The sequence below is a fragment of the Phocoena phocoena genome, chromosome 13, assembly GCF_963924675.1.
Source record: "Phocoena phocoena chromosome 13, mPhoPho1.1, whole genome shotgun sequence".
NCBI lineage: Eukaryota > Metazoa > Chordata > Mammalia > Artiodactyla > Phocoenidae > Phocoena > Phocoena phocoena.
This window is the reverse complement of record NC_089231.1, coordinates 7,160,587-7,232,675: the sequence shown is the minus strand read 5'-3', so window position 1 is coordinate 7,232,675 and position 72,089 is coordinate 7,160,587.

The window sequence follows — 72,089 nt, the reverse complement described above, 5'->3', positions numbered from 1 at the left end:
ATGCGGGTACAGCACTTGAGGCCTTTGTGAGAAGAAAGCATCCCTAGAGCAGCATCCTCCAGCTGAATGGCTTTGCCGCCAGTTTCTTAGCCCCCGGTGTCCACTTGTGCATGGGGGCCTTTGGGTTATGCCTGGCCGGCCAGTCATACCATGAGTTTGCATGTTGGCTATACTACTGTTAGGCCCATTCTCCTATGTTGTCGCTAACCTGCTTATTCTTAAGAAAAACGTGTGACAGATCTACAGCTTGGGAATCAGAGCTCCCGTTCGAATCCTCTCTCAGGAGAAAGAGCTCAAGTGGAAACAGACCTATTTACAAGTCAGCAGAGGAGATCCATGTCAGACCTCAAGGATCATCAAGCACACTAGGGAAACCAAGAACGTGAAAGAGAAAACTGAAGAAAAATGAACAACAGAGCTGATACCGGGGAGATGGAAATAATATAGAGAATGAAAGACAGCTCAAATGAAACAAACTGACTTAAACATTTCTTTCACTAACATATCCAGAGAGATGTAAGAAGGTACCACAATGAATCTAAAAAGGACAGAATGGTATGGAACATGAATAATTCAAGAACTTCGGTTCAAAGAAATTAAAAAAATTAAATTTGAGTAATTTCCCAGAATGTAGGGCAACAAGATAAAAAATGAAACTACCAGACCATTGTGCAGTGCAGATGTGGAATGGAATTTATTGAGGGGAATTTTACCATGTGAGAAGTAGCCGAGGGTGTGCATCCCCCTACCCCTCATTGTCCACACCTAGGCCAGGTGCAGGTGGTCTGCATTATGATGGTCAGGAGCCTGGCGAGAGGGGCTGTCCCCTAACACCCCATGCATTTATGGGTACAGCAAGGGGACATCTGGGTGACTTCGTAACGGGGGGATCTCCCTGGTCATGTAAGGGTCTTGCTAGGAACGAGGGTCCTCAGGAGACCACTGGCTGTTGTCATGCTGTTTCTCTGTGGAACTAACTCTGACGTCCTGAGCCTGTTCTCTGCAAAGCTATCAGGGCACAGGAAGTAGGCCTCCAGGGTCATTTAGGTGTCTTTCCTCAGAGACATTGATGATCAGGAAGTGCAGAACATCTGACTACAAGAATTCCAAAATGATAGGGAAGAGAACACGGATAAGAGCACATTCACAAAGGCATTAGAAATAGCAATGATTTCTTAGTGCCGGAGATGGATTCAAATCTTCATACTGAGAGTCTAAAGAATGAAGAAAGTGAATGTAAGCCCCGACTAAGCATGTCCTCAAGGTTTCTAGAATAACAAGGGTAAAGAGAAGTTTCTAAAATCTTAGGAAGAAAAAACAAAACAAATCAGATTACCTAGAGAAATTAGAATCAGACTGATAGCACACTTTTACCTCCAAAATGCAGTGTTGGAAGATAATAGAGGAATACCTTCAAAATTCTGAGGAGAAATTCTTTGGAACCCAGATTCCAAATGGAGATAAATTATCAATCAAGTGTGAGGCCAGAGAAAACATAATTTCAAACATTTGAGTATTCAATACATTTATTTCCCCCATGCTTTTGCTTAGAATGTTAATTAAGTACTCCAGCAAAATGAGATATAAATCAAGATGTGGGCCTGGGATCTAGGAAAGAATGGATTCATCCCAGATGAGTTAGTGAGGTAGTTTCCAGAATGATAGCACATAGCAGTAACTGGATTCCAGATTGGAGCAAGAAGATGGGGCCTCCAGGGATAAAGGACAGAGAACTCCACTCAAGAAATGATATGATTGAGGGTCAGAAAAATTAGAGCCACACAAAACTCCAGGAAAAGATAAATGGCAAACCAAAAGCTGTGGCCCAAGTACAAAGCAAACTAAAACGTGTCACAGTAATAACTCCCTGATGGTGGATAGCAAAAGAATAATTCATCTGACATTTTCACTAGGAACTTTGTCTTTGAGGTGTCCCAGGGTCATGACACTGGAATGTAGAAAAGGAAGTGGCATCCTCACATACTCAGTGACCTGAAGAGTGAATCTTCATACAGTCATAATAATGTAATTCTGTTTATTGGCCTTTCAACTTTTAGAATCCACCTATAAAGCAAGCACAGAGAGCTTGATCATGGTTAAAGAACAAAATATCCATGTCTTCAGCTCTGCAAGTCTGAAAGTCCAGCTCTGCAGCGAGCAGATGTGAGAAGGAGTTGTATGGATGGTGGAAAGTATGGTGAGGGTGCTAATAGTCTCACCTTACAGAGTGAAAGTTGACTGATATTGTCAAAAATTGATGAATGAGAAATAGTTAAATATATTATTCAAAACTACTCAGGTAATTAATAGAAAATTTTATATAATTATAACTTTACAACTGTATAAAAAAGAGAGCTATCTGAGTCAGTATAATGAGCAGTATACTTACTTTTATAATGGGATATCAAAAATATTGTTAAAATTGGGAAACGATGGTGTAAATATAGTCCTTCATTTTTTTGTACTATTAGAAGATTTGAAACAGAAAGAGTTAAGAGTTTGCCTCTGATGAGTGTTGGGATGGTGAGCTTTGGGAAAAGATGGGGGAAAGGAATACTACTTTTCATCATGAATCCTTCTCTACCACTTGATTTATTATAATGAACATATATTTCTTGATAGAACATGAAAAATCACTTGAAAATACTTGGAGTATAAATAATTCTATAAACGTGAAAACAATTTGGTTATTTTTTAGAAATGTGTCTTACTGAGTTTATATTTTTTAATATTATTTAGCATATTATTATATAAATACACAATTACTCTGAAATATTCAACCATATTGATGAAATAAAAGTTCCTCTTAACTCTCATCCAGTCCTGTTCATCACACTGGTAACATTCTGTCATCGGTCCTTTGAGACCGTTTTATACACACTTATATTACACATATATGTAAGTAGGGGAGCTCCTATGATTTTGTTTTATTTTAACATAAATAGACCTCTAAATATTGATATGCAACTTCCTTTTAACCTTGCTGTATGTCTCAGAGAGATTTTCATAAGTATGTTGTCTGTTTTGTATATAAGTTCATTTGCATCATTTTTTTTTTTTTTTTAGATTCTACATATAAGAGATATCACACGATATTTGTCATTCTGTTTCTGGCTTACTTCACTTAGTATGATGGTACTAAGATAATACCACCTCTGGAACTTGAGGGCTCTGAGGTGTGAACATATAAATAGCTTTTATTACATAGACCAGCAGGGAATTTGTGCTAATAGAGAAAAGTTCTATTTCATTTAAGGAAAGGGGTTAGAGAGAAATGTTATTGGAGAAATTTAGGATTTTTGGAAATATTTGAGATTCAGAAACTTATAGGGTAGTTATGAATACACATATTATTAGAAATTTTCAATTCAGGTTTTTAAAGATAGTGACATGGAAATGCTGTGTTTGAATAAAAAAGCAATTTGACCTCTCTGTTTTTTTTTTTTTTTGACCTCTCTTTTGATATTTATTGTGTTGACTTTCTGTAATTGTCAGGGGGTACAACAGACATCTCTGACCATTTCAGTCCTAACTTTGCCCTCTTCTCTAAGCCTTGTCCCATCCAGGAATATAACAATTGAGGTATATTGGGTTGAAGTGTGGGATGAGATATAGGTGTCTTGATATATACATTTACAAGGTAATGAGTTGGTTTTTTTTTTAAGGGCTAAGGGTTTACAATAAAAAAAAGATTGTGTGAAGATAGCCGCTCTCCCAATGTGAACAGCTCTGTGAATATAGTCACATCAAAACAGCTCTGTCAAAATTTCAAGCATTCCTGTTGGAATATGAGACAGGGTCAGTGGACAGGAATGAGTTAAATCAGCTGGCTTACTATCTTTATTCACACTTTTTCTACAGTGGGATTGGATGTTGGTGGAAAAAGGAAAAAGAAAGAAAAGACAGATGACTTTGTCAGTATGATAACTGGACTTCCTGGGAAATATAATAGATCAATGATATTTACTAGAATATCCTTACCTGTGGAATGTTCTTAACAGAATGTCTCTATTTAAAGACTGCTTAAAGTAAATAAGTTCCTAGAAATAATGTCATGTAAGCTGGGGTATAAAATGGATATGTTTCACAAACTAAACAACCCCACTGTGAGGAAACAACTTCTAAGTACCTTGCTTACTTTGGGACACAGGACACTTGTTTGTGGCAGGAAGGGCTTGGGAACTACCCTTAAAGCCCCAGATGTTTTACTTAATCCTCTTGATTATCTGTATCTTTGAAATTATTAAGTAATACCTGTTAACGAATAAGGTCTTTGGTTCACTTGAGTCTGAAATGACAATATTATCCTGTGTTTGCTCAGGCACTTGTGTGAGTGTCTGCGGTTTCAGAAGAGGCGTTTTTGAAGAGTTGAGTCTAAAAGCTGAGCAGAGGTTATTACCAGGAGGGCACAGGTGGATAAAAGGAGCATGGGGCTTCCCTGGTGGCGCAGTGGTTGAGAGCCTGCCTGCCGATGCGGGGGACACGGGTTCGTGCCCCGGTCCGGGAAGATCCCACGTGCCGCGGAGCGGCTGGGCCCGTGAGCCATGGCCGCTGAGCCTGCGCGTCCGGAGCCTGTGCTCCGCAACGGGAGAGGCCATGGCAGTGAGAGGCCCACGTACCGCAAAAAACAAAACAAAACAAAAAACTGTGGAAGTCAATGAAGGAATCCACAAGGAAGGAGTAGAATGAAATGGGCAAAGCACTCTTAGTTTACTGTCTAATTTGTATGGTCTGTGTATCACTGGATTCTTCAGGACTCTAATTAAGCTGAACTTATTTTGGTCCTCCTATTTAAAGAATACATAGAATTAACTTCCTGGGTTCCTTTGAGGATCAGCATATCAGTAGTAAAATGTGATGACGTCTAGTTTCCATAAGATCGAGAACTCGTGTCTTGTGCGATGATGGTATGATTTCCTCTATTCTCATTATTCTAATGAATAGGAAACCCTGCTGCATGCAGTGAAGGTGATGAGAAAGCCTCACAGGAGGTACCGTTTTAGGTGGTTTCTCTACGCCAAAGGTTTTATGGCAGGAACCAAATCACATCTATATATTATTATATCTTATCATGTGTACTCAATAATTGTTTGTTATACAGAGGAAGTTGTGCCTATGTGAGATCCTTTATTTTCTTTTTAGAAAGGGGGATATATATGCTAAACATGAGCTAAACCCTTTTACTGTTATTATTAATAATATCAAGGAATATAAATATCTTAGCTTCCAGAAAATTGTTATCACGTATGAGTAGCTAAAAACTACTGTACAATATAGTACCATTTCATCATTTTATGAGATTCCTTTATTGTGAAGTTGAGGTGACTGCTAGCTTTATTCAAGTCAGTGCAGTATTGGATTTTCATTACAGATTTTCATTTTCATGGGTAATCATGTTTTTTCACAATGCAACACTGTTCATTTATTACTTAATTTTCATTTTTGAGCTTTTGTTGTCATACATATTCTAAAGTGAATAAGTTTAAAGAAAGCCTCTTGTGACTAAAAATTTCTTATACTTCAACCTTTTGAAAGCTTACATAAACATTACGTCATCGCGTTATGATATTGGCGCGTGGGGCACTTTTGCTTTCCTTTCCTTTCTATATTTTTTGTTAGACATAATGAGAATTTGACACACAAACTAAAATTCATAGCATGGTGAGAAATGAGTAACAGAATGAACTAAACAAGGACAGAATGCTGGAATTAAGGTATTACACATGGCAGAGCATTTCAATTATAGTGTGCTTTGCTTAAAATTTTTCCTGGGCTTCCCTGGTGGCGCAGTGGTTGGGAGTCCGCCTGCCGATGCAGGGGAACATGGGTTCGTGCCCCGGTCCGGGAAGATCCCACATGCCGCGGAGCGGGTGGGCCCATGAGCCATGGCCGCTGAGCCTGCGCGTCCGGAGCCTGTGCTCTGCAGCGGGAGACGCCACAACAGTGAGAGGCCCGCATAAGGCAAAAAAAAAAAAATTTCCTACCTTAGGAATTGCTTTTTTATTTTTGTGTCTCTGATGATCTTGATATTTCCTTGGCTGGTATTTATTGTTTTATGTTGTATCCTTGCTTTACCTGGAGATGTTTATGGTGTAGTTCTCAATGGTTTCCCCATTATTGAGAACTTTTTCACTGGGAATAAAATTTCATTTCATTTAAAAACCAGTCGGTTTAATGCAGTCTTATAGTGACTTATCACTCAACAGCAGCGTTTTGGAGAAAATGTTAATTATATCATGATACTTCAATTATCATAATGATGGTAACACTTGAATTTTCATTTTTAATCCCTTCAGTGAGTTAACTCTTTCTGTTATGACTCTGTGATGTAAGGTGGTTGGCCTGTGAATTACAAAACAGGCCTGGTTTTAACAGAAATTAGCCCCATGACTTTGGATTCATCTTGGAAACTGTCTCACCTAGGTTTATTCAACTGTCTGTGGAAGGAATTTAACTTCCCTCGAGCTCAAAATTTCTGACACTAATTTTCATGTTTGCTTTGTTTTCTTTTTTGTCTCCTCTGTCCCCTATTTCCCACTCTTTTCCTTTACCATTTTCCATGGTCCAGTCCAAGAGCTCACCCTGAAGCCAGCACTTTCTCTGCAGACATTAAGAATTAACAACCATGGTACAGTTTGATATCACTCTCTCAATTGTTCCTTTGGGGATTTACAAAGACAGCCCTCTTTGTGTGAGCTGTAAAAAGAAGTGCTAAACTAGTAACCCTAAAAATATATGCTAAAAGCCTAGAATGAAAATATTGGTTTGAATTTGAAATATTAAAAATGCTCTGGATTTATTGTGCCTTTGAGGCTGAGTGAGATTTGTGCAGCCTGACTCTATATGTGATGGTGCTATTTTTGTCAGTTGACACAACATGATAACATCTTTTGATGGAGGTCCATGAAACTGTGGGTTGGAAGCCTTTAGGGGGTCACTGAAAGAATTACAGTCCCTTAAATGTCAACAAAAATGAAAGGACACTGTCTTTTTCTATTGGTATTTATATATCTACCTGCACTCGGGGGAGATTTTCTTTGCTAAGCCCTCTCATCCTTCCTCAAGAAATTTCTGCAAAAATAAGCAAATCCTTTTCCAGTATGAGGAGCATGTTTGTAGATCTCTTTGTACAATGTGAATGTAAATACTAGAAATGAGAGCAAATGGCAGAAATATAAAAGCATTTAAAATATAGGTGGGGGAAAACTAGCTATTAATATAAAGAAAGAAATACAAAGAAGAAAATCTGTACTGATGGGTCAGTGCTGGCAGGAGACAGCTGCCTGTCTATTACTTTATAGTGAAAGAAAAAAAATTGAAATATGAAAACTTTTTGGAAAACTACATTCCATTTGTAGTTGGAGAACAGAATTTCTAACCTCTTTTGCTTGTGAGGATCCAGAGGGATTCAGTGTAATGTAAAGAATTTGGTCTGCATATCTTGATTCAGTGAAAATTTCATCACATGCTGGCTGCAGTGATAGGCAAGATACTAACTCAAAGGCAAACCTTAGCTTATTAGCTGTGAAACTGTATAATTCGGGGATTAAGAGAAGCGTTGGAATGGAATCATAAATCTAAAAGTATCCAAGAACTACGTAAATACAGTAATACATCAGTATTTTATAGACAAATCATGTTTGCAACTCCAACCTTATATGTTTCTGTACCAATTTACCTCTATTTATGCACTGCTTTGTATCATAAATAAATCCATGGTGGTTTAGAAGAAAATGGCAAAATGTAAATTTGAATAAAATTAGAATTTAGAAAAAAATGAATTAAAATAGGAAGTAGATTTCAGGGGAAAAGTGAATCCCAATTTGCTGGCCACATGTGCTTAATAATGGTTATAGCTGAGGCATCAGTTTGGTTCAGAGTTTCATTGCAGACGTAACAAAAAAGGGAGATACTCATTTATATAGATCTTACTGTTTAATAAGGTACACATTGCTTATTTGCATATGTGATATGAGTGGCTTTTTCTGACATCTCCAAAATAAAAAATTCACTTGGGGCTTTATAGAGAGGCACTAAGCAACTTAGGGATAATGGCCTTAAAAAACACAAAAGCCAAAACCGCTAATGAGGAAGGGGCTATTCTTTCATTGCTACTCCATAAAAACCAAGTGTATAATAATGTATTGCCATTCAGGTACAACAAGGTAATACAGTCTAAATAGGCATTATTCTGATAATTTTGGTGGATACTAAGCTAAAATATGGATTATTAAAAGTTTTGTAGACTACATTGGAGCAATATTCCATGAAGAAACAAATTCATTTCTTAAATATTAATTGAGCATCTACTATGTGCAAAATATGGTAGTCCTGGTGGTGGCATGTCCATTTACAGAGATCATTTAATGTTGGTCTCTGTTAGGGGCCTTTTTCGTATCTTCTCTCTACTCAGACCTCCATCAGCACCACTGTCATCCTCACTCTAAGATGTTGACCTTGTTTCTTCCTCCCCAGAGAAAATAGAAGCAGTCAAAGGGCATTTCCCCATTTATCATCTGCAATCTCCTGACCTCTATGCATCTACACCCTATACTCTGACATTCCTCCTCCAGTGTATGAGCTATCGCTGAGCCATCCAAAGCCATATATACTCAAGGACATTATTTCAACAACTGTCCTTCAGTCTTCTTGTCAGCATGCAAGTTTGATGTCATGTCCCATCAAAAATATCTTTTCCTCGACACTGCATCTCAGTTCCTATCCAATTCCTCTGCTCTATTTATAACAAGAATCCTTGAAAGATTTTAAAAAATATTCATTTTCTCCCATTTTTGTTTATTAAACATACTCTGATCAAATGTTGTCCCCATCAGTCTACTAAGACTGCTTTTGTAAAGGTTACCAGCGTCCTCTATTTTGCTAAATTTCTTGGTCAATTCTCAGTCCTTACATTCCTGACCTGTCATTCACCCTGAGTGGCCACCTCCTCCTCCTTGCAAGACATCTTTCGTTTGGCTACCGGGACCCAGTTTTCCTGGAACACCTTTGTGGTTTCTTCTCAGCACCGGTGACTGTTTCCTTATCTCTCCAACCTCCCTAAATGCTGGAGTGTCTTCTCTCTTTCCTATCTATAATCAATAATTAATCTCTTGATGATCTCATTTAGCCTCATGGTTTAAACATCATTTAGACCAGTAATTGTCAATCCTCACTCCATGTTCATTACTGCCTATTAGTCCTCGTTACATCTTAACCCAGGAGGCTTTTGTAAAGACTGCCAGGGACTACAGATATTTTGATATATCTGGTTTGTGATGAATGGCCCATTTGTGACCCTCTCCAGTTGATTCCAATGTGCAGCCAGACTTAAGAAGAGGCACACATATTAGGTAAAGACTAAACTCAGTTCTGAACAGAAAGAAGAAAAGACCTGTTCCTTTCCCTGCACACCCAATCAGCCACTTATCAGTCCTAAATATCTCTTAAATAAGTTTTCCACTTCCATTCTTGTCATTTATGCTTTATTGGGCCAACTGAATGAAATTCATAAATATAACTAAGAGATTGAATAGAATGATGAAAAAGCGATCAGCATTTTCTAGTTTTCTTCACCGTCCCTTGCTTTAAATTTCTTGCCCTTAGAAAGACATGTTATTATCTCATAACTGTTTTCCTAATGCTTGTATTCTAGAATAATCATAAATTAAAAGACAGAATTTTAGAACAATGTAGATCGTAACACAGCATGTAATATGATTCAATATTTAGCTCTGTGTGTGTAGGGTATCCGTAGGTGGGAGGTCTATAGATGGTTTATTTTCTTTGTGCTGGTTCTATTTTTATTAAATAGGGTTTAGAATCATCAAATATAATAAATGACAATTTAGAGATACATCTTATTTTAAGAACCAAACCTCACAACATATTACTATGTATGTATTCTACATATTTATAAATACCTGACATATTTTTATTTTACATATTTTTTCATATATTATTTTATACATTTTGACGTATTTGTTCAAATACTTTACATACTTTTGGTTCTTAGTGACAGTAGTGTTTGCCTAACTACTCTGTATATTAGAAAATGACACAAATAAAGAAATATGAAGGTTCCGTGGATTAAAACTCTAATTCGGTAACACAAATTAAAAGATACAAAATTGTCTATGTAAAGTGGTAATTTCCTTTGCTTTTTTTATACAGTCAGACTTCCTCTGGTATTCGCATCCAGCAACCCTATACTAGTTTTTACTAGCTATCATCACTTTTTAAAGAAAAGGCATTTTTTTCTACACAGATGAAAATGAAAATGCTTATGTAATTAAACCCGAAGATCCTAACTTTTAAAAATGCACATAGGCTGCACTTTTCATTCTCAATTTTGACCTTGTGTTAATAACACATTTCTCCTGCTAGGCTAAACATCTTTGCAGCTTATTGTAGGATAATTTAAGGGTTAATTGCTCCTGGAATCAAGATTAGGCAAGTTATTTTATTGTAATGAAATCAAAGCACATCTTGTTAGCAACTCTGTCCACAGTGCAATCACCGTTTAGCAGAATCATGCAGTTTGGTGGTATTTGGCTTGAAAAAAAGAAAAATAAGAATGACTGAATCTTGCTCTTTATTTTCAAATAATGCTACTACCCCCCTTTAAAAAAATCTCACGTGTTTCTCCAGAATGTCCTAGTTGCTAGTGCTTTGCTATGATGCAGAATGCTGGAGTTGGAGTCTGGTGTAGGGCACTTTTTGCTCTCTGCATCCCCAAACCATGCCAGGACCTTGTTTCTGGATTATTCACACAGAGCTTGTCACGGTACTTTTAATTAAGACAGCTTCCAAAGAGCAGGACATTGCATTAGTTGGACAGTAAGCATAGAACAGAGAAACCCATCCAATGCAGGGGATAGATACTGAATAAATATCGCGTTGTCTATAAGTGAATACTGTTTTTGATTATAGAATTTACTCATTTTCTTACAACTTACCAAAATTTAACTCTGTGGTTTGCCTTCGTATATGCACTCGATTGTGCTTAACATGTGCCTCCTTTAGCAATTTAGACTAATTTCTCTATCTTCAGGGTGGCTTTGCCTGCTGTTTGGGATTTCTGACTCTAGATGGCGATGTAGTGCACAGAATCCATAGCTCTGTTCAGGCTGGTTTTGAGCCCGTGCTCTCAAAGACTCTGATCAATGATGTACTGAATTTCAGAGGTATTTTCAACTCTGTGTGTTATATAAAACAGAGATTATTTATCCATACTGCTTAACTTACCTATTCATGGCATGCCACTTCATGCACTAAGTCATGTAATGCTGGTGTCTTTTAGTGGTTGAAAATTAAGGAATTGTTTGTGTGTGGACAAAATAGAATGTGACATAGACCCCAAGAAAGACCGCTTCTATTGTTTTTGTTGCAACAACTTAAAGATTTTGGGGTTTAATTTTCCACTAATGCCTGCTTTCTGGTGGACGCTGAAGATAATAAAGGTGATGCTCATGAAAGAGGGAAATGTCTGGTAATTAAAAAAATTATACCCTGTGATTCACCCTCAATATGCACAATAAGACTCCGTTTTTTGGGCAGTTCCACTTGAAAGCAGTGACACAAAGTTACCTTGATTATCCCTAAAATTTCCTATTTCATATATTTCCCTTTCCCTAATTTTAAGGTAGGAAGGGGAGTCATGTTTCCTCCCGGAGTTATACACCGCCCGAACTTTAAAATGATAACGCCTGTCCCCGAGCAGAAAGTGTTTCCTAGCTGCGCGTCTGAACCCTCTTTTCCACCAGCTCATGACCCTGAGCGGTTCCTTCTCTGACATCTTTCTCTTCCTTCTTTCTTCCCTTCTTCCCCTTTCCTTCCTTATCTTCCTTCTCCCTCTCTTCCTTCCGTCCTCACTTTCTCTCTCCCCTCCTTCCTTTCCTCCCTCCTCTCTTCTTTCCTTCTTTTGACCTAAAACAATACAACAGCCAGTTACCAGAAAAAGGCGTTTAGTCGGGAACACCAAAGATTTGCACTTACGAACCTGCCACCCATAGCGAACCACAGGCAAGCCTGGAGAAGGAAAGAGAGAACCTTCTTTTATAGAGGAGAATGGGGGGGGGGGGGGTGTTGGGACGGGCTGTTATAAATAAAGAGCCCATTGGAGGAAACGGAGAGTTCCAAGTGTAGTAGCTTTTCATTGGCTGACTTGTGGTGGTCTCTCATTGGCTGGGCCATTGCTAAGCTGAGCCAGGGGAAATTCTTCCTTCCTCCGACTTGGTAGTAAAGTAGTAACCTTCTTCTTGTTGGAGATGCAAAGACACAGCTCCTCCTGCTGGGTCAGCAGTGGATGGCAAGTGGTAGGGCTGAGAGTGCTCCCTTGTGGCCCCCTGACTCCATTTTAACTGAGGTTTCTGATCATTCATTTTCACATTTCTTTCCTTCCTTTTTTTTTTTTTTTTCTTTGCTGTAGTGTATTGAAATCAGTACAGCCTTGGAGATTTGTTGTGAGTTGAATTTTCCTGAAACCTCGTGCATGTTGAGTAGCCTTGGAAAAGTGACTTAACTTCGTTGAATATTATTTTTCTCATCTGTAACATAAGACTAACTAATAACGCTTTTCTCATACAGCTGAGAAGGGGGACAAATGAGTGAATGTGGTACGTCAGTGGGCACATAGTATCACACCCAAGAGCGGCTAATTCTGTCTTTACAGTAGGAGCCGAATAAATGGCAGCTCTTACTATGTGAACACGCTTTCCATATTTTAGTGTAATTCTTTTCATAGAATGTGCTTATGCTATTTAAAAAATATATTACTTACAATTCCTCAGGAACTTAGGGTCACTTCAGTCTGAGATTTCACCTTCCCGATGAAGATCATCTTGGGTCAGAAGCTCCCCTGGGCACATGGGCACAGTCCTAGAGCCAGGCTGGACTAAGCATCCCGAGACCCGCTTTGGGCTCTGCCATTAACTAGCCCTGGGCCCTGTATTGAATCTTTTCTTTGGTGAGAAAGGGCCATTCATTCTTCTGCGGGATTTAAAGGAGATTATATTATCTATCTTCCCTGGGCTGCTCTCAGTTTGGGCCATGTCCAGATGGGAAGCCAACAGACAGGAATGGGGGTGTGATCGATTTATGGTGTCTTCTCTATTCTCTTTCATGTATTTCTCTTCTTACCATCTAGCTCCCTGTGCTCTGGGATCTAAAGGAGGGAGGAACGTTTGATGGTGGAAATGAGAGGAAGGGCTGGGGAAGGCTGTTAATTACTTTCATTGCAAGTTTGAGGCTTCCTTAGACATCTGTCTTCCTGATGCTGAGACCTTGCACCAGAAATGTCCTGGATCCTACAAAATGTATCTTCTCTGGCTTGCTTTTGAGTTTTTCCCTTGACCCCTGGGGTCTTGCCTCTCCCTCAGCTGGTCCTCTTAGCCGCCCCCAGACCAACATCATCTGGTCCAGGGGAAAAGTGGACATTGGCCTACTGCTGAAGATCTGTTGGCATGTGGGATGGGCTTAACTGTGCATTGGTCCTTCTTAATAAGCCCTTTCTCTAGTCTCTAACTTCTTTCACAGGCAGTGAGTTTGTGGTCTTAGAAGAACAGTATAACTGGCTTCTGCCCCCTTACCTGCAAGTCTCACCTCAATGGTCTGGCTCTTCTTTTTGGGATGTGAAAATGTTAGCATTTGTTGTTCTGATCTAAGTCTTTGGGCCCCCAGTGAAAATGAAACAATAAACTCCCATTTTATGTCCTAGTCCATCCAGATAGGTCAGTCACACCAGCTTTGTCATTTGTGTAGTTTTGGGCACTGTTTCATAAAAAGTGAAAAATATATATTTAAAAAAAGCCCTAAAGGTCCTATTTAGCTTCTCTTCTCACTCCATGTATTAAATGTCCCTATTTGTAATTCGTTATTTCTGTTTAAGTTTTAAATTATAAGTATTGGTTGACTTTCTAATGGATTGCATTTGATTGTTTGATTGGTGATTGATTCCAAAGGATTTATTTCGTATCCATCCTTAACACTTACAGCTTTTGAGGTAAGGAGATGAGCAAAAACCTCCATCTGAGAGCGACATTTTGAAGAGCCAAGTGTCCTTAGCTGACACATGAAGCTGACCATTCAGCTCTGCTGTTTTCTGGAGAGCCAGCAAACCATGCTGATAACATGCCCTTTGCTTCATCGTTTGTGACATAGTTCCTGAACTTCTGAACACTAGAATAAATTCAGCAATGATGGCTAGAGTGGCCAAGATGACTGAGAGCTAATTGAGAACTATTGAGAAAGGGAGTGTTTGCTCCACAGCCCAGAGCCACAGATAGCTATGAGATCCTAAGAAAGAGAACAAAATAACCTCTAAATTAATAAATAGGAAGTCTTTCTCAAAGGCCATGTCTCATATACCCTTTTGACCATTTTCTCTTATAAATATCAATATAGTCATTAAGGTTTAATTTAAAAGGTTTTGAAATGTAGTTCTCAGGAGTAGACAGTGACCTTAAAATTGGACTATACAAATAAATCACATCCCACTGGCAAAGGAATGCAAAATAAATTAGTGAACTTTAAAAGGCTAATAAATTATATTGTACTTCATTGTGATATATTTTAATCACAATGAAATTGATGTATTACAGTTAAGTCTTTCAAGCATGTTGAATAGGAAATTATGTTTTCTCTTCAACTCCTTCATATACTGAACATAGAATGGATATGAAATTCACCCAGTGTCAGAGAATACAGGAAACTCTCCTGATGTGAAGAAACACCTTTGAAGGTTCAGGAATATTTTATAAAGTATAAAACCCAAGAAGGATGACCGCTGCTTTTACCTCACTCTGGATGTTCTCAGCTGGGCTTTTGTTGAAGCATATGGAGTTGATTTAAAGAGAAAATGCTGCTTCTGATTCTGCAATAACCCTCTGCTTTGACTCTGGAGTATCAGTCTATTCTGGAAGCTAGAATGACAACTGGGAGTGTACTTTGAAAAATGGGAGGAGTTAATGAGGTCTTTTGTTATATGATTATGTTCTCTACTTTCCCATATAATTTGCTATAAGGTAATTCAACCTGTCTTCTCCCATCTGTTAATGAGGATGAATAGCTACACAGCCTGTTGTCGGGGCTTTAATTGCTTGCTAGACATTGTAGATCTTTTCTGAGTGCTCAAGATGCTTGAGAGAACGTTTCCATTCTTGGAGGGATTCTGCTAATCGGACTTTTGGAATAAGCTCTGATGGTAAAACTGTTGAGAAGACCATTATGAGGATGCTGTCAAAGTCTTGGAAGTGAATTATAGGCGGTAGGAGAGTCCTAAGGGTGGGGAAGGAGGGAGGGGGAGCCTGCGAGAGCACTGACCAGGTCTTTCCTGTTCTTAACTATAATGAAGTAGAGTTGTTTCTTTTTAAAATTGCTCTCATTAAAAGCAAGGAGTAAACTACTAAATCTTCATCTCATGACAATTTTGTGATCTCTGTATGGAGCGTAGCATTCATTTCCTCCATCTGGCTTAATAGTTTGTAGCATATTTCCTTGATAAACTGTCTACTCGCCTCTCCTTTTATAATTTTCCTTATGGTAATCAGAAACCTCCTGCCCAAGAAAAGTGTACCTCGAAAGTCTGCCTGTCTATCTGTCTGTCTGTCTGTCTATCCATCCATCCATCCATCCATCCATCCATCCATCCATCTATCCATCCATAATAAATCAGGTATTCCCTACAAGTTGCTATTAGCTACCAGGAATGTGCCTAGTGCTGATTATGAAGCATGCTGGGAGACAAAAAGAAATAATGTAAGAGGAAGAAGTGGTTAATGTAGAGAAATGTGGAAAAGAGGAGGAATAGAGATCAGCTGGACCAAAAAAGGAATATGAAAAACCTGAGCTCTGAGATAAGACCAAACAGGAGTGTGAACAATCCCACCAATGTCTTTCCCTGGAGCCCATGACTCTGAACAGTGGAAGAATATTCTGAAAATTGATGATGGGGTGGATTTGAGGTTGGTTCCAGGAGCCCTTCAGATACCGTAGGATAGCTGAACAATGATCAGGAAAGGGCAATCTTATACTCAATGGTAGTTAGCAGTAAGGCTGAAAGTTCTCTGTATATTCTCTTCGCAATTAAAAAATAAAACAAGGAGGGGATATGGGGATATATGTATACGTATAGCTGATTCACTTTGTTATACAGCAGAAACTAACACACCATTGTAAAGCAATTATACTCCAATAAAGATGTTAAAAAAAATAAAAAATAAATAAAACAAGTAGAAAGGTCCAGTTTGATTTTTTGGCAGTGGGTAAAGCTAGGAAGTTCCCTGCCTGCCTTCTTGAAGAAGGGATGCAATCAAGGGCAGGATTAGTCATGGGGCCACAGTGAGGGGGAAGGGTCCTTGGTGTGCGAGGGAAAGTGCTCATACTTTCATCGTGCTTAATGTCCCAGTAGCTAGCTATTTTACGCATGGTGGTGTATATATGTCCATCTTAATCTCCCAATTCGTCCCACTCTCCCCTTCCCCCGCTGTGTCCACATGTCTGTTCTCTACGTCTACGTCTCTATTCGTGCCCTGCAAGTAGGTTCATCTGTACCATTTTTCTAGATTCCACATATATGCGTTAATATATGATATTTGCGTCTCTCTTTCTGGCTTACTTCACTCTGTATGACAGACTCTAGGTCCATCCACCTCACTACAAATAACGCAATTTCGTTTCTTTTGATGGCTGAGTGATATTCCATTATATATATGTGCCACATCTTCTTTCTGCAGGCCATTTGACTGGTGTATTAGCGTGTGTGTGTGTGTGTGTGTGTATGTACACAAGTGCGTGTATGTGGAATTGGCTTACACAAGGATGACGCATGGTTAAGTGGTCCTTTGGGCTCTGTCTCAGCGTCTGGAGCTTGAAGTTCAGGGCAGACAGTGGGAAAGGGAGGAGAATGAGGATACTGCGATCCCACGAGAGCACACTGACACTCATTCCCGTTCCTGCTGCCTCTGACCTTGCTGACGGGGGTATCCCGTTGCGGAGCACAGGCTCCGGACGCACAGGCTCAGCGGCCATGGCTCACGGGCCCAGCCGCTCCGCGGCATGTGGGATCTTCCCGGACCGGGGCACGAACCCGCGTCCCCTGCATCGGCAGGCGGACTCTCAATCACTGCGCTACCAGGCAAGCGCCCAGGGCCCTTCTTGATGGTGCTGAGACACACACCTGGCCCCGGGGCTCCTGTATACTGATGGGGTGATTCAGCAGATCAGCGACAGTGTCCATGTGCTTCAAAGTGGCTGCTACCTCTCTTCCAACCTCCAGAGGCTCCATGAATCTCCCCTGTGGCCCATCCTAACCAGACACACACAAGAAAGGGAGTTCTGGGGACTGTCCTTCCACCTGGGCACATTGGCACACTGCAAGGGAACCATGCTAGTAAAATCTGTGATGGCTGTGGTGGCGGTGGTGGCGGTAGTGACATTGACATCAGCTGACATGTATTGAATGAATGATTTCCGTTTATTAGACGCTGGGCTAAGCTCTTATGATTATTTCATCAGATCGTAACCACCATCCTATGAAGTAAGTTTTATTGTCTCCCTCTCAGATAAAGAACCTGAAGCACAGAGACTCCGTAATTGCAACGGCTAACACGATTGGAACCCAGGTGGTTCTTAAACAATTGTTTTCAAAATATCACCTCCACAGCATAAGTTTATTTGTACAAATGGTTACGTTTCTCAGTGGTTAAAATGTCACCTCTGTGTTGAAGGAACAATGTGTGTGTGTGTTTAAACTTCAACTGGGAAGAGTATCCATATAGCCACTTGTCTTCACAAACAAGATTAGTAAATTCGGAACACTGAACTTTGACAACTAGTTAGATAATTTATCCCAAGATAACTAGTGCATCTCTGATACAAAAGGGTTTCATGGTCGTTTCCCATCTCACTACAAATGTTGTAATGACCCTAATATGCTTTAAATGTGCCGTTTATGTAAAAGTTGCCACATCCATGACATCCTGTAACACATTGTGCGTTTTGCTGCATTTGCTTCCTTAATGAATAACGCAGTGAAGAAAATTCACTTGCTCATTGATTCACTCTGGAATTCTCTCTTGCTTTCAGCTGGAGCAGCTGTTCCATCAATGGTTGTTTACACAATTTTCCCATAAAACATTGTTTTCTATCTAAGAACTAATTTAGCATTGAGACCATATCTTTCCCGATATTTCTTTCTATTGACTTACAGAAAGTAGCTTTTCAATGTGTTTCATTGTTGAAAGAGAATCTATAATGTACCAAAATACTATAAGCTTCATACATTAGCAGCATCTGTATTTTCAGGCAACTGTGTAAGTTTCCCCACTCTACATATTTTTTTCTAACATTGTTTTTTCAATTTTTCAGCAATGTTTTCCATGTCTTCTAACAGTATTTGCAGACAAAGGAATGCATTTTGCTTTGCTATTATGCTGTTCTTCATGTGTGTATTATTTCAGCCATTTTTAATACATCTGAAAGAACAAGTGTTTTCCAAATTTATGGGTTTTTGTTTTCTATTTTTGAGTGAGAAACCTCAAAAAAGCCTTCCCAGCATTTGAAATTCTGTAAGGTACTCTATTATCATTTGCTGAAAAATTGAGGTGTTTTCATGTTCTTGATACTTAATTTTAAAATGAATTACTGATTATTAGCTAATATTTCACAGTATACATTTAAAGAGAAGCATATTGCAAGTGATAAGTTTTCTTATACAATGTTTTGCTCTTTCATCAGACCTAATTACTACACCATCATTGCTTTTATTTTTAAATTTTTTCAAAGCACTTTCTTTATTTATTTATTTAGGCCACTCCCTGCAGCATGTGGGATCTTAGTTCCCTGACCAGGGATCAAACCCGCACCCCCTGCAGTGAAAGTGCAGAATCTTAGCCACTGGACCTCCAGGGAAGCCCCACCATCGTTGTTTTTAAACTCATACAAACAAAGAGCTTGGACTAGGACAATACGATGGTCACATTGAATATTTTTTGCTGTTTGATTGTGCTTGCATTATTAATATTATCTTCAATTTTGATTTCTTTGCAGACATCTTTTAGAACCAGCCTCCCATTTTGTGGTTTTTAATTAAAAGCTAGGAAATATAATCTATAACTCCACAAATCTGAACCAGTGCAAATAGTTATATATTCATGACAGACTTTGTCTGGGCGAACATCCGTTTTCAATCCACATGGTAAACATTAGTAGAATTGATTTTTTCCCCATAATTTTTAGATAAAAATAGCTATAATTGGAAGTTCTAACATCCTGTTTTGGAGGAACTTTTGGATAGGAGAGGACTGGAGATTAGAATACTATCTAGACCTAGGAGAAGGGGCCCAGGAGGCTGCTAAGCCCACCTCACTCCTCAGCCTTTAGACTTCACAGAGGTTATCAGTGATGATCAGAGGACATATTGGTAACTTGAGGCAAAAGCTTCATGAGGGTCAACAGGATGTAACTTTGCCCAGCCTCCCTGGGCATTTAGTTCTCTGAATTCTCATGGAACAATAGAGTAAGTAAGTTTCAGTGAAATCACTGTGTGAAAACATGCAGCTTTTGTATATTTTCATCAAGGTATATGGCTTCTATACATTTGACTTAATTCAGTAGTATTCCTTACTTTTTTCTATATTTCTATAAAAGGGATACTATAGTACCAATGTCAAATAATTTAAGGGACAACTAGTCATGATTATAGTCTCAAAATTCCCCTCCTCTTATGTATTGAGTTTGTTATTGACACAAAATTGTGGTGAGTTACTAACACATACTGAAAAGGAGTCTGTGGAATAAAAATAGAGAATTAATATTGTTTGGGGACATATTTGCTGTGAAAACAGTCACTCCTGAATATTTCTGTTAGTTCTGTCTATAGCCTTATTTCGTAGTGACATCCTGTACAATATATACTTTGCTACCCAATTACGACATGTAAAAAGTGAGCTGAAAAAAGACCTTAAGATTTTGACTCAGGATAGCGAATGTTATCGCACTGGTATCAGTGAGGTTGTATAGAAAGGAATTCAGGATTAAAGATGGTGATTCCCTCAACTTACGGAATTACTGTTTGCCAGGGTCTGTCCTAAGTCCTTGAGATTCAACCACAAAGAAAGCTTATACATTGTACAATGAAAACTGTGAAGGAGAAGGCAGTGTAATCTTATGCATCAAAAATATCTACACTGTACAGAAAATTGCAGATATCAGTGAACATTTCAGGTGGCTAAATAGAGACATTAAAGCAAGTGTTATTCTAGGAAAGTGATTGAACTATGTAGCCAGATGGACAAACTGATAACATGAATGACAGGTGCAGAAGAGTTGCAGGCAAGCTCTTAGTGTCTGCTGTCTGGGCATTGGCTGGATCACTTCTTGGGCTAAATGTAGAGAATCAGGGAACATCCTGATGGATCTTTCTGAGAATTTTATTTCTTGCAAGGTAGAACATTGTTTCTCAAAATGTGAATATGCAACACCCACACTAAAAATCTTACAGTATATATTTTATAATTCAGACTCTTGGGCATTCCAAGGATTCAATAAATTCTGCTTGTGGCACCAAAGTTTCTGATTCTTAAAACCAGGCATCCTAGGTGATACTTGGTGATACTTACATACACACAGAGTTTGAGAAATGCGAAGACATGGGAAACAATTGACTGAACTGATTCTCGGAACGTAGTCTAACAGGAGTTGATGACGGAACTTAAGGAAATGTGACTATTTTAGCCAAGGGTGTATTATCGTCAAGGAAGGAGAAATTGAAAATAACCAGACTGCTTTGCTCTCCTCTATGATAGCAGATTTCAAAAGCTTAAGTGAAATGTCAGCTTCATTTCAAAGCACAAGTTTCTGGAAAAGAAATCGCTTGAGAGAGTTGAGCTTCTCTTGGAATTCAATCCAATGTGCAATTATTTAACTTCCCTGTGATGAACAGGGTGCAGTATCTAAAGATGCCAATCTGGTTGTTTGTGTAGGAGCTTCTTAGTTCCCATTTCTGAAAGGATGTGTACAAGACAGAGAAGTGATGGGGCTCCCTACTCAAGAGCGAATAGCAAGTGTTGGCACAGAGCTGTAGGGTGTAAGGAAGGTTGTGTCCTGAAATGAGCAGACGCCAAAATGCTAGCAACACAGGTCTATTCATTTATTTAGTCTCATTAGTTTTTCATTTTACAAAGATCAGAAGAGGAAGGTTTTGCTATTAGTTTATTGTGAAATGATAAGTGTTGACCTTTTAAACCGCTACTCTATTTCTATCTTCTAAGTTATTTTCACACATACAAAAAAAGTGTGAAAAAAGTATAGATAAAAACCAGAAGAGGACTGTTTTTCCCCAAACGGACATAGATAGGAACTTGGCATTGTCACTAGTTCTTGGACTTTAGGAAATTTCTTGCTTCTTTGAGCATCATTCTTCTATCCTTCATATGTTAAAAATGGGAAAAAATATCTGACTCATAGATTTATTATGGGTAATAAAAAATAATAATATAAAACTCTTGTGCAGATACACAAAATGTTATTTTTCAAAATAGTCAAGTGTTGGGCTCAAATTTCTTCCTACCCTACCAAAGGCATTTGCAAATGAAATTGGAAATTGCTGAATCAGGTGGGTCATTTTTGAAACATGTGGAAAATGGGAGAAATGTCAAGACAATGTCATTCTGATTTTTAAACTGGGGACATTGTCAGATTTAGAAAAGTAGAGACTCGTGTGTTTAACCTTGATCTCTGGCAGGATTTTTATGCATATTATTCAAAGAATGGAATGTTTGCGTGTAGAACTAAGACATACCAGGCGCAGACAGCAGTTTGCTATGAGCAGAACACATCAGATTCACTGAATTTCTTTCGTTGATAAGGTGCCATCAATCGGGGAACCTTGTTGGCAGAAGTGTATGAATAATTGCAAAGCATCTGTTTCGTTGTGTTTAAAAATTAAATGGCCATAGCTATGATTGTTGGATTAGGAACTGACTGAGTGTTGATAATGTTTTTCATGTGTTAAAAGATAAACTGAGGCATACGAAACATTTTAACAATTCATTTGAGCAAAACTCCATTCGAGTTGGGCAGCATCCAATCTAGCAGGCAGAAAGGAACTCCAAAGAGCTGTATAAAATGAGAGTTTTACAGGCAGAGTGGAATGGGAACAAGGAAGTTATACTTTGCAAAAAGAGCAGGTCGGTTACTGCAAAGTTACTTTCCTTTAGGGGACGGCAGGGGCGTCTCAGGCAGGTTACGTAACTACTGCTGATCAGCTGATTCCTGACTGACTGGTTTAAGATCCCATTTCCCGGAGAGCTGAAACTGTAATCAAGTTTGTCCTGGTTTGGCTACATGTAGCTTAGCTTAAGTGACTCCATTTTGGGCCTGCTGTCTTGTATGTAACACATTCTTTTCATTTTCCTCAGAAACTCGGTGATCACCCCTTACAACCTGTTACCGTGAAGAATTAGGTTGATGGATATAAGCTGGCTTGGGTGGTTTTCCTCTGCTGCTGTGGACGCGTTTTGCTAACAGTCCGTTCCTTTTAATGGAAGGACCCATAGGGTGGCTTTGGGAAGTGGGCCTGGGTGTGGGTAGAACACAGAGGGAGCCAGGCTGCAGATCCCCCCAAATGCCAACATAAAGGCTCCGAATCTCCAGGGACAACACTTGGGGTTATTCCCGCGTAAAGCTGCCTTCGACGTTTTTGTTACACATGCGATTTCTTTCTTTCTTTCTTTCTTTCTTTTTCAGCATCTGATACAAAGCCCAGAGTTTCCTCAAGCTTTGCTCTTTCACTTGGGCTTGAGCTCCCAGTGGCTACCTAGACAAACCACTTTTTTTGGAGAGTGGTTCTCAAGTTTTATTCAAGAAGTTAAAGCTTTTTTCCATCCGACAGAACCCAGGAATGGGGAGAAGCAGCAGCCATGTGACCAGCTGTCAGGAATTGACCTTGTTAGTGGTTAAGCAGCCCTGGGCCCGAGGAACCGGGAGAGGCAGCACCCACTGGCCAGCTGTCGGCAATTAAGGTTGTCAGTGGTTACCCTGCCTGTGGGCGGGAGGTGCACACCTGCTTCTTATACAGGTTGCTTCGCGGCTTCAGTTTGCTCAGAGCTCTTCTGGGAAGGACTACGCTTTCCTCTGCTCTCTTGGGTGAGTGTTTCCCCTGGCTTTTATGTTTTCCGTCAGTCTGTTTTTCAGCATCTCGGAGTGTAGATTTTCCACGTCATGCTTTCTAACTTGTTATAATTTTCTGCTTCCCTTTTTGTTTTCTTTTTGCTCTTTGTGTGGCCCTTGAGAGATACACAAGGTTAGCAGACCTACCGGTTGTTTTCTTTGGTTCACAATGTTTATATGGTTGTTTTTTGAGGGGAAAAACCAAACCAAAGCAAGAGAAACTTTTCATTAGTTATGCTGACACAGTTTTGCAAAGTGCTGGTGTTTTAGACCTCTGGAGAAATACTTAGTTACTGGAACCTTGTAAAATAAGCGTCCTTACCTCAGGTTCAGAGATGAGGAAACTAAAAATAGTTCAGTTACTTGGCCTCAACTAGCAAGTGGACGAGCTGAGAGCTGGCCCAAGTCTTATGACTCCAAAGGTAAAAATTTATAATAAATGTGGTAAAAGCATTACAATATATTGGATGAATTGAAAATATATTTTTAAAATGCACTAAAAAATCCAAGCTGGTGTAATGAGAACATGCATTTGTTATCATTGGTTTTCCATCCAGAATTTTGTGTTTTTACATAATTGTATCGAAAGTTCAGAAATAGCAGAGGTAAAACCACTGAATCACTGAGGTAAGTAATTAGTAAAAACTTACTGTGTACAGACACAAAGTTGGTGAACCGGGAGCCCTGAAACCAAACATGGACTGAGCCTGAGAGGCATGTTATAAAGCATTTTATACAGTAAGGAGGCAGCGACTGTGTATTCCTCACAGTGGTTGGTTATAATATTAGCGTTTTTTTGACAGTGAATTGGTTAGTTTCTGTCAACTTGGAATAATTTCAGTTTCACTTATGATTTTCAGAGGCATTAAGAGGTGTACGAGGCCAAGCCTCACTTGCCTTGCAAAATAAGCTAAATTAAGTGTTGCTTGTATGAGTAAAGTGGTTTTGTCTGCTCAGGAAGTTTCCAAGTTTGGCCTCCCTTTGTGTTTGATTTTAACAATTGTAATTATTATAGTGGTTTCCTGTTTAAAAAAAATATTTAGGTTTTATTTTCACCAAAACAATATTAAAATTACTGCCGTTACACACATCTTTATGCATTTCCTCTCAATATTTCCTGAGGACAAATTCACCAAAATGGAAATTTCAATTCAGAAATTAAGCGGTCTAAACACTTTGATGTTTCCTATTACATACACTGACAAATCTATTTTCAAATGTCTTGTTCCAGTTAACCTCAGTCTTACAGCGAACTCTGTTGCTTTGTAGCCTTCTCGTTATTATTTACCTTTACAAACGATACTGCCTGAGCTGGCTTCTACTATCAGTCTATCTTAAAGTATAGAGTGTGGGAGATAGGAGGCTTAGCAACTACTAACATTAAAAAGGCAAAAAGCCTTTATTGTTAATTTCAAGCGTTATGTGAGGAAAGGTGCATAAAAACTAGCAGAAATGTAATATATTAGGCTTCTAATAAAAATAAGATTTAAGTCTGGTAGGCTGAATCCTGAAATTATTTTATTTTTTGCGGTACGTGGGCCTCTCACTGTTGTGGCCTCTCCCGTTGCGGAGCATAGGCTCCGGACGCGCAGGCTCAGCGGCCATGGCTCACGGGCCTAGCTGCTCCGCGGCACGTGGGATCTTCCCAGACCGGTCACGAACCCGCATCCCCTGCATCAGCAGGCGGACTCTCAACCACTGCGGCACTAGGGAAGACCTGAATCCTTAATTTTTTAAACTGTACTCAGAGCATCAAGGCCAGTGCATGGTTTATAGTAGTTACTCATAACGTGAAGAGAAAATCAAGTACTTTGAGTTCTCAACGGCATGGTTTTAAATATATGTGATTTTTCTCTAAGTGAATGAAATGGATGCAAAAGGGCTTAAAACTTTGGCATGTTGAGAACAGTTAAAAAATAACTTGTTGGAAGAGAAGAAAATAAGAGAACGTGATACTCTTAAAAAAATAAGATGCACTGTTTAGTCCCAAGCGATAGAATTAGAAGCCACACAGATTGAAATTTAAGTGATTTGAGGTCAGTATGAGGAAGAACTTTTCTAACAAATCAGGCCAAGTATAAAATGTGCGGTGAGAGCTAACGAATTTTTGGCCACTTTCTTGGAAATTCTGTGGAGTTTCTGATGAGGGGTTGAATTTGGTAAGCTTAATAATCTGTAGAACTGTGCTGCTCTGTAATAGTTACCACTGCAGGTTCTGGGACTCTTTAATCAGTAGAATTGATCAGAGGCCAGAGGAGGAATTCAGCCGAGGCTATTCGGGCCTCTTGTTGCAGCACGAGGGGGCGGCAACGAGTACCAGGTGCCCTTGCTGCTCCCTGAGTGGGGCGGGCTGATGCCTTAAATGGGTTGCGGGTGGGAGCCGATTGTTGGGTCGGGCTGGAGGGGGTCTTAGGTGGCCCGCCCACCCCCTTGACGATGCTGTGTGTCGGCATCACGCGCAGGACCCTGCTTTTGCTCCCAGCACCTCAGAAACGGCTTTTTGGCCTTTTTGTGTCTTGCTGTTCATAATTTGCCCCAACTGCGCATGCCGGCGGTCATTTCTAGTCCCTTAGAGTTTCTGTGTATCTCTTGCTCGTGGAGACGTTTGTCCAGGTGCAAGCCCTGCAGTAAGGGTCCCAGGTCCCAGCCTGTTTTAATATCTCTTAAAAGCATGTTCGGTATAACCCAAAAGCTAGTCCAGATTGGAATCTCATGTCTGTAAGCAACATAAATGAGAACTGGTTGAATAAAGGTGATAAAAACAAGAATATTGTCTTATAAAGTTATATTTTCAGTAATTTATCAATGGATTTGTCTCTGAATCTAAAATGGAAGGACTTAACTTCAATTGTGTTATTTAAAAAAGTAATCTAAGAGATTGGCATTTGTTTTGAATTTTCTATAACCAGAATAATGAGAAATGGTGATTGGGAAGAGATTTATTGTATTTCTTAGTTTGTCCTAAAGACAGATATTTTCATATAGTTGGTTAATTGTCTCAGTAAATGTAATTTGATTTAAAGTTAAACACACATTACTTGTTAGAGACATCCTGATGACTTTTTATTCAATCAAGATTTCAAGACAGTGTTCTAAAATCTATTGTTTCCACAAAAAATCATTTCCTTTGTCATATCAAGTCTATTTTATGGTTGCTTAAAAGCGGTAGTTACTATTAAGACCACTCACATCATTTATTTTGATGGTAGATTATTTTCTATTCACATGGAAAAGTGAATTAAACTAGAAAACCAGTAAAAGGTGCATGTAGTTAAAAATCTTAGGTAGGAAAAGAGAAAGTGGGATTGATGTTTCTTTAGTAGGCAGGCCAGAGGCAGGGGAGCTAAGTATTATTAATACCTGTTGTAAAGTATTATTAATACCTGTTGTAAAGTACTTTGAATAGCTGACTTTGACAAATGCCTCTCAGGGGCTTGGAGTGTGTCATGTGCTAGACAGATGTGGCCATGAAGGCACAGGTGGGAAGTTCAAGGTACTTACCAGGAAGAGAGCAAATTCCATTCTGGTGGCCCTAGAAATCACATAAATCCAAGTGGTGGGTTTGTTGTTATCATGAATCCCTTTCTAGTAAGCGAATGGTTCCATTTCCCCATAATCCTTCAGTCATGTAAACTGGAAAGTCATAAACAAGTGCAATAGAGCACACAAGGAAGCAACCTACCTAATTACATATATCTCAAACTTGGTCTCCAGTAGATTCCTAAGGCAGTGGCTAACCAAGAACAGCATAGGTGGGAAGAGATTTTTTATGGCAATAACAATAGTTTCCTCAAATCTTTTCCCTAGTGGTATGGTGAATCCCCCTTCGCATAACCTAAAGTTGCCAGCAACAGGATGGTAACTTTTTATGACTGTCAACTCTGTCCTTAGTACAATCATAATTTTCATTTCTCCATGAACCAATGTTTTTAAAGACTTTACCTTGTCAGGTGATTATTGTTGAAAGCCTCCAAATTCTTAATCTTGAACCAGCTGGGGTAAAACAAGAGCGCCTCTTCCAAAAGAGGAGAGGAAACAAGGTGAATGACACAATCCCCCCCTACCCCTGCCAAAACCCCAATTCTGTCCTCACAGACCAGTGAGATTCTCTGGAATTTTAAAGGTAATGGATTCATTATAAAGTGGAGGTAGCCCCCAGCCAGTTTTAAAATGGGTACTTTAAAAGGAAAAAAAAAAAAAAGGGAACAAAATAAGGGCCTCTTCAATGACTCCCAAAGGCTTTATTTTCTGGTTTCAAATATGTTCTCTGGGTTCATAGCAGAGTATTTCTTGTAAGTGGAATGTATATCTATATGTAAGTCTGAGATGGGGATGCTGTGAGGTATTAGTTATTGGCCAAAGAATTAAAGAGACTTAAGTCCAGTAAGTCTCTTTATTAAAAAAACTAATAGCGTCAGGGACAAATTTTTGGAAGTTGGGGAGTCACATAATCAGTCGATGGTGTAATCTTCTAGATTTTCAAAACAACTTAGAATGACCATGGAACTCACGTTGACTAGCTGAGTAGATTTTACTAGCCACACCTGTTTCTCCCCTTCATAAAATCCTTCTGTAGCTTTCTATCTCATACCGAATGACATCCACGTGTTTGACTTCGCAGTTCTCAGGATTTAGCCTGTATCAGAGTCACCTGGAGGGCTTTAAAATAGTTGATCCTTAAACAACATGGGTTTGAGCTGCGTGGGTCCACTTATATACAGATATTTTTCAGTAGTAAATACTGTAGAGTACTACACAGGCCCCAGTTGGTTGACTCCTCGGATGGGGAACTGCAGAGATGGAGGAACATCAGATAGAGAGGAACCCTGTGTATGGAGGGCATATTACACGCAGCTTTTCAACTGTTCGGAGGGTCAGCCTCCCTGACCCCCACGTTGTTCAAGGGTCGGCTGTGTAGATGCTGAAACTGAGGATGGAGCCCGAGAACTTGCGTATCTGCAGTTCCCAGGTGATGCAGCTGCTGCTGGCCGAGGGACCACGCTTGGAGAACCACGAGCGCAGAATGTTCTCCCTGATCTGACCCAGGCTCGCCTAATCTTGGACCATCTTCTCACACTCAGGCGGGTTTGTCTAACTACTCGTGCTTCCCAAATACGAGTGCTCTTTCATGCCCCTCTGCTCCGCCTCCTGCCTTCAAGCGTCTTTTAGATGAAGTCTTCTCTGAAGTCTGATCCCCCAAGATCTCCTTTACGTCTCCTTTGCTGTTCCAGCCCTTTAACACAGTTCGTTAGTCGATAGATTTTGAGGCTCCTAATCTTACTTCGTTCATTTTTGTTTCCTTAGTTTCTGCCACTGAGTTTTGGGTTCTCTGGGAAGAACTGGAATCACTTGTCAGATTCATAAGTTTCACTTTAGTTTCATCTGCTCCGATGCAGCGGTTATGAGCAGGTATTGCAGAACCAGATGGTCTGGGTTCACATCTCAGTTCTTTGAGAACCTTTCTGTCTCTAACTGTGGCAAGTACCTTAGTCTCCAGGAGCCAGAGTTCTCACATCTGTGTGAGGATGATACTAGTGACCTCATTCCTGGTGCGTGTTGACACATGTGAAGAATTAGAGCAACATGTGGCAATTACGTCAGCAGTACGTGAATGCATGACACTGTCATCATCAGGAGGTACTATCCACAAGGGCAGCGACTTAGATTAAACAGTTGATCGTAAGTGATTGAAGAGGCTTGCGGATGGCCTCAGTAACTTGGATTGAAAGATGAGAACATTTGCAGTTGGAAGATTGTGTCAGCAAGAACTATATCGACATGGTAATGCTTTTCATGTTGAATATGCAGTGTTTACATTTTAAAAAATAGCCTTTACTCTTCAAGCAGTCTATGTTCATAGAAAAATTGAGCATAATTCTCATTTTCCCCCTCATAGGGGACACAGTTTCCCCTATTAACATCTTGCATTTTGGTATAATTACATAATATTTTATAATATATTGAACCAATATTAATACATAATTATCTAAAGTCTATAGTTTACATTAGGGTTCATTCTGTACAGTTTTGTGTTTTGGCAAATTCATGTCATATATCCACTGTTACAGTATCATACAGAATAGTTTCACCACCCTAAAAATGACCTGTTCTACCTCATCACCTCCCTCTGAAACCGTGGCAGCCACTAATCTTTTTAATTTCTCCTTAAGTTTGCCTTTTCCAGAATTTCAGTTAGAATCACACAGTACGTAGTCTTTACAGATGGGCTTCTTTCACTGAGCAGTGTATACTGAAGGTTCCTCCAACTTTTCATGGCTTGATACAGTTCATTATTTATCACTGAATAATCTGTTATTTGGATGTATCATAGTTTATTGACTGACCTATTGGAGGACATCTTGGTTACTACCAGTTTTTGACAGTTATGAATAAAGCTGCTATCAACATTCATGTACAGGTTTTTGTGTGAACAAAAGTTAACTTGGGTAAATACGTAGGAGTATGATTGCTGGATCGGATGATAAGCCTCAGTTGGGCTTTGTAAGAACCTGACAAACTGTCTTCCAATGCGGCTGGGCCATTCTGCATGCCCACCAGCAATGAACGAGAGTTCCTGTTGCTCTATGTCTCCTCCAGAATTTGGTGCTGTGAGTGTTATGGATTTTAGCCATAATAATAGATACTTGTGTTTACATTTTTTTAAAAAGTCCTACCGATAAAGTTTCCTCTTGATTCATTACTGGTCATGTGCTTGTATGGTAGGTTGATGCTGACTGGAAGGTCCAGTGCTGAACTTTTCCTGTGTTTCCAACCAGAAGTTAAACTTGAGAGAAATTTGCATAAAGCGAGCTGTGCGGCATCACTGACATGAGTCACGCGAGGAACTCGCTAATTAACATTGGCAATAGGGCAGCACAGGCATAAACCGACATAAACCGGCATAAATCGGCATAAACCGATCTCTTAGATGGTGCAGGGTTTCATAATATCAATCCTCATAGCACAGAGAAGAATGAGAACTGGGAACCAGGCGCCTTGGGTTAACGTAGCTGACGTTCCACTAGTGAATCTGGTGGCCCTCAAGCCAGTCACTTAACCTGTAGATCCCACAGAGAGTTGTAGTACAGGATTTGTAAGATCCCTTGAAGCACCACAATTCTGATTCTAAAGTCAATCTTGGCATGACTGTTTTGGCACAGAACAAGGGAGAGAGGCCACCCAGCCCTCACTTTGAGGCAGACATGAGTTCATCAAGCAGCAAACCCTCTTGAGTGGATGTCAGTCTCCGAAGTGGCTGAGACTTGTGACACGGTGGCCTAAGGTAAATTTTGGGGGGGAGATGCTGAAAACTTCAAAAAGGGGATCTTGTGTGTTGACAACCCGAGCAAGGGGATCGTAGGAAGCGGGCATCTCCGACTGGGTTGGGGGATTGGTGGTTTGCAGCAGCTGCCACAGCAGGGATTTTGCAAACGGAGTGAAACACACCCGTTTTAAGCGCTCTGTTGTACAGCGATGCTCTGTCTTGCTGAGAGCTTTTATTTTTTTGTTTATAGGCGAGGTTAGAGGGATTGTATGACAAGCAAATTAAAAACTGAATGGGGTGAAGAGGGACACGGGAAGGAGCTGGGGAGTGACCGAGAAAAGCCATTGTCACACAGCGTGATTCTGCATCACGGTTCCTGGGGCTCAGTGCAGTTTCTAGGGGCCAATGAAATCACCTCTCTCCCTCTGAGACTGAATGGCTGGCGTGATATTGCCGGGAACAAAAAGGGACATTTAACTTTAAGGAAATGAAAGGTATCGCTCACATTTTTCTCTCGTGCTTGTATCTTTGTCTCCAGTTACATTTCCCACAGAGCTAATTGGTCTTTCTGAAAAGTCACTGGGGTGCGGGAAGCCAAATGGTTGTAAGTGAAGCCGGATGATTTCTCCCCACCCCCCAGGGTCAGAGAGTTGTCCTTAACAATAATCGTCGGTTTTAATAACTGTCCTTTATGGTAGCAGAGGAGCAGGGTACTGCTCATCCATTAGGCTATTTTAATCCTCCTGAAATGACCCCCCTGAGCATTTCTCAGTTTCTTTAGTGCATTATCATCCCTGACTACCTGTGCCGGAGGCCGAACAGGTGAGGCCTCATCACAAAGGAAGGGAAGCTGCAATGGGATGGGCAAGCTTCGCACTCACATCAAAGCTCAGCGGCAGGCGGTGCCTCAGGAGGTCCTGCTGTTCTAGGTGTGTCTCTTAGTGGGGGGACTAGAGCCAATAAGAAACTGGCCCCCAAGTGACTAATGGCTCAGACACAATAGAAACTAAAATACCGGAGGGTTGTCTAGGCCAGCAGGGCAGCCCCCTTCACACAGACGTCCTGGCGCTGGTGTGAGGGTCTTTAGCACCTTCAACGAATGGCTTCTAAGCCGCCCTGGGTGGGGGAGGAGCTGTTCCGGCAGAGGGAGAAGCACAGGGCAGTGCAGGGGTGGGCGTTTCAGGGGCCAGACCAGGAAGTGCCTCGGGTCACTTCATCTGCAGGAGCCAGTCACGGGGTCCTACCTGGTGGCAGAATCTAGCTTCTGAGAAGCTGCTGCCCGGTGCGATTCTTTGTGAAGGACAGAAGAGACACGTTGGCAGGACATTGACCGTAAGAGTGTCTGAATCAAGGTAATTGTGGCTCGTGCTGTGCTAGGGATTGGGCATCCTAGAACATCTTCGTTCCAGAAAGAAGATGCCTGTGGAAAGAGGACTGATGGCTTAGGAGAAGTGTCTTTACGTGGTGTTACGGAAGGTGCTCGAGGGGTGATCCATCCCCTTCCTTGGTTAATGGTAAGAAATGCAGGCAGGCTGGCTGATACTTAACATGCAAGACTGCGTTTCTCAGTGAAATTCTGACCCACCTCCCTGTGGAATCAGGGAGCCTGGGAGTCGGGGAGGGGTCTGTGTTTTCTCATTTATCCTTGTCGTGGGCATGTCCTCGGCGCTCACGTCTCTCTCTTTTATTTTGCTGGTTCTGCAGATAGAAAGGAATGGCCCATTGTGGTCAAACCCAGCTCCAAGGTGGTTTCCTATACTAGACATATTTCCTTTTAGCCAAGTTTTGACTGAGAAATTTGTAAAAACTAAACCACCTTCTAGCAGCATGTTTTCTACACATTGCTGGTCATACTTGGTTGATGGAAGCCTCTGGTAGAGCCTGAGTTTTCCTAACTCACTCCCAAATGATACGGTTCAATGCTCCAAAATCCTTCTTTACCTTCTCCTTCAAAACTCCCATTCCCTTAGCAATTGGAAGAAAGCAGTTTTACTAAAATAATAGCTAACAGGAAGGTGTGAGGGATGAGATATACATCAATGTGTGATCCTGCTTATCTTACAAGTTACCAGATTAGCCCGAAGGATTGCATCTCTAGACATCTAACCAAGCGTGTGTCACTGGACCCTCTTCCTGGCCGTGGCCTCCTTGGTGTGCCTACTTGGTCACATCTGCATTCGCTTCTGTGAGCTGGTGCAGCTGTCGGGAGCTGATGGGGAAGGAGGGGTGGTGTAGTGAAGTAGTCTCAGTAAAAAGCATCTGTGTCATTGTCATGAGACCCAGGTCCCCTTTCTGTGTCCTGGGCTGCATCCATGGATAACAGTCAAGGCATTGAGTGCTGGGTTTCCTGCTTTCTCTGAAACCTGTGAGCAGGTGTTGCAGGTTTGCTCCAGTTTCCCCCGGTGTGGGGGGGACTTGCATTTTCCCTTGCTTTCCAGGAGGCAATTGCAACCTCCTATTACTTTTCTAGACTGTTTTCCTTCCAAGAACTACTCACTCTGCCCTTCCTCTCCATCACCTCCACATTGTCTTGTGGGGTGTGATAATCTTGATCTAACACAAGTGGATTATTATCTTGGCGATTTAAAAAATGTGAGAGTTTTTATAACCAGGAAAATTTTAGTAACTTAAAGATTTCACCTTCTAAAATGACTTTTTTTTTTCTTTTGCGGTACGCGGGCCTCTCACTGCTGTGGCCTCTCCCGTTGCGGAGCACAGGCTCCAGACTCGCAGGCTCAGTGGCCATGGCTCATGGGCCCAGCCGCTCCGCGGCATGTGGGATCTTCCCGGACCGGGGCACGAACCCGTTTCCCCTGCATCGGCAGGCGGACTCTCAACCACTGCGCCACCAGGGAGACCCTAAAATGACTTTTATGAGGTTACCAAGGACTGTGATCGGACTTATCTTGAATGTGGGATATGTTCATTTGCCTTCAGAGAAAATACAGCTGATTTTTCTAATGATAGTAAAATGCTAAGTTTTTTCAAAATAGAAATTTCATTGGTGCCATGTTGTGCTCTTGAGTGACGTGTAATATTTGCATGAATTCCAAGATGGTTATCTCTTATTTGGTGTGAACACTGCCACACATATCAGGGTATCTTGGGCCTGGACTCAGAAGGACTTCATTTTTTTTCAGCTGTTACTAGTATAAATTTGGGAAAGTTTATTTAACCTCTCTGTTCTTGAGTTTGCTAATCCATAATTCTGGGATAATAGTATCTTCAGAGTTGTTATGAAAAGTGAGATAAAGCATATAAAATATTTGCAACAGTTTCCGGAACGTAATATCCATGTTTAAAATATTAATTTTGCTATTTTATTTTTACTTCTAACATTTGCTCTCATTTCCATAAGCGAATATTTCACAATTTACCGTCAATATATTTTAAGAACGTCTGTACTCGGCTTAACATCCTGCAAGGAGTGCTTTGAACTCTGGGGAGGGCGTAGTGATCCCTGAAACTTGTAAAACGACGGATTGTTCTCAGTAGACCTTGAAGAGCTGTTAGTATTGGAATACTCAGTAGTTCAGTACATTACTTAAAAATTGGAGAAGAACCTACAGATACAGAAAGGGAGATAGGGTCAGGAGTATAAGATGTGGGAAATGAGGCTCGGCAAGGTAAGATCAAAAGCATTGCAGAGGGGGGCGGACAAGAGGGACGACGATTACAAAACAGTATGCAGTCAAACATCAAGCACATTGTAGGTGTTTTGCATTATGCTGATCTCCAAAGCGGATGCAGAATAGAAGCCATATTTTTTCTTCAAGATAGTCTTCTCAGTTAGATTTTATGTAATGCATACAAAATCACAAACAGGACACACTGATAACCCATTTCAGGGACTGTTTTTCATTCCCTATTGTTAATAAAATAAATGTAAACATAAAATGGAAACTTCTAACTAGGGTCATTAATAATTCCTTAATTGTTAACCGCAAATATCCTCTTCTACACTTTTTTCCTTATTTAAACCTTCTGCTGCAATTGACCCCGTTCCCTGCTCCTTCCATCTTCAAATTCTTCACCCCGGGCTACTGGACACCATCTCTTGCTGGTTCTCTTCTTGGCTCTTAGAATGTTCCTTTTCCAACTTGCTCTTTGAATTAACATGGGAGTAGGGCTTCCCTGGTGGCACAGTGGTTAAGATTCCGCCGGTCAATGCAGGGGACATGGGTTCGAGCCCTGGTCCAGGAAGATCCCACAAGCCACGGAGCCACTAAGCCCGTGCGCCACAACTACTGAGCCTGCACTCTAGAGCCCACGAGCCACAACTCCTGAGCCTGCGTGCCACAACTACGGAAGCCCGTGCGCCTAGAGCCCGTGCTCCGTAACAAGAGCAGCCACTGCAATGAAGAGTAGCCCCGGGTCACCGCAACTAGAGAAAAGCCTGCGTGCAGCAACAAATACCCAGTACAGCCAAAAATAGATAAATAAAATAAATAAATTTATTAAAAAAGCAAATAGGTATCTAGTGAATAAACACGTATTTTACAAAAAAAACATGGGAGTAGATGCCGACCAAATACACTGTAACATCGCACATTAGATTCACATGGGGACTGGGCTTCCCACGTAAACTCACTAAACTCACTACCTCTCTCCCATCAGTCTTGGTGATGCCGCCGCCGTCCATCCGATCATGCTCACTTCTTCATCTCCTTCAGGCCTCCTCGCTGCTGTCAAGTCGGTGATTAGGTTTATATTTATTTTACTTCCCTCCTCGCTGCTGTCAAGTCGGTGATTAGGTTATATTTATTTTACTTCCCTCCTCGCTGCTGTCAAGTCGGTGATTAGGTTTATATTTATTTTACTTCCTAAATGTTGCTCAGATTTTACTTACCTTACTGTGTGTGTGACAGGATGTGATCAGAAGTAAAACCGCTAGGACTTATATACGTGTGTATTGTCTCATCCTGCCTCCCCCCCTCCCCGTTACGTATATTCATAAGGGATCTGTCACGGGGACCTGAACTTGCGTAGCTCTGGGAGCTGGTGGAGCCCCTCTGGAAGGCTGTCCTCTACGCTCCTGGTGTTGGCGAGGAAGCGGCCCGTTTGCTCTCTGAGCTGCTACTGCCGTGCTCCTGACCCCATCTCTTGCTCGGTCCCTTTTTTGCTTGGTCTCTTTGCTTGTGCCTTTGCTCAGAGCCTCCAGTGATCCCCTGATGATGTAAGACAGTCAGATCGTTTCATTTCTGTGGACACTCTCCAGTGGTTCCCGTTTCACTTACAGTAAAACCCCCAGTGCGGCCAAATGATCCACGGAGCTCTCGACATGATGTCAGATGTGATAAGTCTTCTGAAGACGTGGAAACTGGCGGTGAACTGGGGAATATGTGGAATAGTTTGGTCGCCATGTTAGAGTGCTTTTCTGGAGAATGGTTGTCTCTGCAGATTCCAGTACAGAACTTGAGAGATGCACGCAGCCACTTCTATCCTTTGTCTCTTTTTTTTTTTTTTGCGGTACGCTGGCCTCTCACTGTTGCAGCCTCTCCCGTTGCGGAGCACAGGCTCCGGACCCGCAGGCTCAGCGGCCATGGCTCACGGGCCCAGCTGCTCCATGGCATGTGGGATCCTCCCAGACCGGGGCACGAACCCGTGTCCCCTGCGTCGGCAGGCGGACTCTCAACCACTGTGCCACCAGGGAAGCCCTGACACCTTCTTAATGAAATAGTTTTACCATTTTAAAATCATTTCATTTTCAAAACATAATGTTGGGGCCAGTTTTCTTTTACTCTTTGATCACATATCCATGGATAAAGTAGTGAATGTTTGTGAAATCTAATGTTCATGTATATGTTTTCTAAATGAATTATTTGTGTGGCAGGCAAGTTCTATTTGAAAAGACTTCACTTGGCTGGTGTCTACCCATGCTTGTCAGACAGGAGGACCCGCATGCCGTTCATTCTGAAATTATTAGAAATGAATGCAGCTCTACAAGGCTAAGGATGAACTGTAGTCACATTTCCCCAACTGCTCATCTTAGGATTCTTCATACACATTGTTCTTTAAACACACATCCTAATTCCAAAATAATTGGTTACTATTACCTTTCTTTTCTTCATTGGCCTGTTCATAATGAGGTCTTCAATGGGAAATAACCATATCCCTAAATGTTGTCACTGTTTGCATATTATAGTTGCATAAATAAAATAGTACCTTCTCTGTTCTACATTTCTCCAGCCTCTCCTTTATTTACTAATACTTAGGCAAACCTTTAGATACAGAAGATTAAAAACCACAAAATTAAGACAAAGTACAATGTATTGGTGTTTCTTTAAGAATTCATAATCATTTAAAATTTTATTAAAGATTTTGATAATGGGTATTATAGAAGTATAGCCTTCCTAAGTGACCTATGCAAGGGAGAACAAAATATTAAGGCATAAACAGCAATATATTAATGACATTTAAAAAGTAGAATCGACAAATACTTCTAAGAACTTGTTTTTAAAATCTTATTTTTCCAGTTTCATTGAGAGATAGTTGACATCATTGTGTGAGTTTAAGATGTACATGTTTTGATGGCAAAATAATTACCACTGGAGCGTTAGCCAGTTCCTCTCTCTCATTATATAATGACCATTCTTATGGTAAGAGTTGATCATATGATTTTTATCTTTCATTCTATTTGTGGTATATCATTTTATTGACTTGTATATGTTGAACCATCCTTGCACCCCACAGACAAATTCCACTTGACTGTGGTGTAAGATTCTTTTAATGTATGAGTTGAATTCAGTTTGCTAATATTTTGAGAATTTTTACGTCTGTATTCAACAGGGAGATTGGTCTACAGTTTTCTTGTAGTGTTATGATCTGGCTTTGGTATCAGGATAATGCTGGCCATGTAAAATGAGTTTGGGTGTGTTCCCTCCTCTACAAATTGTGGGAGAATCTGAGGATTGGCACTGATGCTCTTTGAAATGTTTGGTAGAATTCACTAATGAAGACATCTGGTCCTGGGCTTTTCCTTATTGGGAGGTTTTTCATTACTATTCAACCTTGTTATTGGATGCTGCATATTTTCTATTTATGATTTAGTCTCGGTAGCCTATATGTTACTAGGAATTCCTATACGTATTTTTTTGAATTCTGTATCTTTTCTGGCATATTACCTAGCAGGAAACTCTTAATTTTTTTTGGTTATGTGTATATTGTCTTTTCCTTCTGTGATACTCCTTTGTGTATTCACTGTATTGAACTGTCTCCTCTCCTGGAAGTATAACCTGATGGGCCTTTAATTGGCTGCTACAACATAAACTTACAGAATTTCTCAAACACATCTCTGCTTGGATGTATGCAAAATTCTCTCTCTTTCCATATGTCAGTTATACATATACACATATATACACTGGTTGGTAATTTATTTGTAAAACTAAGTAGTTCTAGACAGTTTTCCAGAATGGCTGAACTAGTCTACCTCCCAGTTATGGTGCCCAAGTGTTCCTGCTGCCCACAATGATACACACCTATACGTTGTATTTTGTAGTTTTCTAATTTTTATTAAGCTTATAGACAATTTACAATGCTCTACCCAGGAAAACTGTCATTTAAATTGTACGAGAAAATAGAATACACGTTGACACTGAAATTCTGACCTCCCATTTATCCACTTTGCCCCAAAACAAACAGAAAATCGTAGGAATGCAACCAAGCACCAAAGGAGTGGGACAAAGAAGACACGATGGGTTATAAGAAATCCTGCTTGGCAAAGAAAATGGTGCATCTAGACTTAAAATCTTTATGCAAAACAAGTAATTGCTGAGGCTGTGTGGTTTTGAAGTTTAAAGGATTTTCTAAAACAGCCAAAGCATAGTAGGAAAAAATCTGGAATTAAAAATTCCAGCATGTTTCCTTTTGATTAGTTGAATATTATGGGTACAGAAATTCTCAACATTAATAGAAAAATAGAAGTTAAAACATGTTTTAATATAAGAGAACATTAGAAAAATGGAAATCTGATTTTTCCCAGTATTTCAGTAAGTAAAGAAATTAACAAAAGACATGGTATTTTGAGAAAAGAAAGGAAACAAGATTAACATGACATCCAGTAGATGCAAAAATTGAAAACGATATGTCAAAAGTCGCAGCTATCAAAATAATTATGGTTTTTAAATGCCTCATTAGAACACCAAGATACTCAGGTTTCATAAGTGAAACAACAAAATCAAATATTCCAAATATGCTACTAAAATACCTCAACATCAAACCCAACTGCCCAAAGATCCCTGAACAAAGGACAGAAGAAGGGGGAGGGGAAGGGCCAGGAGAATTACCGAGTTACTGAGTCACGGTGGAGAAAGGCATCTTCAAGTCCCCCCACCTCCTCCCCCTGCCCTCCCCATAAGGGGGTCTCAGCAGAGGCACCTGAGAGAGGTCTTGGCCAAGGGCCACCCCTGAATGGAGGTGCCCAGGCACAGAGGGCAGGTCTTCCTAAGAACGTGGCTGGCCTGGAGGGTGGCGGGCTGAGTCCTTGACTGAAACTCCCTCCAGAGACTGCAGTGCCTTATCTGTGCACCAAGTCTGGTGTGGAAGGCAGGCAGGTGAAGCCTGTGTCATTGCCTAGGGCCGGGCCTGAAGGATCACTCATAGGGTTTGGGTCTGAAACCAGACTCCTCAGTGAAACTACTTGGAAACTAACAAAAAATCTAAGAGCCAAAAATAAGTTACTTGGTAAGCTGGGAAAAAGAACTTTCCTACCTTAAACACTTAAGTGTCAAGATGTCACAATGAACATGGCATTTTTAAAAAATTTTAGAGTATTTCTAATGTCAGAAATACTGAAAGGATGATGATAATTATTGAAAAAAATGATACTGTACCGTCATAATTAGCAGATGACATTTTTCTCTCTGGAAAATCTGAGCCCCATTAGAAAATTGCCAAAAAAAAAAATTTTGGAAAAGTTGCAAAGTCAACTAGCAATATACAAATAATAGAAATCAGCTAATACATGTAATAAAGGAAAACAAAAACGCATGTCATAACATAGAACCAAAGGCTCTAATACCTAGGAATAAACTTTAAAAAAGTCAACAAGCAAAGGAACCATCAAAAGCATCACGATTACCTTTACAAAGTCTATACAATTTCATCAAAGAAGTTCCTGAATGGAAAGAATCAGTACTGTGAGGATGTCGAATATTATAAAGCCAATCAGTGGATTTCCAAATGAGTTTCTTGAAAACTGAACAAGTTGAATTCAAGTTACTCTGCAAGGAGAAGTGAAGCCAAGAAAATGTTTAAGGGGTTAAAAATCTTTGATATCAAATTATAGTATAAAGTTATAATAGTCTGTTGTTACAGACAGAATTTCATGAAAGAATTAGATAGTTTAAAAACATCTACGTATAAAATCTTACAACTAATCACACTGGCAATAGTCAGTTTTCCATAGAATGCTATCAATTTAGAAAAAGTGGAATTCCCATCTGACATTTCATAAGAAACTCCAGTTAAAAGACAGATATAATATTCTGACATTATACACAAATACTTTTATTAATCTATGGAAGACAATAACAGACAATAAATACAAAAGAAAATTTTAAGAATTTTTGAAAATAGAAATATTGAATATTTTAGCATTGTAAAGATATTCTATAATAAAGATAAAAATCATTTGCTATTTATATTTCTGCAAAGACTTAAATATATATATTTATTATCATTAAAAAAACAATAAGAAATATGCAAAAATAGCCCTAAAAACTTCACAGAAGAAAAGAGGTGGCCAATAGTTACATTGCGGAAACAGTCAACCGTATTAACTGTGTTAATAACTTGGCAGTATCAATTAAAATCCTGTCACGCATCTGGACACAGCTTAAAGAATGATGGATGGGGGACCATAGGTGTTCACGTATGCTGGTGACGGGGGTAGGAATAACTTCAGTGGGAGTAGCTTGGCAATGTCTATCCAGCTTACACATTTTTTGAGCAAACAATGTTACTAATGTTGGAATCTGTCCTACGTATTCACCTGTGTGTACAAGGGAGTAGTAAACATCGTGGCCAGTGCAGATCCTCCTTTCCTGGTGGAGGCCCTCATTGCCCCAGCTGCTGGTGGTGTGGGTTGAGGGCTCACAGCTGAGTCTCTCCCTCCGGGCGTCATCCTTGGCTGGCCATCCTGGGGTGGCCCGCATTCAGTGACTGGTCTGTGCAGGAGTCCAAAGGCCCAGCCGTGGCCTCAGTTGCGAACAACTTTGAGGGCCACTGCAGCTCTGGGGTTCTTCTGGGATCAGCTGAGGTCCCGTCGTAACTATCAGTTTCTTCTCCCTCTGCCCACTTCTGCTGCGATAGCTTCCTTTAGGTGCTGCTTCTGAGGATACAGCCTGTGTTAGTTTCTAGATGTTGCCATAACGAAGCACCGCCAACTAGGTGGCTTAAAGCAATAGCAATTCTCACATTCCTGGAGGCTAGAGGTTCAAAGGTCAAGTTGTCGGCAGGGTCGTGCTCTCTGAAGGCTGTAGGGGAGAATCTATTCCGTGCCTTTCTCTCAGGCTCTGGTGTTGCCGTCAGCCCTTGGTGGTTCTGAGTTTGCAGACGTATCGCTCCAACCTCTGCATTGTTATCACGTGATTCTGCTCTGTGAGGTTTCATATTGTCTTTCCTCTGTCCATGTCCGCCTCCCTGTGTCTCTGCCATTTCTAAGGGTACCAGTGTAGTAGGGTTAGGACGTACCCTAATGACCTCATCTTAACTTGTTTGTATCTTCCAAGACCGTGTGTCCAGCTAAGGTCCCATTCACAAGTACAGGGGGCTAGGACTCCAGCACATCTTCTGGGGGACACGATTCAATCCATAACACTCCTCAGTAAGTCTCCGATGACAAATCAGGGCTATGAACTGTTACCTTTCTTCTGTGCTACACGGATAGAGGATTAGACTGTTCTTCTTTCTTGATAACTTTCTGTAAATTCCTAAAGGGAAAAAACGGTGTTAGGACAAAGTATAAGTTTAAACATGTAACAATGTCCTCATTTTTTTCTGAATCGGTTTAAAAATTCCTTCTCATTTAGACTTTGGAGAGTGGTTATTTGGAAAAATACTGCATTGGTACACAGGAAAATGGTCACTAACTCAATACACAATTTTAAAAACTCACTCATTTGTGAGTTTCCAGTCTTCTAAAATATTTAGGCAACTAATTTGTGGATGTGTTGACTCCACTGCAGGTACCGTGCTGCATTTGGAGAGTTCCAGAAAGAGTTACACAAATAAGCTATTGTATAACTCACCACCAGCTGTAATTTTGAGCCAGACTGAGTAACATAAATGCATTATTATCTTTTTAGTGACTTTTCTTGCCAGATTGCTTAATGTCTGCCTATATGCCCTCACAAAAAATAGAATTGCAGCATGACATGAGGACTTAGGATAGGTTTTGAGGTATTTGGACAGTTAGTTTCATCATGTAAACAGCCTGAGAACTTGACTGCCTGAGGTGCTCGCAGAGTCTGGACAGATAACAGTTTTCTGAGGTTTTCCTGAAAATTTGAAGTAAGAAACAGAAGCAGTGCGGTAACAATGAAAAGGGCTGGGAAAGGGAAATCTACAAATTTATTTTTTTGAATATTTACACTAGTATTTGACAATTAAAAAAAGTTGTATGCAATGGCCATTGTTCACTCCTACCCTCCCTACCCCTCCCGCCAGCCATACCCTTGGATCTGTGATTCTTTGAGAGGGGCTTAGGGTTAGAGCATCAAAGATGCAGAGAACTGTTTTAAAATCTCACTGATAAATCTCATTAAGCCTGCACGAAAGTGGCATGACATCTGAAGAAAGGCAAGCATTTATCTTGTGAAGTTACTAACACCCTCTTTTGCAAGGAGAGGGTGGTTAAATATTTTTTCTTTCATGAAAGTTTTTTTTTCTTTTTTTTGCTGAGATGGTGAAAACCACTTACAGTAAATTGTCCTCCCTCTGTGTTCAACACCTGATTTCACATGTTGCCCTGCACGGGATGTCATCTCTCAGGACACCCTGGAAGAGTTGCTGGGCTCAGCGAAAACAAAACCCACTTACTCTGACACAAAACATCTGGCAGAGTTTACTTGTCCTGTGGCTTCTTAAATGAATGCAAAGTATCAGCTGTTCTAGTAAAAGTAGTTCCCTAATCATCAGAGCCTAGGATAATTTGATAACGAATTTCGCATTTTCTGAGTATCAAAGTTGTAAAAAACTTTTATCTAACATTTTATCACTGTAAAGGCAATTGATGTAATTTTGACGTAATATCAACCAGAGTGGTTTTGTAAGTAAACTATTTTATGTGTCTTATTGGAAATGACAAACCTGAATTATGCTATGCCAATTTCTTAAAAGAAATCTGTACCTGCAACTTTAATAATAAGCCATAGGAATGTACTTGGTATTTTATGTAGGTAAATAGGTAATCTAACAGTCTTTCTTTGCTATTAATTTTTATTTTCTTACTGATTTTTACTGTCCTTGTTTCTGCCGTGAATCAATAGAAGCCTAAAACATAGTCTCTAAACAGAAATGATTCCCTTTCCTACAACACTTGCTCTGGTCTAACTTGAAATCAAGTTCAGAATTTCTACATACTGTTTATGAGTCTACATTTACTACCAAGTCAAATATGTTTGAAACCAGAAACAAATTCTCTCGGCTATTCTTCCTTCTTAAATCCTATCAACTTGGGCTTCCCTGGTGGCGCAGTGGTTGAGAGTCTGCGTGCCGATGCAGGGGACACGGTTCATGCCCCGGTCCGGGAAGATCCCACATGGCCGCTGAGCCTGCGCGTCCAGAGCCTGTGCTCCGCAACGGGAGAGGCCACAACAGTGAGAGGCCCACAAAAAAATCCTATCAACTTAAAATTTTTTTGACAGATTTTTAACTACCTTGTTCTGTTATTCCAGTATACTCAAAAAAAAAAAAAAAACTTCTTCGCCTCTGGTCTTCACTGCTAAGCCGTATAGATGTCATTCTAAATTATGCCCTAAACCTAAAGCTAGACCCTAAATATTGCTCCATGACCTGCCATTGTCTCTGTGTCCAAAGCTACTTCCTTCTCCATAGCCTTCTCATATTTATGCAACAAGCCTTTCACAAACACCCGGTCCAGGCTGGATGTTGATCTCATTGGGGCTCATAGTCTAGTAGGAGAGACAGGCATCAAACAAAAATTGCACAATAAATTGTTTCGCTGCGTTGCTAATAAGCCCTGTTAAAGCAAAAACATGAGGGGCAAGTTGTCTCGATGACAGCAATGTTTCAGTGGACACTGAGATGTTGGACAGAGTTAACAGGGCACAGGTGTGGCGGTCAGTTCAGGAATGAAGACCCACTTCCGAGAAGCCCTTGAGGCAGAAAATCAAAGACCAGCCATCTGACCTCAGGGAGGACAGGGGTGCCCTGAGAGACTGGTGAGGGTTGGGACCAGTTCATGCAAAGGGGGGTGACAGGGACGAGCTGAGGGTGCGGACACCTTCTCTGAGAAGCAGGAAGCTCTTGAAGGTTTTAAGCAGAGAAGGAGACAGCATATATTTGGAAGTTAAAATATTCTGACTGCTAGTGGAGAAAATTGGAGGAGTGTGAATGCAGGAGCCCAGGGTACGGGGGGGCTAGTGCAGGATATTGGGGAGATGGTGGTGGCTGGGATCGCTGTGGCGGCTTTGAAGATGCAACAAAGTGGGGAGACTGGAGAAATGCTGAGAAAGTCGAGTTGACAACACCTGGAGAGAGTTAACTGGGTGTGAAGCGGGGACAGGCAGGTGTCTGCACGGGCAGCCCCGGGCTTCGCAGGTGCCGTTTCCTGGGTGGCGGGCACAGGATGAAGGGCAGCCTGTCGTGTTGTCTGTCTCTGGTGTAGACTAGAAGGAATAGGCTACCGAGGCTTACCTGACGTAGAAAAGCCTGGTTAGGGGCTGTCAGTCACCTGAGGACGCGACATCCCAGCACAGGTGTGTGACTTTAGTAATTGTAAGACCCAAGGAGGCCATTTGTAGCTGCATCAGTGTCACATCAGTGGCCATAACAGCTGGACACGTTTTCATTGGCGAGTGTGACCTTTCTACTTGAGAACCCCCTGGGGACCTCGCATCACCTTCCTCCTACCCCTTAGAAGTTTCCTCCAACTTCTATCTACCAGCCCTGCTTGAGGAGCTGAGGGCAAACTCCCGTGGAGCTGGAGAAAAGCTGCTCTCGTGGAAACATTGCGATTCTGGTTTGATTCTCTTACTCTACACTTTCTATCAAACACACTGCAGAGAGATGTGCAATTGTGATTTTTCTTCTGGGACAGTTGCCTATGAGCCGTTCAAGACAGGATGAAAACTAGGTAGTTGGATGTACTGACTCAGACTTAAACGTTTTATCTGGGCTGGAGAGAGATGTTTAACAATCCTCCAAAGACATGGAAATAATTTTATTATATAGTAATGAATGCATCTCCGACATTGTTCTACATGCTTTTACAAGTAGCAATTAATCATCAAAACCACCCCAAAAGTTTAGTGCTGTTATTATGTCCATTTTACAGGTGGGGAAACTGAGGCACAGGGAGATGACTTTCAGAGGCACATAGCTAGGAAGTGGTAGAGCTGGGATTCTGAATGCAGGCTAACTATGAAATTCGAGCTCTTAATCACTGTGCTCTACTGTCTAAGGAAAGAGTCGAGTCTAAAACTCAAGCTGGGGTCTAGGAGTCCTCCTTCTAGGTGCCCTGAGTCACTCCAGCAGTTACATCACAGTCGTGGTGATCAACCAGCAGCCACTTAATTTAAACCTTCCTTCCTTGCTTCAGACATCCTACTTCTCTATTTTCTTAGGTCCTTTGATCTCCGTCTAATTGTCAGAAATCAGATGCCATTGGACAGGAGTCACGGAGCGGCTGCCGCCGTCGTGGCAGAGTCTGTGCTCTTTCTCTTCCCCCTCCTGGTCAAGCTCCTTAAAAAACAAAAGGGTTATACCAGGGGAGATAAACACCACCCAGGTGAGCAGCAGCAGCTACTGATTCAGAACTTGTAGCAAGAGGGTCGCCCCCACCCCTTGTGTTTGACGGAGACCCAAGGGCAGGCAGGGGCGTGGGGAAGCTTAACGGAGAAAGAACAAAAGGTGAGGCTTCAGGTGTGTCTTGATGGAAGGCAGTGGGCACTGGGAAGCTGGCGGTGGGCTGACCAGGACCTCCTATGTGATTGGCTAGGGCAGCGGATCTGGTTTTCTCTGGTTGGTCCAAGTTGGAAGTGAAGGTGAACCTAGGAAAGCTGTCAGGTACTGACGGAGTCTTGGCCGTATGGAGCCTATCGCGGCAGAAGCTGGGGTTTGACTTCCAGGGCTGGTTGCTGCAGGTCGTGGGTCAGCGTTCTCTCTTGTTTATGGTCTGGCTGATGTCCTGTAATATATTCAGTCTCTCATACCCGCTGTTCATCATTTTCTCACGTTCTTGAAACATACTTTCCTTAAATTCTATGCTACCACGACCCTCCTGGATTTAGTGCCCTTTGCATGTTTTTATTAGCACAGGGGGTTCACTGTCCTTGCTATTAATTAAATCTTGCTGTTGGCTCCCCATCATGTGGAACCTCTTCTTTACCCTCATCTCAACTTCTGTGTGTTGAATTCTATGTCTGAGCCAGACTCAACTACAGCAAGTTTCAGCTGACCTGGAAAGTCTCTCCCATCATTTCCATCTGGTGACTAATTCCTGTTTACTTGTAAACCTCAGTGTAGATGTCACTTCCTCCAGCAAGCTTTCTGGGAACCCTCAAAAAGTCTGAGCTCCCAGTGTCCCTACTCTTGGGACACTGGTTTTAAAACACTGATCACATTGTATTGTGTTGTCTATTAACTCATTTTCTCCCCCAAACTCTGAACAATTCTGAGGAACAGTTACCAATGAAGAGCCCTGTAGAGCAGAGAGCCAATAAATGTTTGCTGAAGTAATGAACTGGTTCTAAACTGAGTGTGAGAAACTATATCAAAGCTTGTGAGGTTCATAGAATCCTTCGTGAGGCCCAGAGTGTGGGGCAGGTGCACTTCATGGAAAGGTGTTTCCTGTAAGCTCCTATAAACGGGTCGGGAATGAGATGGGAAACCAGACGTGTAAATCTTTGGAACAGAAAGCATATGACTTTGCACTCCTCTTCCTGAAATGTGGAAACGAGGGTGGATGAGTGATGCGCCCCGAGGCCGTGTTGAGGAATCTGGTTGAGCCCCTCAGGCCCATGTATTGTAGTTAGCTGTGTGAGGGGAGGGAGGGAATTACAGATTCTGTGATAACCGGAGTAGGGAAAGCTTTGAGTGTGTTTCTGGCTCCTCTCTGCTCTGGTTGGGTGTGCACTTTCCTGCTTCCCCTCTACGGCCAGATTGTCCAGGAGTGAGTATAGGATTGCTCTTACACTGGCAGGAAGCTTGGAGCGCGCTTCCTGTCTGCACAGTTGGTCCCTGCAGTGTCCTTCCTGTGCATCGCTCAGTCATCGAAGGCCCTGTGAATTGCGGGTTTTTCCTTGCTTTCCAGTATGAGTCTTGTCCTAATCTATGACAGTTGTAGCGTTACCTTGATTTTCCAGGACATGTATGTTTCCAAGCTCGTAATTGTAGGAGTGGATAGATAGCTTTACTTCAAACTCAGTTCTATGTAGAAGCTTCTGGAATCTTATTACAATTTCAGGGGCATTTATAACATCTTAAAACTTAAGGGAAGAAGAAAGATTCACTTACACCTTTATTTCATTCACTTTATAAACGTGAATTGTCAGAAGAAATTTTTCTCTATGCTTTTAGGTTCTTCTGGCTGGTCTAAGAACTGAATTGACATCAGAAAGAATAACAAAATTAAAGTTTAAAAAATATGTATACCTGGGAGAGACCCAGGAAAACTGAGTAACTCACCAAAATGGCTGAAATTCTGACCTTAAATATCTAAAGACAAAAGAAGATACTGGGGTTAGAGGTTTGGGGCTTCAAAGGAGAGGAAGGCAATTCACATGGAGGTGGAAAAGCAGATGTGTTGATAAATGTTCCGTGGGCCAGGCAGAGACCGTGGGACAGAGTGGACTCGGATCCCTAGGCCCTGCTAAGCTTCACCACCACACCCAGCCGTACTCTTGGCTAATAGCTCTGGAGATGGCTCTACTCCAGGAATTGGCCCTTTAAGTTCTTAGGCAGCTGGGGGAAGGTCAAAGATGTTTCCTAAGATTATTTTGGCCCTTGATTATTTTCAGCTTGAAATAATCCACAAGCCAAGAGGGTGGAAAATATTGTTCCCCTACATAATCAATTTACCATCAGATTTTCTTTAAAAAAATTAGAGATGTGGAGTTGTAAAAAGGCAAAAACAAAACCAAAAACACTCCTCAGTTCTGAGGGCTGACTTTTGCCTGTCACTAACTCCAGGAGTTGTTTTGATTCCAAGTCCCTGGCTTGGTGTTGCCCATCTGTCTCTCCATGGTCACCTCGGCCTGGACCACCCTTCCCGGGGTGTCCCCACCTCCACCCCTCCCTGTACTGCATATGCCCTGAGTAGCGAGGCTTCTCACCCCCAGGCAAACACCGTGTCAGAATGCAGTCTCTGGAAGGAGGAATGTATAAATACTGGGTGAGGACTGACTTAATAATACTTTTCAAGACTATGTTAATTACCTCCTATTTTCATCTCATTTGTCTTTTCCAGTTTTTCTATTATAAGGTATTGATACATATATTTTATGTTTTAACACTAAATGTTTTGCAGAAATTCCTTGAAGAGGTTATGATGACTGAATTAGTGTAATTTATACGTGATTGGCTGCCTGTCAGAAAGCAAAACATGGAGGGGGTTGTTTTATAATAACATTCCTAAATTATCCATTACACTTAACAGGTGATAGGACACTTGTTTCTGATGATAGGATACAAATATATTGTAAGATTGAACACCTGTAATCTTGAATTAAAAAAAAAACCTACGCACACTCAAGACATACCTCTTTTCATTTTCTGTATTCCCATTATTGGTTTGCGACAACTAGGACATAAAGTTAAGTAGAATTATTTTAATGATATCATCAAGAAAAAAATTGAAATGGTTGAGCAAAAGATGACTGCTTTAACAGATATTTTTAAGCAAGGGAAGATAATAAGGGCATTTTTAAAAACATCTTTATTGGAGTATAATTGCTTTACAACGGTGTGTTAGTTTCTGCTTTATAACAAAGGGAATCAGCTATACATATACGTATATCCCCATATCTCCTCGCTCTTGTGTCTCCCTCCCACCCTCCCTATCCCATCCCTCTAGGTGGTCACAAAGCACAGAGCTGATCTCCCTGTGCTATGCGGCTGCTTCCCACTAGCTATCTATTTTACGTTTGGTAGTGTATATATGTCCGTGCCACTCTCACTTCGTCCCAGCTTACCCTTCCCCCTCTCTGTGACCTTAAGTCTATTCTCTACGTCTGCGTCTTTATTCTTGCCCTGCCCCTAGGTTCTTCATAACCATTTCTTTTTTTTTAGATTCCTTATTATGAGTTAGCATATGGTATTTATTTTTCTCTTTCTGGCTTCACTCTGTATGACAGATTCTAGGTCTATCCACCTCACTACAAATAACTCAATTTCGTTTCTTTTTATGGCTGAGTAATATTCCATTGTATATATGTGCCACATCTTCTTGATCCATTCCTCTGTAGATGGACACTTAGGTTGCTTCCATGTCCTGGCTATAGTAAATAGAGCTGCAATGAACATTGGGGTGCATGACTCTTTTTGAATTATGGTTTTCTCAGGGTATATGAAAAAGGGCATGTTTTTTACCTAAGCAACATAATTAAAACTTCTTCCCTGAAGGCTGGCTTTGCCTCTTGATGTTTTTTTTAATCGACATGGTCTTTTCCTATATTGAATAATACACATTTACATATTTTAATATAAGCATGGCAACTTTAACGTGAGAATGAGTTAATTACAAGCGTACAGGTACTTGGAACCATACTTCTTTGCGTAAACCAAAAAGGTGTGTGTTTGTGACTGGCCAACATCTTTTGATAATGAGGAAAAATGAAGAATTTACTTCAGAAAAACTGTTTTGCCATGTGCGCAACGTGGGTGATAAGTACTTTAACCCTGATGTTGACTGAAATTCATATAGATACAGAGAATACCCATCCTGTACTTACGCTATGATTTTTTAAAATAAAAATTTGGTGCACCTTTCTATTGAGGTAAAATGCTAGTTCATCCTTTAGAAAGTTGAGATATGGAAACCTCTACTTCCCTACTTGGGAATGAATCATTTTGCACCCTAGCCAAAAGCTAGAAGCCCAGAGCAACACCTATTAATTAAATCCCCGAACCAGCTGAGTCCATGGTCCAACACTGCTGGAAACCAATACGGCACATCCTGAGATGCTGAACGGTCCATTGTCAGTGTAAAAGCAGCGAGAGGAAAGAAGGAAAATGGAGGGGCGGAGCTCTGACACACTGGCTTTCCGGTTTTTTGGGGGTTTGTTTTGAATTGACCACTCCGTTTATTTTTAATCTTTATTTTTTAAAATGGTTTGATTTACAGAAATGTTGAATAGATAGTGCAGAGAGTTCCCATATATCCCACACCCAATCTTTCGCTATGAACATCTTTAGTATTTGTATCTAGTATTTGTTACAATAGATGTATCAGTATTGAAGTCCATACTTGATTCAGATTTCTTACCTTTACCTCATGTCTTTTCTTTTCCATGAGCCCATCTAGGGTAACACATCACAGATAGTTGTCATGTCTCCTCAGGTCTTTTTCACTGTGATCGTTTCTTAAACTTGCCTTGTTTGACATTGACAGTTTTGAGGAGTATTAGTCGGGTATCCTGAAGGATGCCCCCTATTGGGATTTGTATGATTCTCTTATGATTAGATGCGGGTGTGGGTTTTTGGGAGGAAGACTACAGAGGAGAAGGACCATTTTCACCACTGCGTATCAAGGTACACGCTATCAGCATGGTTATCACCAATGCTTACCTTGACCACCTGGCTGAGATGGTGTTGGCTATGTTCTCGGCCGAAAAGTTACCTTCTCCCTCCCCCTCCAGCTCCCATCCCTCCTGTCCCCTTTGGAAGGAAGCTGATACTTAAGAAGGGGATTTATGCTCCCACCTCCTTGAGGTACAGTAGCTTAGCAAATTATTTGGAATCCTTCTGCAAGGGACATTGATTTCTGCTCCCCCAATTTATTCAAACATTTATTTATATCAGTGTTATGGACTCACGGATATTTTATACTTTGTGTTATCAACAATTGTGGGTTTTTTTTTTTTCTTTAGATTATTCCAGCTTTGACCATTGGGAACTCTTTCAGTTGGTTCCTGAGTCCCTTTGATAGAACCCCCATCAATGTAGTGTTTGATTCATTTTTGAGCTCGCTCTTTCTGGTGCTACAAGATACTCCATATTCATCTTGTTCATTTCCTGCTGCAGCTGGGCATCAGCCATGTCTCCATAGAGACCAGGAGGATGGTTTAGGGACCAAGGTCTGCTCCTTACTGCTACACCATCATTTCTGTTAGGGCCTCTCGGCTGATAGAACACAAAAATATATATGTACATACTAACCCATGTGTGCATGCACATCCAAAAACTATTTTCTGCCCCAGGCCTGTAGCCATTTCTCCGTGGATCCCCTGGTTCCTTTGATTGGAGAATGACATCAGAAATCAAGTACCGGGTACAAGGTGCGCTGTTGCTCCTGAGGTCGGGGTGCTGACCCAGCGAGGAACTATATGTGAAACCAAGCGGGGGCCCTGTGAGGCTCCCAGGCACGGAGCCTCTTTTTGGTCCCCCATTTCTTGTAGGCAAGACTCCAGCCTCCATGACCTTCCCTGAGTTCCAAAGAGCAGATTCAAATAGTTGCTAATCAAGGGAGAAGCAGCCAAAAAACTATCTGAGGCAAGATTAAAGGGACCAGAGAAGCTCATCAAGATGAGGAGACCAGGGCTTCCCTGGTGGCGCAGTGGTTGAGAGTCCGCCTGCCGATGCAGGGGACACGGGTTCGTGCCCCGGTCCGGGAAGATCCCACATGCTGCGGTGCGGCTGGGCCCGTGAGCCATGGCCGCTGAGCCTGTGCGTGCGGAGCCTGTGCTCCGCAACGGGAGAGGCCACAACAGTGAGAGGCCCGCGTACTGCGCGCGCGCACACACACACACACACACACACACACACACAGATTAGGAGACCAAGCACCTGAGACCCTGCACCCTAATCTTGTCAGCAACCTCTCCCTTGGGGAGTATTGTTATAAAATGCCTTATCAAATACTCCTGGGTTGGGACACAGTTTTTTGAGGCAGAAGCCTATGTCCTCCTTTGCCTGGCAAAGTAATAAAGCTATCTTTTTTAAAAAAAATTATTTATTTTTATTTTTGGGTGCCCACGGGCTTCCTCTAGTTGTGGCGAGTGGGGGCCACTCTTCGTCGTGGTGCATGGGCTTCTCCTTGCGGTGGCTTCTCTTGTTGCAGAGCCCGGGCTCTAGGTGCACAACTCAGTAGTTGTGGCACGTGGGCTCAGTAGTTGTGGCTCGCGAGCTCTGGAGCACAGGCTCAGTAGTTGTGGTGCATGGGCTTAGTTGCTCCGTGGCATGTGGGATCTTCCCGGACCAGGGCTCAAACCCATGTCCCACGCGTTGGCAGGCGTATTCTTAACCACTGTGCCACCAGGGAAGTTCCTCTACCAACACTTTAAAGATATCTTGCTGTTGTATTTTGTTCTCTACTATTATTGTGGAAGGAAGTTGTTGCCAGTCTCATTTCTTTGTATGTTCTTTTCTCCATTAATGCTTTTAAGGTCTCTATTTTGTGCTCCAGAGTTTCATGACAATGTGTCTGGGCGTGTGTTTCTTTTCATTTGTTCTTCCGTGTTATATGCTGTGCCTAATATACCTATGGATTCAGGTCTACCTGTAGTTCTGGAAAATTCTCAAGCACTGTTTTTCAACTCCCTTTCCTCTAGTCTCTTTTCTGCCTCTGAAACTCTAACTGGATATGAGTTATATCTTCTCATTATATCCTCTTTGTTCAACTCCTCTCCCAAATTTATCTCTGGCAGTTTGTGGTTTATCCCAAGATACTTTCTTTCAGAAATATTCTTCTTTTCAATTTTTATTTCTTAAAGTTCTTTCCAGTCACTTTCCAGTTCTGCCTGGATAATTTTGGGAACCCTTTGCTGCTTGTTTTATTCCGTCTTTTATTTCCTCATCCATGTGGATGATGCATTTCCTCCTTTTTATTGTCTGCAGTGTTTGGGAGTCAGTCTGTTCATTGCTTTTGTTTTGGGTGATTTTACTATTAAGTCATATTTGATTTAATTAGTCCTTAGAAATCTGTGGGACAAAATTGTGGGTTTTCTTTCCTCCAGAAAAAAGATCTTGTGGGCCTCTGTGTGATTCCTGGTTGTCTGTTGGCCTGGCAGTGTTCTAACTAGTGTTTTGTAAATGATCTTGAGTGAGTATTAGCTTCCTAGAGAAGGCATCCGGACTGCTGTGGGCCTGAATCTTCATGTTGTAAGCCTGGTGCTGAAACTGATACATGCCCAGGGACAACCTTCGCTTTAGCATTTACTTAACCACTGTGTCATCTGTTAGTTTGCTGTTGTTTCTTTCCTTTCCTTTAGGAGGGGGATACATTTTCTTTAGATACGGGATATGCTATAAGTGTATATTTTTGCCGTTTATCAGAGATCTAACTGTCTTACAGTGGGAATGCCTTCAGAATATTAAGGAAGTAATACTTTCAGAAGCAAGAGTTACAGCCTCTTGAAAGCTTAGAGGATGTATCAGTATATGTTGTGCAACTTCAACTTCTGCTGTCTGATGTGGGGTGCTAGTCACAATTTCTCTCATTCATTCCATAAGCACTGTAGTGATTCTTAATCTTCTGTAGTCACTAATCATCCAGAGAATCGGATAAAAGCAAACCCATCTCTACAAAAACATGTATATGCATATATGATTTATATTTTGCATGTAATTTCAGAGGTTGCAGACACTTGAAGCCTGTCCATGGGCCTTTTATGAATCCGGATTGAGGGTCTGGATGGGACAGCTCATTTTTTAAACTTGACCAGAAATGATGAATTGATGAGAAGGTGTAGGGTCAATGTGCAGGAAGAAATAATAAATGTTACCCCCAGGTTCTTTCAGTGCCTCTTTAACATACAAGGCAAAACAGAGTTCAACAACAATTTTGATTCTGAACCTATTAAATCATAAGGTTAAATGGGCTTTTCTATTTATGACAATTTTGGAAAGAGCAATTTTATTTCTTATGTGATTGGAAATGTAGGTCACTGACAGTTAAGGTCATTTATATGCTAAGCCCAGTTTTAAAAGTGGGATTCAAAGTTATAATCTTGACACTTAGGTGACAGATGTGAGGGGTAAATCTGGGAGGGAGAAAACAACTAAGCTTGCTTGATTTCCTAGTGGGATAGCCTTGCATTTGGCCTCAACCGGGCTGTCATAATGCAGACAGCATGAGGCAGGTCGATGCAAGCCAGAACAGGTAGGGAAGGATAAATTGGGGGATTGGGGTTGACATATACACACTACTATATGTAAAATAGATAACTAATAAGGACCTACTGTAGAGCACAGGGAACTCTTCTCAGTACTCTATAATGACCTACATGAGAAAAGAGTCAAAAAGAAAGTGGATATATGTATAACCGATTCACTTTGCTGTACACCTGAAACTAACACAGCATTGTAAATAAACTATATTCCCATAAAAGAAGACACACACACACACACAACAGGTAGAAGAAACGACTTAGCAGCACTCAGTCATATGTGGCCATATGTAAGTATCAAAAGTTTACTCAGGAGAAGAAGAGTGGATGCCAGAGGAGAGATGAGAGGATCCAGAGGGCCCCTTAGGTGACCAGCACCATAATCATCAGTCATCCAAAGGATGGCCAGGAATGAGTATCAGTTCTCATTCGTAGAATCGCAAGTCAGAGCTGTGTTGTAAGGAATACATAGTTACTGATAATCTGCTCTAGCTAGGGAGTGATTTACTGTTTACAGAAATCAGACTGAATTCAAGACTATCTCTAAAATAGCCTTACCCCCTAACTTACTTGCATTCCAGTGTACCTTTTTCAGTTGGCATGTATTTCAAAACCTAAAACACATTTAATAATGGTAAAGGCCTTTTTACCTAATTAAGAGCAAAGAGCGTGGGCCTCTGGCATTGGAATGCTGGAGTTCAGTTCCTGACCCCCCCTCCTTAATAGCTGCTCGATTCACCAAGATTATTAACATTCCATGGCTTCACTTTTCTCTTCAGAATAGTGGTAATTATAGGACTAATCTAAAGGTTTCTATAAAAAAACAAAAATGGTGATTATGTAAAGCATTGAACATAGTATCTGGCTTGTAAAAGACATTCAGTAAATATATTATCACTATCAGTAGTGATTTTACTAAACCATACTGAATAACTCTTAGAAACGTGCCGTAAATGTTGATAAGAGTTATGGATTATTTCCGTGGTTTACTTAGCCTCCATCATGGGAATCTTCATCACACTTACAGGAGTCTCACACCCAAGGCCATCATCCATATGTGATGTGACCGAAGAGAAAAAGGAGATAATCCCCCTCTTAGAGGATAAAGCAGATTGAACCCTGTAGGTGGTCAAATATAAGGACGATTCTGGAATCCAGTTCAGGAAGGGCCAAAGAGTGAAGCTGAGCTCAGCTTGCGGCCACGAGTTGCACAAACGTGCCAAGAGCCTGGAGAAGGTAGTAACACTGCAGCAGTGTAGCAGATGAATCCGTAGTGTGCGAGCACCTCGTTATTCTAGTAATCAGTGAGAAAATGACTGTCAGTGATGCTAATATATGGAACGTACAATTATAAATATGAGCATGAAGAATTCTCCGGAATCTTCGTGCGACACTCAGATTTCATTCATCTTAACCTGAGCTGTCTCACAGAGAACAGGCTGCATCATATTTTCATTATCCCTGGTGACCGAAAAATAGGCAGGGTTAGGCGGTCAGCATTTATATCCCACTCTCTCTGCCTATGGTGAAGGGCTAATTATATTGTTATTAAGTCATCGCAGATTCTTTGGCTGCAGTGCGCGCCTTGCTTGTGGAATCTTGGTTCCTGGACCAGGGATGGAACCCCGAGCCCCGCTGCGGTGGACGCTTAATCACTGGACCCCCAGGGAAGTCCTGGTTATCTCCAACCAACAGCAAGTTATCTCACATCACAGAACAGACATAAAATTGACATGAGCGACCCTTTGTAGAAAACAAGCAAAATCCCTTAATACTTGAGAGAACAGAACTATTTCTCCATTAAATAGAACTTGAAAGTGATAGCCAGAGAAGTTTCAGGAGCGTGAGGTGGAGAGTTTTGGAAAGACTGTCTTGAGACTTGTACTCACAACCGAGTGATTCACGTGATTTTTTTTTTTTTTTTTTTTTTTTTTGCGGTACGCGGGCCTCTCACTGCTGTGGCCTCTCCCGTTGCAGAGCACAGGCTCGGGACGCGCAGGCTCAGCGGCCATGGCTCACGGGCCCAGCCGCTCCGCGGCACGTGGGATCCTCTGGGACCGGGGCACGAACCCGTGTCCCCTGCATCGGCAGGCGGACTCCCAACCACTGCGCCACCAGGGAAGCCCTGATCCACGTGATTTTAAGGAAAGTTTGGCAACTCCTCTGCCTCATGAAAAGAGAACAGCGAGAAACGTTCTCCGTGCAGCGTGAAGGTCCTCTGTCTTACATATTTCCAATTCCAGGCAGCGTGCATCTGCTCTAAAGAGCAAGCCTGCAAATGCCAAACTTTTAATCAGAGGAGTGTGGGCTGTGTGGGGCTTTCAGATCAGTTGCCCACACTGAACGTCACATGGATTCCCGTTGGAATATCAACGCCTGGACCTTTGCTCCAGGTGCAAAGAGAAGGTTGCAAAACACTGGAAATGAGCATCAATTCCGGGTTAGCTTAACATTCTTTTTCTGTATTCAGAAAAGTGACAATTTCAATTGAACTTAATTCTGTAAAAAAACTAGGAATTGAAATTCCTAGGAGTTGAGCTAACCTTTCTCTAGAGTCAGGTATTTTTCTTTTTTTAACAATATCTTGTGACACTGATGGCCCAAGGCTATCTGAGGAATTGCCAAAAAAATCTGTTGAGAAATAATTTAAATTTTCTTGAACCTTAAAAAGCTTCTTTTTAATAAGGATTTTTGTTTCTGAACATACTCGAGCACTAATTACCTTTAACCACAAGATATTTGATCATTTTACTTTATCCTTTGTAAAATTAGACACAATTTCACTGATGTATTAAGGCTTGAAATTTTGGGTTCTCCATAGCACTTAGTTTTGAATCCTAACCCTGTGGATATATATATATATATTTTTTAACGTATTACATCCCGTAAGCCTTTCCATCTCTTGATTCCCAGAGCGTTAACTGGAGTTCCAACTGGAAAGGAATTTAAACAATATTTTTCCTATTGTGAAAGGAATTGTGCTGGGTGAGTTTAACAGGCAGAGACTTAATTCGGGACTATGGCAATAAGGAAGAGAGACTGAACTCAAATTTGCTGAAACAATCGGGAGGATTTTTAAGCCGGAAGAGTTGGGGAGGAAGTCGTGGGTTGGGCACGTGTTGGTTACAGTAATTAGGGCATCTGTTTGCTAATTGGCCGTTATCAAAGCTAGGTTCCTCCCCTCCCACAGGAACAGGAGAAGAATACATTTTTTTTAACATCTTTATTGGAGTATAATTGCTTTACAATGGTGTGTTAGTTTCTGCTTTGCAACAAAGTGAATCACTTATACAGATACATATGTCCCCATATCTCTTCCCTCTTGCATCTCCCTCCCTCCCACCCTCCCTATCCCCCCACCTCTAGGTGGTCACAAAGCACTGAGCTGATCTCCCTGTGCTATGCGGCTGCTTCCCACTAGCTGTCTATTTTACGTTTGGTAGTGTATATATGTCCATGCCACTCTCTCACTTTGTCCCAGCTTACCCTCCCCCCCCATATCCTGAAGTCCATTCTCTAGTAGGTCTGTGTCTTTATTCCCGTCCTACCCCTAGGCTCTTCATGACATTGTTTTTTTTCTTAGATTCCATATATATGTGTTAGCGAAGAGTAAATTTGAAAAGAGTGGCTCCCAGGTACCGGAGAGAGAGATTCCTGTGTGGTGAAACCTGAAAAAGGCTTTTGAAGTATTTACATCTCAAAGGGGCAGAGAAGGAATTTACAATTGCAATGTACATTTCTTAGCTAAATCCTCTAAGAAAATAGCGGTCAGGGTCGTACAGACAGGAAGAACTCTACAGTTCAGTCAAGCTGAATGAAACTTACAGGCCACATTGATCACTGTTGTCCCCAAAAGAGAAAAGAAACTCTGCTTCTGGTTAACATGTCCTTGCTGTGTGCTAAAACTTCCATCAGACCAAGTGATTAAGGAGATGCTGTGGGTTTGAAAGATACAAAAGAAGCCTCCAAATACTTGTCTTTGTTATTAAATTTAAATGGTGCATGCCTAAAATATTGAATCAAATTAAATATATAAAACATATTCCACTTTTAATTTATTGACCTATTATGAATGGTGTTGGAAGTTTGATTTTTGTGTGTAGAATATAATATAGTAGTCTAGTTTAGGATTTGCCTTTGCAATGAAATAGAATCCCCAGTTTAAAGATGGTATAATTTAACCTAAGTCCATTTTGATTCAGATTTGTTTGATTGTCGTTTGTACTTACTACATACTCTGTACAATAGGAATGATATTTCTAAATAATATAACAGGAGTGTCCTGTGTTATGGAAAACCATATTAAAGTTTACTGTGGCTTTTAAAAATAACTTTCATATGTGCTCTCTTCTGGTCAAACAGCGGATGGATAGTTGAGAGCTTCTGGGGTGAGGTTTACACTCATCTGGTGACTGGTTGAACCGAGCTTTAGGACTTCAGATTTTCTTACCAGGTCTGTTTGGTTACAACGTTTTCAAGGTAATTTTAAAACTTAGATTTTTCATTATTATTTCATGTGTATTTAGTTTAATTTTAAATATTCCGTTTTATAAAGAATTAGATGAATGCATAATAGAAAATTAGCAAACTGATATTTCCTTTTTTTTTTTTCCATTCAGGAGGAAAAAATATGTAGAATTAGAATTTCTCTCTATTTGGGGAAAGGTAGGCGGATTAGGCCCGCACCCCCCCCCCCCCAAATGCATGTGTCTTAATCCCAGAAACTTGTGAATGTGACATGGTAAGACAGAAGGGACTTTGCAGCCGAAATTGAGGTTTGGGCATTGAGATAGGGAAATTACCGCAGACCACCCGAGCAGGATCAGTCTAATAACAGAAATCTTTAAGCAACAGAACCCGGCCCAGCAGACGTAGGGGGGGGCGGGGCGGGGAGTCGAGGCAGGGGGAGTCAGGCAGTGACAGCAGAGGAGGGTGTGGGCTCTGCTGGAGGGACCCTATAGGGAGCACTGAGAGCGAAGTGCAGGAACCTTGGCCCTACATCTGGGGGCAGAATGCAGCCTCAATGAAGCTGCCAGCCCCTCCTTCCCCAAAGCCACCAAAAATAAGTTCAGTCTGGCCGACACCTTGATTGCAGTCTCACGAGACCTGCAGCTGAGCACCCTGCCCATCCACATCGTGCCCAGTGTATTTTTTAATTAAGGAATGCACATTGGTGTTTTTTTGGGGGACATAATGCTATTGCACACTTACTAGACTACAGTGTAGTGCAAACATAATTTTTATATGCACCGGGAAAGCCATCATTTTGTGTGACTATTGCAGAGGTCTGGACCAGAACCCGCAGTATCTGCAAGGTCTGCCTGTATCTAGTTTGGGCCGTTGAAATTCTAGGGAGGTCATCTGCTGGCTAACACAAGAGGAAGGACAGGTTTTTTTAAACAATGTTTTTCAACTTAACATAATTATAGATTCACGTAAGAAATACAGAGCAATCCTTTGTACCACTTACCCAGTGTTTCCAACGGTAACATTTGCAAAACTCTAGTACAATAACACGACTAGGATCCTGACACTCATTTATTCAAAAGAAAGACTATTTCCATCACAGGCTGTCTCCTGTTGGTTGCCCTTTTATAGTCGCTCTCAACTCCTGCCCCCTGCCTGTCCTTAATCTCTGACAACTACCAGACCATTCTTCATTTCTATAGCTTTGTCATTTAAAGAATGTTGTGTAAATGGAATAACACAGTATGTAACTTTTTAGGCTTGGATTTTTTCACTTAGCATAATTCAGAGATCCACCCGGGTTGTTGTGGGTATTAATAGTTGATTGTTTATTCTGAGTAATAGTCCATGGTGCAGATGTACTAAAGTTAAACTATTTCCCTTTTGAAGGACATTTAGATTGTTTCCACTTTTGGCTACTGAGAATAAAGCTGCTGTAAACATTCATGTATAGGTTTTTGTGCCAACTTATATCTTCATGTTTCTGGGTTAAATGCCTAGGAGTGCAATTGCTAGGCTGTATTGTCGTTGCATGTGTAGTTTTTAAGTAAATTGCCAGGTTGTTTTTCAAAGGAGCTGTACCATTTTACATTACTACTACCAGAGTCCTAGTGATCCAGTTTCTGTGCATCCTCTCCAGCATTTGGTATTGTCACTATTTTTATTTTAGCCATTCTGATAGATGTGTAGGAACGTCTCACTGTGGTATTAATTTGCATTTCCTTAATATGGTTTTACGGTTCCATTTTCCTTTTGGTAAATCTTAAAAAAAATTTTTTTTAACTGTCTTCTTTAATTTTGTATCTTATTATTCATGAATGCTAAAAAGCCATTTCATAAAATATCACATTCCTCTTTTAATTTCTTGATGTAACTGTAAGAGAGGGAAAAATGGAAGTCTTGATGTCTCAGTTTTAGCCTGGGTACCAAGGCAGACAATAGGTGCTGAAGCCGAATCTCGCCTCTGTACCTAGACACTGAATTAAATCTCAGAGACAGTGTTTTGGGTGAAGTAGAAAAGAATAGCTTTATTGCTTTGCCAGGCAAAGGGGGCCACAGCGGGCTCATGCCCGCAAAACTGTGTCCCCCAACCTGCAGTGGGTAGTGAGGAGTTTGGTAATGGTTCAAAGAGGCTGTGATCAGCTGGTGGACATGGTTCCTGCTGGCCCGTAGTGAGGTCATGGGGAGTCAGCATTATCAGCCTTCTGGTTCCAGCCAACCTGGGGTCTGCCTGCTTGTGGGCAGCAACCTTACCTTCTCCCCCCTGCTGGGGGTTTTAGTATCTACAGAACGGCTCAATGATACTGTTCTGTGTATCCCTTGAGGGGGAATCCCGACCCTGCCCCAAGGCTGCACTATTGTTTCTTTAGGCTGTTCCTCCCTTGTCTTCCTGCACAATTAGCAACTGTTTAAACCTGCTCCTTGGAACTCAGGGGAGGTCTTGGAGGCTAAAGGAGGCCTCTTTCCTGTAATCAAGAATGGAGGCCACAGAAAGGCTTTTGTGCCCCAGGGTCCCGCTCCGTTTCAGTGCCAGGCACCCTCATATTAAAGAAGAGGTGACCGACCACTTATGTCGGACATGCAAATGTAAAAATGGTCAGAGGTCTGTGTTCTTAGCAAATCTTGACTATCTGAAAATGTGAAGTTAAACATTGAGGAGGATGGCTTTTTGGTGGGTGCTGGTTGGCTTTGACACCCCTGTCCCACACACACTGCCGTGTCCTCCCTGCTGGAGGGGGCTGGGGTGCTTTCTGTCAGCCAAAGCCTTGTGAGAGATGCTGAGGTTTGTATCCAGAGCTACTAAGCGAAGGGGCTGGAATATCACTGGCATCTAAGGCTGAGGAGAGCTGGGTCCATGAGCAGTTCTGCCCTGTCCTCACAGGGGGTACAGGTGGCTGCGTCCGGGCTAGGGATCTGCTCTGAGTGCTGCCATGTCGAAATCAGATAAGGAGACAGTTTTGGAGGGGAAAGAAAGGGTGGCTTTATCCTTAGCCAGGCAAAGAGGGGAACACGGCGGGCTCGCACCTCAAGACCTGTGCCCCCCTCCCTGGGGAATAGGGAGAGGTCTTACAGTCAGAGCTTGTGGTCAGGGGTGTGCGATAAAGGGCAAGGCAGTAACAGTCCTGTTCTTTCTTCTACAGAGTTTCAAAAGCGAGGGGTTGCTGACAAGGTGAGGGGTGCGCAGGGTCTCAGGTGCTTGTTCTCCTAATCTTGAAGAGCTTCTCTGGTCCCTTTAATCTTGCCTTAGGTGGTTTCTTCTCCCTTAATTGGCAACTGTTCGAATCTGCCCTTTGGAACTCAGGGACGGTCATGGAGGCTGCTGTCTTGCCTCCAAGAAATGGGGACAAAAAGACCTTTGTGCCTGGGAGCGCCATAGGGCCCCTCTGGGTTTCATGAGCAGCACAGATGCTTGTTTTCGGGGCCAGACCTACACCATGCAGTGGGAACATTCTGGGTGCTACCTTAGAGACCTTCCCCAAAAAGGGTCAAGACACCCTCAGCCGCAGGAGGTTAGAGGTGTTCCCTAAAAAGGAAAAGTGAGGGCCAGATGGAGGGTGATTTTGCCTGGGTCACAGTGAGACCGGGCAGAGCGGCTCAGTGGGGGAGGACTCCTGATGCATGTCACAGCATGAAAGCATGAATCCCCTGGAGATCCCACTATTCCTAGAGGCACGCGCCCTGGATGGCATCTCCCTTTACTGCTGTCTGCCCATTGCCACAGCCACAGAAAGCCTAGTGAGAACTGCAGGAAGGGGGTGGGGGGAAAGAGGAGAGGTAGACCAGTGGCTGAACCTGAGAATCCCCTCGGGAAATTTTAAGACTCCCCATGCCGAAGACACAGTTAAATCAGTCTGTTCCTAGCAGGATCCGGGCATTAATCTTTTGAAAGTACTCCAGGTTAATGCGAGACATGTTTAAAAGCCAAAGCTACAGTCTAGTGCTTTGGTGACCTTGTTAAAATGGAGATTCTGATTCAATATGTGTGGGGTAGGGCCTGAGATTCTGCACTTCTAACAAGTTCCCAGGTGATGCTGAGGCTGCTGTTCCTGGACCACGAGGGAGAAGTGTATGGATTATTCTCCCATCCACTCTGCCCTCTCTGAGACTGAAGAAGTACTGAGTACTAGACCGGGTATTTCACAGACTGGGAGTGGAAACAACTTAGCCCCAAGGATGGGTTTGTATGGGAAATGGAGGTCAACTCTACACTTAACTTTCTGGCATCCCCCACTAGACTTTCATACCAACATTGTAGTAGTTGCAGTTTTTAAATAGTTGTGAGAGTTTCAAAATCAATACTGTCGACAGATTTCTATAAAATCGTTGATAGAGTCACTCGCATTTATAGAATAAACTCTCCTTGTTATAATTGAGGTGGAGCGATCATGCCCACTGGAGCACATCTGAGTGACAGTCCCAGTTCTACCACTTAGCAGCCTTGTGACCTTGGGCAACTACTCAACCTCTCACGGCCTCAGCTTACTTCCGTGTCAAATGTGGATAATAGTGATGTAAGGTGGTTGTGAAGATAAATACAAAATTTGCATTAGTCTATTATATCTCTACATCTGTCTAATATTCTGAAACTATTATTACTAATATGATTACTGAAAATGGTTGCAATGTACTTTGTGTTTTTGTTTTTGGTTTAAACAATAGAACTTTATTTTCCCACAGTTCTGGAGGCTAGAAGTCCAAGATTAAGGTATTGCCAGGGTTAACTCCTTCTGAGGCTTCATGCCTTGGCTTGTAGATGTCTATCTTCTCCTTGTGTCTTCACATCATCTTCCCTCTGTGTACCTGTGTCTACAACATACTTTGAAGAGCTTTTGTCCCGTCTTTAGACTCTCTCTCACTAGGGACCGTTAGTCCAGTTAATACCTTTAACCGTTCTAATCACTCAACGTTAGTCCTTTTTTTCCTTAATGCAGTTTATGGGACTTTATATAAAGTAAATAAATGTATTTTTCACTTTTTAAAGAAACAACTTTTCATCTTGATGGTTTATTCTATGTGTTAAAAAAAAATCTATTAATTTCTACATTTGGCTGTACTTAGTCCCTTTGCTGCTTTCTGCTGTTTTCTGTTTGTTACCTTAAGTGCTAGTGTATTTTATTTTCAGTCTTTAATTATGGAGATCTTTACAGCTGGACATTTCTGAGTACAACTCTTGCAGTATCAATGTTAGGAAAAAGTTTCTAAATATCAAAGTAATTAATGTACTTGGTCACCTTTACATTCATCTTTTTTTTTTTGGATTCCATCAGAGAAGGTGTACTGGAAGATATGTATCTTGTTAATTTGTTCTTTGTGGCAAAACACAGGGTTAAAATTTAAACGTTCTATAGACTCAGAAGTAGGTGCCTCCTCACTCACACATTATTAACGTCTGCTTACCCATTCAGGTTTGTTTACTATTCAGTTCCCTTTCTGTCCTCATTTATTCCAGCCTTCTGAAGACATGGTTTGAAATTTCCTGCTGGATTTGTGTCCTTTTCGAGCGTTCCTTATGTACACGAGTTGTTGCTTCATCTGTGCAGCTGCTGCTTTGCTTTGTGTCTCCTGGCCGCTCCATTTCCTTCAGTTACGGCGCCTGTTTGCCCCTCACTACGTGATGGCTCTTTATCATGTTTAGTGCTTCTGACCTCAAGTCTATCTCCTCGGATTGCAACTCTGTCACTCCTGTTTTCTTTTTTTTCCTGATATGTTTGCCCACCCACTATTGTCAGCCTTCTTGTTTGACATTTTGTTTTAAATGTATTTCTTGTAAAGAGCTGTTGTTCCATTTCTTTGTTTTAAAGCAACGTTACAGTCTGTCTTTGGATGGAGCTGCTTTTTCTGCTCACATCATGTATAAAACTCAACACACTTTTTTTTTTGTGTTTACCACTTAACGTGTCTTTGGGTGCCTCCATCCTTTTGTTTTGGTTGGTTAAATCATACTGCCTGTTGATACATTTTGCTGCATTTTTTCTATCCCTTTTAGGTTGACTAGCCATACTTCCTAGGTTGCCCCCAAACAGTCCCTTTGGTGCCCATCATCTTGGTAATGGTTAATAGAGCGTCTTCAGTCTCAGAAATGTTCCTGCTTGGATGATGTACTGTGTGCTCTTGGGACTTAGTGGTTACTTTCCCTTTCCCCATGTTCATAATCATACATGTATTTCTTCACTATGATGTGGAAGGAAAATAACTCTTTATATGGTAATTCTTCACACTCTTCTCTCTCAGCCTAGAAAGAAGAGATCTTAGAGTTTCCCTTCATTCCTTTCCTACCCTGTGAGCAAAACTCCCTCCCTCCCCTTCTCCTTGGCCACAGATCTGAGTATTGATCTTTTAGTTCATTTAATTTCAAAATATTATGAGAATGTATTTGCAATGTCTTTTTATTTTAATGTCAGGAATCCTTATTTAGCATTTATATTAACTCGGGCAGGATATCATCATCTTTGATGCCACCCACTGCATTTTCTCACTATTTTCTCTCTTGGTGATTGCAGGCTTTCTGAGTTGTGGATATTTGGATAGAGGCTTTCTCAGTTATTTTCTCGATGGGGGTTTTGTGGGTGGCAGGGTCACACAGTCTTTGCTGTCTTCACGTGGCCTTCACCCTGTGACAACGTGTTACCATCCTGGGCGTGGCTTTGCTGGCGTGGTACTCCCTGCATCTGTGCATCTGCCTTCTTCCGGCAGAATCTTCCTTGTTAGGATTCTCTTCAGGGTCTTCTGCTGGTCAGTCCCTCTCTGACAGCCGAGGACCTTGGGCAGGTATTTTCTCTTTCCTGCCCGCTGAGGTCCGGTGGCTGGAACACAGGAGCAGAGTCTCATGAAAATGGATCCGCTGGCAGCGCACCAGTTGGCAGGTTTCCGGCCCCCTATTTGGGCCCCAGGAGGCTAGGACTCTTTCCGCTCAGGGTTGCTAGGATGCACAGTCCACTGTTCACTTCCTCCTTAACTTGGTGATGGTGGGGAACTAATACTAACCGGCTTTTTTTCGTCTATTTTTAGGCACAAATGAGTGTCTGTTGTGAGTTCCACTCAGACAACTATTACCTCATTGGAGACAGATTCCTGGGCACTTTTCCTCTAGGATGCCATTTAGAAGGAAAAAAGGATTTTCTCTGCTTTGTTCACTGCATTATCCCCAATTTTGCTAAGAGGGATGTCTGGCATAAGTTAGCGAACAAATGGATGCACTTTAGAGACGATGTCCAGTGGTCAGCTGGTGTGAATTTGGAGCAGCACTTTCTCACAGCAGCTTTCCAAGCATCACATGCTCATTTATTGCAATAAGGCAATTTTTTTCTTCTTTAAAAAGGTGTGTAAGTCTTATCTGACTTACCAAGAATAATAAACACTACCCAATTGTCATCTGTTTTTCCAATGAAAGAGGACAGATAAAATATAAAGCATGTGGTGAATATTAAGAAGTCTTAAGCTTAGAAAAGGGGATTGTACTAAGAGCCTCCCAAAACATTGATCCTTCCAAGGATACAAAGATGGACCTCTGGAGACTCTGTGCCCAGTGAGAAAAGTGTCGTTGGCAAAGATGAACTTATGGCTGTGAAGTTGGCTTGTCCCTGTGAGGGCATTTGTGAAATCAGCAGCTGAGGCCCTGGAAGACCACAGGGCAGGTGCTCAGTCATCATCACGTGAGGCTGGAAGGAGGCCTAGATGTGGACAGACAGGCAGCATCCACATGCAGTGATACTGGATACAGCGTAATAAGGCCTTGGAGCGATGCTGGTTCTCAAAGCCGTTCTCCTTCCTCTTAGTGCCTAATTTAGAAAAACGAAATAGGGGAAGGCAACGTTCTACCCTCTTACCCCAGGCTTAGCATTTAGACGAATGCTGGTCTTTTGTGCTCTGAACGCACATTCTAAAAGTAGGCCCATAAAGTATAGCCCACAGATAAAGACAGGGGAAGGGGAGAGACCTTTCTGCTGATCTGTGCCAAGAGACACACATCCTGAATTTTAAGAAATGAGGTTTGGAAGTGAAGCACTCGACTGATGTGGTGGTGCCATTCTTTTTTCCCTGTGGTTTCATCTTCTCCTTGGTCTTATTTTCAGTGAGTCTGGACACGTTCCAGGTGTCCCCCAAGGGGGAAAAGAGCATCCTCGGGCATGTGGGAGAACTGGTGCTAGACGATGGCCATCTTGACACCATCGCACCACGTGAGGTTGGATTTGCACCTGGGGTCACACAAGTCCATCGGGCAGTGTGGCCATTCCTGTTTCATCCCTTGCTTACAACTTGAATTTTGTTCTCCTTGAGCTTGTAGTAAAGTCACTAGACGTATTAAACCCTGATCTCAGCTGTGGCTTGTATGGGGAGAGGGCAGTGCATTCCCCTGATTTTCCTCTCAGCTCTCTGGTTGCTCTCAATCTTTTTTTTTTGCTGGGTCCTTCTCACCTCTCTGACTTTATGCATTGGTGGTGCCCCAAATGGAGTCTGTGGACCTCTTCTCATTGATCTCCACTCCCTCTCTCCCTCGGTAATCTCACAAAATCTCATAGCTTAGAGTCTGCATTTGGAGTGAATGGTAATGCCAGTTTTTAGATCAAATCCAAAATACTGGCATCAAACGTATTCCTTCCTTTCTCACATCATATATTTGATGTGGTGTAAGCCCGATTGGTTCCACCTTCGAACTAAATTGACTGTCCATTCACCATCTTTACTGTTATCACCTTAGTCTGTCCTTCATTTGCTTTGGTAAGTCCAGTGGTTCCTCTTCTTTGCCTCTCTTCCCATCTTTGTATTCTCAGCACAGAAGCCAGAACGATCTTCTGAAGGTAAAAGCAGGTAAAGTCACCCCTCTGAAGACTCTCCAGTGGTTCTGCATTTCAGGGAGGTACAAGCCCAGCGGCCCCATGGCTGACAAAGCCCTGTGAAATCTGGACCTGATGGACCCTGGCCCCATCTTTATCTATGCATCCCCACTCATTTTGCTCCAACTCTGTGGGCCTGTTGGCCTGTTGGCTGTGCCTTGAATTCAACACAATACGCTTCTCACTCAGAGCCTTTGCACGTGCACCTTCCATCCAGAGACCAAGAAATTTACACCACACTCCCTAACTTCCTAAGGTTTCACTCAGATTGCATCTGTTGGGTTTCCTTCACTCTATTTGAAGATGCAGCTCCTTTAATCTCAGCACTTCCCATTATACTTCCTTGCTTTAACTTTTTTCTCTTTATTACTCATCGCTAGATGACATGATGGCTTTTTTACTCGGTTACTTCATTTATTGCTAACGGCACCCCGTGGCCGCGCCCCCCCATCTCAGTAGCATCTGAGCTCTGTAAAATAATGGGTGTCTTTGTTTGCTGTGGCTCCAGGCCTTGGAAAGGTGTATGTACCGTGGTAGGAGCTGAGTATTTGCCAGATGAATGACGGGATGAATCAACCTCCTCTGAGACTTGCTGTCAACCACAGTAGCCCTGTGGTGGGAAATACATTCTAGAATTGAGAATTAATAGAAATAAGGTTAATAGTCTAAGTCAAATGACAAGAAAATAGAGCAGTGAAAACGGGCGTCACGTGACAGACCTCTGCAAACTGTAGAAATAAAGTTGGAGTGATCTTCAAACCCAGCCTTGCGGTCCTGCCCGTGCAGAGGCTGCTAGCGGCATTCCGTCATGCATAGTAACGGGATCTTTTGTGTACGTTGGATCTCTGGTCACTCAGTATATATGCTTTCATATTTGTCTGTGTCTGAGTATACTTACACATGGCAAAATGTATGAGAGTGTGTATGTGTGTGTGTTGAAGGTCAGAATTTTCATGCTGTCATGATGGTAGCTTACTTTAAATGCATCCGCATATATAGTGTAAAATGATGTGTTTGTTACTTAGGTTCTAATCAGGAAATGAGCGTTTAGGGTGGTTCTAACCAGGCAGTACATGCTTCAGAAGTGGCCGCTCTCAGCAGTTTTATTCCAGGTATCTCCCTCAACTAGGCCACTTGGCGAATTAGTTTATTAAATATCCAAAATGAGCTTTTGTTCAGAATGATGACCTACTACGTAGGAAGATGAATTTCAGAAGTGGGCTCTTCTCGGTGACATTAGTTCTAAATACACGGACTGGCTGAAGACACTTTATAGACAGTCTCACCTGTGCACGGATGGGGGACTAAAGCTTTGGTCTTCAATGTGTAGGGACGGTGTTCTGGGCTAAATCCTTCAATGGCCCCGTATTCAGCTTTTGATTGCCTGATCCTAGCCTTGAGGTGAGGGAATCTTGCCTCTGGATTTCGGTGATTGCCCTAAATGAAAAATTAATAAACAGGTGACTAAATCAGTTAAAAGGATAGAAGCCTGAAACTTTATCCAGTTTACAGGTAGGCTGTAAAGACCACCTTTTGTGCTTGATTGCTAATAAGCATTTCGTTGTAAAATGACTGTCTTGCCGAATTGCGTCTCTGAGTAGCATCCTTCATAACTTGGTACGTTGTGGGGCAGCGGGTAGCTAGCATCTGTAACGGAAAGTGGCGTCCGGCTGCTTGCAGCTCAAAAGCTACTAAAGAGGCGAGTTGGTGGAAAGGAAAGTTAGCTTTATTTTGGATGCCAGCAACTGGGTTGGGGGCAGGGAGAGCAGACTCCTGTCCGAAGGCCGACTCCCCCACTGACAATCAGGGGGCAAGAGCTTTTATAGGTGGAGGGAAGGGGCTCCACGCAGAAACAGCACAGTCAGCTCTGCCGGTCATCTTGAAATCGGTGATGCGGTCTGAGCAGCAGCATCTTGATTGATCTAAGTACAGTTAACCTTCAGTTCCAGGGTCGGTTTGTCCGCATTTTCTTGAGGCCATTCTTGGAACTGTGGCAGCTTATGTCATGGCTACAGTCTGGTCATCGTGCAGTTAACGTCTTCCACCTGGTGGGGCTTTCAGTATCTATAGGACAGCTCAAAGGATATGGCTCAGAATATTACCTAGAGCCCTTGAGGAGGAACTAAAGGTCCTTGACTTTGCTTAATGACTACACTAGTATTATTTAGTCTTGTTGGACTGTTTTCCTTTGTTTCTGCATTTTCTCACTTCTCTGATTAAACTTATTCTTTGGCTGAAGTTTTTCCACAGACAAAAGGCAGGCTGAGGACATGGGGGACAAGGACCGTAGGGTTCTGTTCTGTTTCACATGCACCTCAGACTTCTTCAGGTACCAACATCTACCCAAAGGAACGTGATTCCAGTTATGGCTTAAATCCGATAGTACTACTCTGTGTTTAGAAGGGGAGAGATCTAAAGTTTGCCTGTCCGTCATCCCCTCACCATAGTTTTTTAAAAATAAAAAATTAACTTTCTGCAGAGAATCACTCAGATGACTTTCATTTAAATATCTGTCATGAAGGTGAAGGAGGAAGCCTTTGAGTTGACTGTCTTTGCCTGTACTGGTTATTTCAGCGCATTGATTCTTGTGCATGCTCTGGAGATCAAAGCATGTGAAAGATGTAGAAAGAATGCTTTTGGTTAAAGACATTAAAAACGATGTTCTGTCTCAGATTCAGTTTTCCATTTGCTGTTTCGCAGGGAGCATTGCTATTTGCCCTTAATTTCGACTAAAAACGTGAGGCAAAATATAATCCACAATTACCATTTATCTGTTTTTCCAAAGGCAGATACGTCCGTGGTTCCATTTGAGGTTTCTCGTTTCCCTTTGATTTGTATCCCTCTTTGACACATCATGAAACTGGAAACGTGGGCTGCGTGAGCAGCATCTTTTATAAGTCAGGCTCTAGGTCAGTCCTTCAATAGCAGTAAAATGGAAATCTGTATCTGCTCCAACTTCAGAAGAATTCAATATGAGCTCCAATGATTCCTTTTGCATTCAGCAAATACATCACTTACTCTTTGGTCTACTTAATATATCGATCATTACTTTTTTATGTAAATGAATGTTTCTCTGACCGCATCCTTCTTTTATTACCTCTTTCTTGAGTGATTTGATGTGATTGGTACTTGATTAAAATTGTGTTTCCATCCATATTTGCATCATATCATTCATAGATACAGTTGACGTGGTGGAGGGAAATCCTTTTCCTTTGATAACTTCTGAAATTAATGCTCTACATTTTGAAGGATAATGCACTGCATCTAGTTACAATTAAAAATGGATAAAACTATTCTAATTTTATAACTAACTTGGGAAATTTGTCACTGTACTTTCCAAATGTAAACTGTGATCTCATCTTTACAGCATCCTTTAGATAGATAGCATTTAAAATGTAATGAGGTACGTGCCAACCTCTGTTACAGAAGAAATGACCACTTTATAATTTGTACTTGTCTCATTTCAGTTTGCTCTTGTCATGTTTATCTGATTCAGGTGTTTCAATCCATCCTAAGCCTCAGATGACATAACATACACAAAGGCTGCCACTGATATTCAGCTTCTGCTGGGTCTGATGTTGCCACCGTTAAGGGTATTTGGACTATCATTCTCTACCCTGCTAAAATTCTATCTTATCATTAAGTTCTTACACATTTTGCATTAACTTTTTATACTCTGATCTTATAAATAATTCATTGACCTCAGTTTTCTCATCTCTGAAATGGGAGGTGTTTTTATTAGAAAATACTTAGTTTGGGGGACTTCCCTGGTGGTCCAGTAGTAAAGAATTCCCCTTGCAATGGAGGGGACGTGGGTTACATCCCTGGTCGGGGAACTAAGATCCCACATGCTGCGGGGCAACTAAGCCTGTGAGCCACAACTACTGAGCTCGCATGCCTCAACTAGAGCCCGCGTGCCACAGACTACAGAGCCCACGCACTCTGGAACCTCTGCTCCACAAGTAGAGAAGAGAAAACCTGCGCGCCACGATGAAAGATCCTGCGTGCTGCAACTAAAACCCAATGCGGCCAAAAGTAAATTAAAACAAATAAAATAAACCATAAATCTTAAAAAAAAATTGTTTCCATTCAAGAACTGGCATCCATGCATTCAATGGTTATCAAAAGTTTATTGAACAGGGACTGAGGATTCACAACGATGATAAAAAATTTTACAATTATCATAGTTGGGAAGATAGACATATATGAAATAATAGAAGACAATTTGCAGTATCATACAGTATCTTTGAATTGAGTGGGATGAATTGTCCACTGTAGAACTTCACTTATCTTCAAACTGGGGTGACCAGAGGAGATTTTAGAAAAGAAGAGAGCTTCATTTGGACCATCAAGAAACTACAGGTATTAGGCAGATGAAGGAGACTTGAAGTTGTCATGGAGATCTTTTTTTAATTAACTAATTTATGTCTATGTTGGGTCTTCGTTGCTGTGCATGGGCTTTCTCCAGCAGGGGCAAGCGGGGGCCACTCTTTGCGGCGGTGCGCGGGCTTCTCAATGTGATGACTTCTCTTGCTGCGGAGCATGGGCTCTAGGCGCACGGGCTTCAGTAGTTGTGGCACACAGGCTCAGTAGTTGTGGCTCACGGGCTTTAGAGCTCAGGCTCAGTAGCCGCGATGCACAGGCTTAGCGGTATGTGGGATCCTCCCAGAACAGGGCTTGAACCCGTGTCATCTGCATTGGCAGGTGGATTCCTAACCACTGCGCCACCAGGGAAGCCCTGTCTTGGTATTTTGAAGTGCTTGTTTTATCTTGTACCACTGAGTCTCCCGTAGTCTGTGCTGGTGATGGATGAGATGGGGGCCGAAGAAGATTTCTCAGTCCAGGGTGTCT